The sequence below is a fragment of the Lactuca virosa genome, chromosome 3 (genome assembly GCF_052849685.1).
Source record: "Lactuca virosa cultivar CGN04683 chromosome 3, Lactuca_virosa_CGN04683_v6, whole genome shotgun sequence".
NCBI lineage: Eukaryota > Viridiplantae > Streptophyta > Magnoliopsida > Asterales > Asteraceae > Lactuca > Lactuca virosa.
The window spans coordinates 10,548,515-10,620,603 of NC_136428.1; the positions used below are offsets into that span (position 1 = coordinate 10,548,515).

At 36.4% G+C, this 72,089-nt stretch overlaps 3 protein-coding genes and 2 pseudogenes across 3 annotated transcripts; 2 read left to right on the forward strand and 3 right to left on the reverse strand.

Annotated features, from left to right (window-relative positions):
- The first annotated feature begins 10,604 nt into the window (after nucleotides 1-10,604).
- LOC145162205 (17.5 kDa class I heat shock protein-like) lies at nucleotides 10,605-11,067 on the forward strand (annotated as a pseudogene).
- A 582-nt stretch (nucleotides 11,068-11,649) lies between these two features.
- Nucleotides 11,650-15,801, forward strand: LOC145165207 (phospholipase D gamma 1-like). The gene is made up of 9 exons (XM_079083891.1): nucleotides 11,650-13,188; nucleotides 13,275-13,391; nucleotides 13,479-13,673; nucleotides 13,756-14,004; nucleotides 14,158-14,226; nucleotides 14,326-14,622; nucleotides 14,708-14,887; nucleotides 14,999-15,196; nucleotides 15,294-15,801. The coding sequence occupies exons 1-9, from the start codon at nucleotides 12,256-12,258 to the stop codon at nucleotides 15,585-15,587; spliced, it is 2,532 nt and encodes an 843-aa protein (XP_078940017.1). The 5' UTR covers nucleotides 11,650-12,255; the 3' UTR covers nucleotides 15,588-15,801.
- Nucleotides 15,802-22,940: 7,139 nt separating this feature from the next.
- Nucleotides 22,941-26,462, reverse strand: LOC145165208 (hydroxymethylglutaryl-CoA synthase-like). The gene is made up of 9 exons (XM_079083892.1): nucleotides 26,218-26,462; nucleotides 25,083-25,189; nucleotides 24,815-24,947; nucleotides 24,291-24,743; nucleotides 24,128-24,183; nucleotides 23,947-24,034; nucleotides 23,728-23,868; nucleotides 23,410-23,559; nucleotides 22,941-23,333 (listed from the first exon to the last, which is right to left on the reverse strand). Exons 1-9 carry the CDS (start codon nucleotides 26,281-26,283, stop codon nucleotides 23,151-23,153), a joined length of 1,377 nt encoding a protein of 458 aa, XP_078940018.1. The 5' UTR covers nucleotides 26,284-26,462; the 3' UTR covers nucleotides 22,941-23,150.
- Nucleotides 26,463-33,647: 7,185 nt separating this feature from the next.
- On the reverse strand, nucleotides 33,648-35,003 carry LOC145163295 (uncharacterized). The gene is made up of 3 exons (XM_079082133.1): nucleotides 34,860-35,003; nucleotides 34,097-34,760; nucleotides 33,648-34,027 (listed from the first exon to the last, which is right to left on the reverse strand). The coding sequence occupies exons 1-3, from the start codon at nucleotides 35,001-35,003 to the stop codon at nucleotides 33,648-33,650; spliced, it is 1,188 nt and encodes a 395-aa protein (XP_078938259.1).
- Nucleotides 35,004-69,752: 34,749 nt separating this feature from the next.
- Nucleotides 69,753-72,089, reverse strand: part of LOC145163297 (protein FAR1-RELATED SEQUENCE 9-like) — a 2,381-nt pseudogene continuing 44 nt past the window's right edge.

Sequence of the window (72,089 nt, forward strand, 5' to 3'; positions counted from 1 at the left end):
TTTTAGACCCTATCGATATAGTGAGGATAACTCACCTCGCACATGTCGACTCGGTAGATAAATCCCCACTCTCGAATCACTTGCCACAGGCTCCACCACCTATTACCATAGCACAATATACTCATAAGTCCTTAACCTTATAAGGTACTCCATAACCCACTAGTCAACCCCTGGTCAAAGTCAAAGTCCTCACTCAACGTCAACAATCCATGTTGACCTTAACTCGCCGAGTACCCTCGGCTACTCGCCGAGTTCCTCGAAACACTTTCCAACTCGCCGAGTCATCGAGGTGACTCGTCGAGTTCCTCCGATTCTCGATCAAACCTTAAGGCCACCCGTCGAGTGTCCTTCTTGCAACTCGACGGATACACACGCATACATATCCTGGAGAAAACTCATCTGACTCGCCGAGTTGTTCATCCAACTCGTCGAGTCTACGGCGATCTTCATCGGACTCGCCGAGTTATTCATCCAACCCGTCGAGTTCAATGCCTATCTTCATATGACTCGCCTAGTCGACTATGCGACTCGCCGAGTCTCTTCAGCCCTTTAACCATGCAGACACTTTCTAAGCCATGCCAAGGCCCCAAATTGCAGATCCAACTTCCTTAGGCATGCTTATCACGTAAAGTTGCAAACTTTACGTGCATGCAAGGCTTTAAGACCCTAAAATGGCACAACTAAGCTTGCAATGAAGTCACATCCTTGAGAGAAGGCTCATACTAGACAAGGCTGATGGCTTTATGAATCCAGAAGCCAAGGGGAGTCCAGATCTGAAGTTACAACTTCAGATCTTGGCTTAATCTCAAGAGTCCTTTGCTAAACTTATGCACAAAAGGGTTTAGAAGAGAATGAGCCAAGGGAAAAATGATTTAATACCTTCAAGAGAGCCCTTTCTGATGCAGAACTTGAAACCCACAACTCTTGCTTCAACTAGCTTGCTTCCCAAGAGATTCCCTCACCAAAGATCTTCCTCCAAGCTTAAACTTCCAAAGAATACACACACACTCAAGTTAGGGTTCTTCTGGACTCTCAATGGACTGCAAAGAGGCCAAAGGAGGCTTATGATTCTTTAAATAGGGTGCAAAACCTCGGGATTTAGGGTTTCAACTGCCAGCTCCTACTCGTCGAGTCCCTTAATGGACTCGGCGAGTAGGTCACTAAACACGCGTATCAAACCCGCTGCGACTCGATGAGTAGGTCAACCAACTCGTCGAGTAGGACTTAAAACCAAATAACCTTTTATTTAAATCCATACCTGTAATCGGGGCGTTACAATTCTCCCCCACTTGGACTAGACTTCGCCCTCGAAGCCCGCTGGACTAAACAATGTCGGGTAATGCTCCCGCATTTCCGCCTCCGGCTCCCACGTCCACTCGGATCCTCTCCGATGCTCCCACTGCACTTTTACCAAAGGTATCTCTTTGTTCCGCAAAATCTTCTTCTTCTTCTCCGAGATGGCCACAGGCCTCTCCACATAGTTCAGGCGCTCATCGACCTGAATATCATCCAGTGATACCACTGCCTCTTGGTCCATATACACTTTCGCAATTGCGAAACATGGAACGTGCTATGGATCCGGCTAAGCTCCTCCGGGAGCTCCAACCTGTAAGCCACCTTGCCAACCCTGGCAATGATCCTGAACGACCCAATGAAACAGGGGACCCAATTTTCCCCTCTTCCTGAAACGGATCACACCCTTCCAGGGTGAGACTTTCAGAAGTACCATGTCACCCACCTGAAATTCCAACTCAGATCGGCGTCTGTCGGCATAACTCTTCTGCCGACTTTGAGCGGTCTGCAAACGCTGTCTAACCTGCTGTATCTTTTCGGTAGTCTGCACAACTACCTCCGTCCGCCCCATTACCCTGTGCCCAATCTCACCCCAGCAGACTGGGGTTCTACACTTCCGGCCATACAACAACTCGGAAGGCGGGGCGCCAATACTGGAATGATAGCTGTTGTTGTAGGCGAACTCTGCAAGCGGTAGGTGGGAATCCCAACTCCCACCAAAATCAATAACGCATGCCCTCAACATATCCTCGAGGGTCTGGATGGTCCACTCACTCTGCCCATCTATCTGCGGATGGAAAGTTGTACTAAAATGCAGTCGCGTACCCAGTTCCTCATGGAACTTCTGCCAAAAACGAGAAGTAAACATGACATCCCTATCGGAAACGATAGAAACTGGAACTCCATGGCGAGAGACAATCTCGCTGACATACATGTCGGCCAATTTCTCAGCCGACGAACTATCCCGTATGGCCAAGAAATGGGCACTCTTGGTCAACCGATCCACGATGACCCATATAGCATCAAACCCCTTCGCCGTCCTTGGCAACTTTGTAATGAAATCCATCGTGATCTGCTCCCATTTCCACATGGGAATTTCCAGAGGCTGCAGCTTGCCATGCGGCCTCTGATGCTCGGCCTTGACCATCCTACAGGTCAAGCACCTCTCAACATACTCAGCGATTTCTAGCTTCATTCCGGGCCACCAATAACTCAAACTCAAATCCCGGTACATCTTGGTGGCCCCCGGGTGTATAGAAAAGTGAGACTTATGAGTGTCCTCCATTACTGTCTGCCGGATCCCTCCGGTCATCGGAACCCAAACCCGACCGTGTCGGGTCAATAATCCGCGGCTATCCTGAACAAACCGGGAGTTCTCGCCCTTAATCCGCTCCATCTTCCAGTTCTCTGGTCTTATGCCCTCGAACTGAGCATCCCTAATCAAGCTCACAAGCGGGGAATCCACCGCTATCCTCATACACCTTGCCGGGGTAGAAGACCCAGCTGACTTGCGGCTCAAAGCGTCCGCAACCACATTCGCTTTACCAGGATGGTAAAGGATCTCACAATCATAGTCCTTGACCACATCCAGCCACCTGCGCTGCCTCATATTCAGGTTCGGCTGATCCATGATGTGCCTCAAACTCTTGTGATCCGTGTATATAGTACATCGGACCCCGTACAGATAATGCCTCCAAATCTTGAGAGCGAAAACCACCGCTCCCAACTCAAGATCATGCGTAGGGTATCTCTTCTCATGCGGCTTCATCTGCCGCGATGCATAGGCTATCACCCGTCCCCTCTGCATGAGGACCGCCCCCAGACCTGTGATGGATGCCTCACAAAGTACCACAAAATCCTCGACTCCCTCGGGGAGCGTCAACATTGGTGCCTCACACAAACATTGTCGGAGGGTCTCAAACGCCCTCTGTTGCTCAGGGCCCCACCGGAAATCCACCCCCTTCCTCGTTAGACGAGTGATGGGTACTGCAATCTTGAAAAAATCTCGAATGAATCTCCGGTAGTACCCTGCTAATCCCAAGAAACTCCTGATGTCGGAGGGAGATTTCGGAATCTCCCACTGCATAACTGCCTCGACTTTGGCCGGGTCGACCAAAATCCCCTCCTGGTTAACGAGATGCCCAAGGAACTGGACCTCTCGTAACCAAAACTCACACTTCGAGAACTTGGCGTACAACCGTTCTCGTCGCAGAACCTCCAGCAGCTCCCTGAGGTGCTCCTCGTGCTGCTCTTGTGTCTTGGAATACACAAATATATCGTCTATGAACACAATGACCGAGCGATCGAGCATCGGTCTGCAGACTCGGTTCATCAAATCCATGAACATTGTCGGCGCGTTGGTGAGCCCAAACGGCATCACCACGAACTCGTAATGACCATAACGAGTCCGAAACGCGGTCTTCTCCACGTCTTCCTCCCTCACCCTGACCTGGTGATATCCGGACCTCAAATCGATCTTGGAAAACCAAGATGCACCCTGCAGTTGATCAAAAAGATCATCTATCCTCGGGAGTGGATAACGGTTCTTCACCGTTAACTTATTCAACTCCCTATAGTCAATGCACATCCTGTGCGAACCGTCCTTCTTCCTGACGAAAAGGATCGGTGCTCCCCATGGGGAACTACTCGAACGAATGAACTGCTTACCCAGCAGCTCCTGCAACTGAGATGACAACTCCTGCATCTCTGGCGGTGCCAGTCGGTACGGCGCTTTAGCTATAGGGGCCGCACCCGGCACTAGATCAATCCTAAACTCAACCTGCCTCTCCGGAGGCACTCCGGGTAACTCCTCCGGAAACACGTCAGCGAACTCTCTGACTACTGGGACCTCCGAAACCGTGGGCTGATCCCTAACCCGTGTATCTACCACATACGCCAAATAACCGGCACACCCGTGCTGAATATACTGTCGAGCCCTGGCCGCCGAACAAAACCCTGATCCCATCCTGGTGCCCTCGCCATATACCACCAGTTCTCCCCCACTTGGGGTTCGAACTACCACTCGTTGTCCCTCACAGTCGATCATGGCGCCAAATCGACTGAGCCAATCCATCCCTACGATCACGCACACTTCCCCCATGGGAATAGGAATCAAATCTATCGGGAAGGGCACCCCGAAAATCTCCAACTTGCATCCTCGGTAGACCGAAGAAGCAGAAACCCTGTGTTCATTGGCGATCGAAACTCGCAACGGACACTCAAGCTCATCTACCGACACACTAAACCCTCTACTGAAAGTCTGAGATACGAATGACCGACTCGCCCCCGAGTCAAATAAAACCAAAGCAGGCAAAGAGTTCACTAAAAACGTACCTAATCACAGGTACAACCAATAAGCATAATACAAATACAATAACTGAGACAGAGAAAAGAAACGTACCAGCAACCACATTCGGTGCTACCTTGGCCTCCTCGGCCGTGAGCTGGAAGGCACGACCCTGAGCCTTCGGAGGCTCCACCTTGACTGGCCTCCCATCTCCAATCCTCACAGTAGCTGGCGCGGGACCCTGAGCCGGCTTGGCGGTGAGTTGCGGACAGTTGGTCTTCACGTGACCAACCTGATGACAATGGTAACAAATCCTCATATCTGCTGGAGGGGCGGACTGACGGCAGTCTGTGGCATAGTGCCCCTCCTTGCCACATTTGTGGCATCCACCTCCTGCTCGACAAACCCCCGAATGACTCCTGCCACACTTTCCACAAGTGCGGCTCTGCTGACTCCCAGTCCGAGTATCAGCGGTCTTAGACCGCTTAGGCGCCGGCTGAGACTGTGCCGGTGCCTGACGCTGCTCCCTCAACTGCAGCTCTATCTCCAACTCACGCCGCCTCACGGCTTCCTGAAGATCCAGGAGGGTATCACACCGCTGTGTAGACATAAACTGTCGAATATCAGTCTTGAGCATACTCAGATAACGAGTCATCTAAGACTGCTCTGAAGCAAACTCCGGGCAAAACATGGCCCTCTCCGTGAACATACGGGTAATCTCCATCACAGACTCCCCATCCTGTCTCAATGTCAAAAACTCCTGAGCAAGCCGCTCCCGCTCAACACGTGGAACGTAGCGGGTGCGGAACATATCCCGGAACTGCTCCCAAGTAACAGCAGCTCGCAGATCATCCATGTACGACCCTGTCGTCAATCTCCACCAGTCCTTTGCCCCAAGCCTCAGCAAGTTCAGGGCACACCTGACCTTTTGGTCAGCAGGACATGAACACGTGAAGAAACATCCTTCCACGTCTGATAACCACCTCATAGCTCTGATCGCATCCTGTGTACCATCAAATGTCGGGGGCTTCGTATTATCGAAGTCCCGGTACTGGAAAGCCCTGCTGGCTCCTCCTCCAATCCCTGCAGCAGTTACAGCCGAAGTGGCTGCATCGGCAGCTGTCTCTGCTAGAGCTGCATATCGCTCATCAAAGTACTCAACCATCGCGGTCTTAATCGACCCGAACATCTCTGGCAGTTGCGCTCGGAATGAAGCAGCAATCTCGTCGTGTATAATCTCCCGGATCCTGGCATCCAACTCCTCTGTCCCTATTTGTACCACGGGCTCAGGTGCTACCGGCACCTCCGACCCTCCGTCTCCCGACCCTGACCTCGATCCGGACCCTGACCCTGATCCGGGCCCAGCAGCAAAACGTCTCGTCACCACCATACTGAAAGATATACTCAAATCATCAGATAAATAACATAATATCGGGAGACCAAATCCACAAACCCTAGGGGTTGTGACTTCCTTGCTACGCGTATGGGTCCTGTGCTTTCAGTAGTACGGGCCCATACTACCTTCCACACCTACCCATATTTTTCTCAAGTATCACCACAACACCCTAACACTAGCATCAACATAAAATGCGCTCAACCCTCACCCCTAGAGGAATATCAACTATCTCGCAACTGGTCTTACCGCTTCTCACAACTCACATATCCATGAAACTTTCATCATCCCCTGCAGCGCTAGTGTATGCTAACTGCACATAACGCTGGACCCAATAGACTTTCGAATGTCCAACCCTACCCGAAGGCCGAATCAACATTCTCAGGCTATGAGGTCTTTATTATGCACAGCCGTGATGCATACCCTAAACATCTACAGTTATGATGTCAATTCCATATACAAGAAACCCTAGGCTAACAGGCATCATATAATCAGGCAAATCTATCATGCGATCCCTGAAGATCCCTAGCCTAGCACTAGCATGATGTTCTAACATATCAAAATATCAAATAACTGTATGGTATTTTGGGGTTCACTTACAGGCTCCGGCTGATCGTACCCTCTGCATCCTCAATCCTTTATTTTGAAAAACATTTTAAAAATTTTACTTTCCGAAAATCTTATTGATTTGAGACTGGATTCACACAAGTGTTCCTCCAATTCACTCAAACCAAGGCTCTGATACCAACTTGTCACATCCATACATTTTACGCCCAATTTAAACTTTTCAAACTTAAATAAAATCAAATAGTAATTGTTTACAAAAGTGTTTTCTATTCATTGTTCAATCAGAGTGTCCTAAAAGCCAGATCATAAGGATGGGGAGCGGTACGGTCACGCCTTCGCCTTGCCTCGATCTACTGAAGTACCTGAAACAACAAACTGAAAACTGTAAGCCCGAGGGCTTAGTGAGCTACCCCCAAAATACCAATACCACACTGATAATACCATATCCATAGTAATCAATCAATCAACATGCATACTGGGCCATCGGCCTAACTGGACCGCCCTACCGGGCCTACAGTCCAACTGAAACTATACCGAGCCTTCGGCATGACTAGACCGCCACGTGGGCCTACAGTCTCCCCGGACCGCTCATAGGATGTGTTGGCCTTCAGCACAGAGCAGGACCGCCTCAACCCAAGCAACAAGCAAATAATCATGTGCGCATAACTAACGTATACTGGCATATACAATCATCAAACATATCTATCTCACTGATCACCAATCATAGCAATCACTCATAACTATAGCACTGACCTAACAGGTCACTAACATATTTATCCCTACGGATCATAAAAGCATAACATACTGTCTATCCTGATTCCGATCTAACAGATCATATCCATATGTAGCATACCATCACGATAACAACTAAAAAGAGTCGGCCTTAGTGCCTTAGACACTATCGATATAGTGAGGATAACTCACCTCGCAGATGTCGACTCGGTAGATAAATCCCCACTCTCGAATCACTTGCCACAGGCTCCACCACCTATTACCATAGCACAATATACTCATAAGTCCTTAACCTTATAAGGTACTCCATAACCTACTAGTCAACCCCTGGTCAAAGTCAAAGTCCTCAGTCAAGGTCAACAGTCCATGTTGACCTTAACTCGCCGAGTACCCTCGGCTACTCGTCGAGTTCCTCGAAACACTTTCCAACTCGCCAAGTCATCGAGGTGACTCGTCGAGTTCCTCCGATTCTCGATCAAACCTTAAGGCCACCCGTCGAGTGTCCTTCTTGCAACTCGACGGATACACACGCATACATATCCTGGAGAAAACTCATCCGACTCGCCTAGTTGTTCATCCAACTCGTCGAGTCTACGGCGATCTTCATCGGACTCGCCGAGTTATTCATCCAACCCGTCGAGTTCAATGCCTATCTTCATATGACTCGCCTAGTCGACTATGCGACTCGCCGAGTCTCTTCAGCCCTTTAACCATGCAGACACTTTCTAAGCCATGCCAAGGCCCCAAATTGCAGATCCAACTTCCTTAGGCATGCTTATCACGTAAAGTTGCAAACTTTACGTGCATGCAAGGCTTTAAGACCCTAAAATGGCACAACTAAGATTGCAATGAAGTCACATCCTTGAGAGAAGGCTCATACTAGACAAGGCTGATGGCTTTATGAATCCAGAAGCCAAGGGGAGTCCAGATCTGAAGTTACAACTTCAGATCTTGGCTTAATCTCAAGAGTCCTTTTCTAAACTTATGCACAAAAGGGTTTAGAAGAGAATGAGCCAAGGGAAAAACGATTTAATACCTTTAAGAGAGCCCTTTCTGATGCAGAACTTGAAACCCACAACTCTTGCTTCAACTAGCTTGCTTCCCAAGAGATTCCCTCACCAAAGATCTTCCTCCAAGCTTAAACTTCCAAAGAATACACACACACTCAAGTTAGGGTTCTTCTGGACTCTCAATGGACTGCAAAGAGGCCAAAGGAGGCTTATGATTCTTTAAATAGGGTGCAAAACCCCGGGATTTAGGGTTTCATCTGCCAGCTCCTACTCGTCGAGTCCCTTAATGGACTCAGCGAGTAGGTCACTAAACACACGCATCAAACCCGCTGCTACTCAACGAGTAGGTCAACCAACTCGTCGAGTAGGACTTAAAACCAAATAACCTTTTATTTAAATCCATACCTGTAATCGGGGCGTTACAAGTATTTGTCCCAAAGTCTCTTTTCTACTTTTGTCCTCTTGAAATTTCTTTTACGGAAGGAGATTTCACTACGTTTTAAAGGATTCATTTTCTATCTTGAAAAATTGCTTAATGAGAAGTGTAGTGATGTCCCAAAGCCTATTATGTTAGTTTGCTCATGCTGCTTTTGGTAATGATGCGAGGATCAGTGTGTATATTGAGCGTCACAATGAACCGATACCTTACTAGATTCATGAAGATGTAGGATCTCAATTGAACGACAGACAAGTGCAAAATAATAAATATCATGAAGTTTATCCGATCATAAAACTAATAAACAACTATCAGTAATCTGATAGTTTTATAGATAGAAAGAGAGAATGTCGTTGATGGCAGCGTTTCCGGATAGAAAAAAGGTTGTTGATCATAGTGGTTTTGGAAAGAAAAAAGAAGGTTGATAACTAGGCGGTGAGTTTTTAGGATATTGGTGGATTATTTTCTAACAATCTAAAATAGAAAAAATAAATAAATAAATAAATAAATAAAAATGAGTAAAATGGAGATTTTAGATTAAAAACATGCAACAAATTGAAAAGACAGAGACGAACAAGAAAAGATAAGTTGACCCCCACGACTAAATTTAATTTATTAATTAATTAAATCAGCATTGTTGGTCCTCTTATGAAGTATCTAACTTAAAACCAACAAAATATTTAGGTTGTGTTTAGTTACGGAAAAACAATTTTCATTTTCTGTTTTTCGTTTTCCTTTTTCAGTTTTCGTTTTCGGTTTTCATTGGAAAATTTAGAAAACGCGTTTAGTTAAAACTTATTTATTTTTCATTTTCAGTTTTTGAAAATTAGAAAACGTGTTTAGATGTGTATTTTTCTATCGGTTTTCATTTTTACAAAACGGTAGTGGTGATAGGGTGGGCGTGGGGCAGTGGTGGTGTCGATGATGGCGACGGTGATGGTGGTGGTGGTGGTGGCGGTTGTGGTGATGACAGGAGGTGGTAGTGACGGCGGCAATTGTGGCAGTGGTGGTGATGGCGGCGGTGGTGGTGGTGATGGCGACAATGGTGGTAGTGGTGATGGGGTAGTGATGGTGGTGTGGGCGTGAGTGTGAGTTTGTGGGGGGGGGGATGTGCTTGTGGGGGTTGGTGTGTGTGTGTGTGTGCTTGTGGGGGTGTGGGTGGGGGTAGGTGTGTATGTGTGTGGGTGTCTGTGGGGGGTGGGGGTGGGTGTGTGTGTGTGTCTGTGGGGGTGTGTATGTGTGAGTGTGTTTGTTTGTGGGGGTTGGTGTGTATGTGTGTTTGTGTGTGTGTGGGGGGGGGGGGGGTTGGTGTGTGTGGGTGTTTGTGTGTGTGTGTGTTTGTGGGGGTGGGGGTGGGCTTGAGGGTGTTAAGGTGAGGGTAAGTAGAGGTGGAAGGGGTTGGGAGTGGGTGTTTATATTTTAGAAAAAATTTGGAATTAGAAAAATGTGGAAAACAATGATTATCGGTTTTTCAAAAATTTCCAACTTCTTTGTAATTTTAGAAAACGGAAAATTTTCATTTTCCGTGAAAAATTTAGAAAAATAGACGAACTAAACGCGTTTTCAAAATTTTCATTTTTCTTGGAAAATTTTTCCGGAAAACGACTCATTTTTCCGCAACTAAACGCACCCTTATTCTTTCTGTCTTTCACCTATTTTGTTTTTCACGGAGGTTTTTTTATCTTTCCACTGAAAAATATAATATATTGACCATTATACCCTTATCTCTAATTTTCCATTCATAAATAGAGAGAAATCCGTGTTTTTCTTTCCAACGTATATTAAATCCCAAACCATTTGCAAGTGCCATCGGAAGTCGATACCAGATAAGCTAAGCGAATTCTTCTTGCAACTGTTTATAAGATAACTCTATAGGGACAGTAGACGATGTCGATTATTCCAAGTTTCTTCCCAGCACATCTTCGATCCTTTTTCACTCGAAATCTGGGACCTTTTCATAGATTTCCTGATTTGATCTGCGTTTGATATCTCAAGAGAAACCAACGCTCATGTAAACACACGTGTAGATTGGAAGGAAACCCTGTAAGTCTATCTATCTAAGGTCGATCTACCTAGGATCAAGAAAGAAGAAGTCAAGGCGGAGGTAGAAAGCAACATGATTCTACAAATCAGAGGCAAGAAAAATGTTGAGAAAGAAGATAAAAACATACATGGCATCTTGTCAACCAAGCAGTGGGAAGTTCACCGGAAGGTTCACGTTGCCAGAGAATGCTAATATGGATCAAATGAAAGCAACCATGGAAAACAGAGTGCTCACGAAGTCACGATTATTGTACCCGGGGAAAAAGTGAAGAAGCCATATGTCAAGTCCATTAAAATTTTTGTTTAAAAAATCCACCGGTCTATAAAGTTGTACATGATTAAGGTTGTATATTGTTTAGTCCGGTTGGCTGTGTTTGTTGTGTGTGTGTCAATAATTCTGGTCTTTTTGTTTGGCTTGTCCATCATGTGCTTGATGAAATGCATAGCAAGACTGATATATCAATAACATGATAACCTGATATATCAATAACATGATAACCGCATCTTTAAGATCTTGTTTGGTATACGGGTGATCGAGAAGAAATGAGAAAAATCTTGTTTTGTGGGCTGAAGAAGCGTCGGCTGAAGATGCAGCCTAAAGGGGGGAAGAAGTGTTTCGTCCGTCCTGCCTCGTTTGGAGTTTCCAAGCCTTGGTCATGAGTTTTTGGAAACAAAACTGCATTTCTTTCTTTTTAAGTATTTACAAATTCAAGTAGGGGTATAATAGTCAATATGTAATCTTTTGGTGGATGAATCAAAAAATTAAGTGGAAAAATCAATACAAAAGATGCTTTGATCTCATTCTCACTATCCATATTCATTGTTCAACGACGGAGTTCTCGGACTTTTTAGATTTTTTACGCCCGAATTTCGATTCTTCGGACAAGTCACAAGAAAGAAATATTTTTGATTAATTCGATCGGAACTCGGAAGGGTTCAATTTCGATACGCGTCAAATACATTGTTTCAATCTTCCCCAATTTCTTTCTTTGCGTTCTCTTACCAGTCATACACGTTGTTTTCAGCAGCCTGCATTTTAAATTTTTTAATTGGGCAGCCTTGCACTTCAAGACTTGAATAGGATTCGTTTTTCTATAATTACTGAATGGAAGTAGACAATTTTACCTTCTCCATTATTGTAATCCGATTTTTCCATCTTCTCCTGCATTTCGCAAGTCCCATTTCTTTTACGAGTTCAAATCTTGTGGGTTTATCAGCACATCCTATTGAACCTATTCTTTCAAGTCGTCGATCCATTAGAGCTCTCTATAGATCAAATTCCTCAAACGGATAGTTTTTGATTTGCCATTTTAAGCTTCCAATTTCTCAGATATAAGTTGACCCACCATTTGTTTGATCAAATGTCTCTGTGAAATCAAGACTTGGAAAAACTTGATCTTGCACGATCTTGTGAAGTGGTATCCATCACAGTTCTTTGATCTTATAATTCCTCTCCAACGTCTCCATAAAATTGAAGTCTGATCTTCTTTTTAAGATGGCTGAAACACCTTACGACGGATCGCAGCATGGACAGAGTGTACAGATCATCCCATTCAAGACCTCCGATGCATCTCTCAGAGTTCTATTACTACACGGGAATCTAGATATATGGGTGAAAGAGGCGAAAAACTTACCAAACATGGATATGTTTCACAACAGATTAGGTCAAATGTTTGGGAGGTTGCCATCACTCACCGGAGGAAAGACCAAGACCGAGGATGGTAGACCTGAAAAGGTCACCAGTGACCCATACGTCACCGTTTCAATAGCTAATGCTGTAATCGCAAGAACCTTCGTCATAAGCAACAGCGAGAACCCTGTTTGGATGCAGCACTTTTATGTCCCTGTCGCACATTATTCTGCTGAAGTACAATTTGTAGTCAAGGACAGTGATGTCGTAGGTTCCCAACTCATAGGGGCAGTTGGTGTCCCAGTTGAACAGTTAATTTCTGGTGCAGTTGTCGAAGGCACCTTCCCAGTTCTTAACGAAAGTGGGAAACCATGTAAACCTGGAGCTGTATTGACTCTTTATCTTCAATACATACCAATGTCAAGAGTACCCTTAGACCTAGAGTTTAATGGTGTTTCAGGCACATATTTTCCTCTAAGAAGAGGAGGCAAAGTTACCCTTTATCAAGATGCTCATGTGGATGATGGTTACCTTCCAAATATGCAACTGGATGGAGGTTTGATGTATGGAAATGGAGATTGTTGGCATGATATCTGTGAAGCTATCAAGAATGCACGTAAGTTGATTTACATTACAGGGTGGTCTGTGGTTCATAGTGTTCAGCTTGTTCGCAATGGTGAAGGTGGAAAAGATAGCATATTGGGTGATCTTTTGAAAGCTAAGTCTTCAGAAGGTGTTAGAGTGCTTCTTCTTATATGGGATGATCCTACTTCTAGAAGCATTTTGGGAATAAAGACTGTAAGTGTGTTGTTTATTTTATTTTCACTACATTACAATAATACAATTACATTCTACCTATTATTAGGATACATTTTTTTTTGTAGCAAGGTGTGATGGGAACTAATGATGAAGAAACTCGGAGGTTTTTTAAGCATTCTTCAGTGAAAGTACTACTTTGCCCCCGTTCTGCTGGGAAGGGGCATAGTTGGGCCAAGAAACAGGTATTAATTGAATTCATATTACATATATAATTAATCTTTTATCATTTTCTAGTATTTTGTATTGAATGTGTGTTACAACTTACACAGGAGGTTGAAACCATATATACACATCATCAGAAAACAGTGATAGTGGATGCTGATGCTGGAAACTACAGAAGACGAATAATGGCATTTGTTGGAGGTCTTGATTTATGTAATGGGCGTTATGATACACCTGGACATCCACTTTTCAGCACTTTACAAACTTTGCATAAAGATGACTATCACCAACCTAATTACACTGTAACAATCTCTTAAAATCATTTCATTTTTATTTTCTTAGAATTTGAATTATAAGGAGGAGGTTTGATTTGATGTGAAACAGGGAGCTACTACTGGTTGTCCAAGAGAGCCATGGCATGATTTGCATAGCAGAATTGAAGGTCCAGCAGCATATGATGTGCTCAAGAACTTTGAGGAAAGATGGTTGAGAGCTTCAACGCCACATGGGATTAGCAGAATCAAGAAATCTTCTGATGATTCGTTACTTCAAATTGATAGGATTCCTGATATAGTAAGAATTGATGAAGCCCATTGCACAAATGAATGGGATCCAGAGGGCTGGCATGTCCAGGTATATATATATATATATATATATATATATATATATATATATATATATATATATATATATATATATATATATATATATATATATTTCTTCTTCTTTTTCATCAACCTTTTAAGGCCTGTGTTTTTCCCTTTTAAATGTTTGAATGATGTGTAGGTGTTTCGTTCAATTGACTCCAACTCTGTTAAAGGTTTTCCTGATGACCCCAAAGATGCCACAAGCATGGTATGATAATAGGAAGAAATTATAGTAATAAACAAATTAATGAAAGTACATTTTTATTTCTTTGATTTAACATTTCTTTATTTTGCTACACTGAAACAGAACCTGGTATGTGGGAAGAATGTGTTGATAGACATGAGCATACATACAGCATATGTGAAGGCGATTCGTGCAGCTCAACATTTCATATATATTGAAAACCAATACTTTCTTGGGTCTTCATTTAATTGGAGTAATTACAAAACTTTGGGTGCAAACAATTTAATACCAATGGAAATCGCTCTAAAAATTGCAAATAAAATTAGAGCAAACGAGAGATTTGCTGTTTATATCGTCATTCCAATGTGGCCAGAAGGTAGCCCTACAAGTACAGCTGTTCAAAGAATTCTTTTTTGGCAGGTAAGATAGCAGATTCTAATTTTTAAACTTTATACTTATCAAAATTAATTAACTAAATATTATAATAATAAACATTTTGTTACAGAATAAAACAATGCAAATGATGTATGAAGTAATCTACAAGGCTTTACAAGAAGTCGGACTCGATAATCTCTACGAGCCTCAAGATTACTTGAACTTTTTCTGTCTTGGCACTCGTGAGTCCTCCAATGGCGTCGAACCAATTTCGGAAGAAAAAGGGTCAAATTCCGCAAATACCCCTCAAGTACATTCCTTTAATCTTCTTCTTCATCGTGTCACTTTTTCTTGATTATTTTATTTGTGACAACTGATAATATATAATATTTTTTTTATTTGTACAAAAAAAAAAAAAAAGTCGCTTAGTAGGAAGAGTCGGCGATTTATGATATATGTACATTCGAAAGGAATGATAGTGGACGATGAGTATGTGATATTGGGATCTGCAAACATTAATCAACGGTCGTTAGAAGGTTCTAGAGACACTGAAATCGCAATGGGTGCGTATCAGCCTTATCATACATGGGCACATAGACGATCCAGCCCACATGGCCAGGTAACTAACATTTCTTTATTTTCACGAAAATCAAAATATGAAGAACCAATTTGTGAAAAATAAAATGTTTTTGTTTTTTGTTTTTTTTTTGTTGCAGGTATTTGGATACAGGATGTCGCTTTGGGCAGAGCATATCGGTGGATTGGAGAGTGGTTTTGAGAGAGCAGAGAGCATCGAGTGTGTTCGGAGGGTGAGAATGTTGAGTGAATTGAACTGGAAACAATATGCTGCGGATGAAGTGAGTGATATGAAGGCTCACCTTCTCAAATATCCGGTTGAAGTTGATCGGACCGGTCAGGTCAACCCGCTTCCCGGTTGCTCAACTTTCCCTGATTTGGGTGGTAATATTGTCGGCACTTTTTTCGCCATTCAAGAAAACCTCACCATTTGAATCTCGTGGAAAAAATAAAAAAACCTCACTTTTTGTTGTATATCTGTACTCTCACATGATAAAACAAAATGATCTTGGCTATTAGATTTAGCTAGTTTTGGTGATTCTTGAAATGCTATATGGAAGGATTAGGATTTTGGATATGTGTGATGTTTGGAATTCTTAAAGACTTGGATTATATGATTATGAGTAGTAATCTTTTTAACTTTTTTCATATTTTTATTTTGTGGGTTGATGTTATGTGTAGTTTGGCCTTCGGGATAAGTATTTGTATTTGAGGATGTTTAAGCGAATCAGGTTTACAAGTTTGTTAAAGCTGTGTTTTTGGTTTAGGACGGCCAATATTTGTGCAAACCTACAATCAATTATGTCTACCAATTGTACACTGCTCATGAAAACAAAATGAGTTCCTTGGAATGCTAATATCGATTGTATGCATTAGCTTTGGGCATTTTGCTCTTACGTATGTTATGTTTAATACATGTGAAGTGATCATAAATAACCGACCATATATTAAATATATGGTGTGTGATTATGTAAGGAATTCAAAATTTAAAGGGTATTTATTTGTAATTAGATCATATACATAATAGTTTGTGATATTAATATAGTTATATGCATGCAATCATTCAAGATTTTCAAGACACTATAATAAATACTATAAAGTATTTTCTAATTTTCACTCTTTTAACGATGTGTTTTATGGGACTGTTATACATACCCAATTTTATACACATACTCTCTTAATCATTGATTTATTAATGACACATTTATCTATTATTTATTTTTTGCAGCCTTTTTATTGTTTTAGCCAATGAATAAAAATTGTTAGTTTCAACACATTAAAGAATGTGTTTTGTACATTATTTCCAAGATGCAAAAACTTGGCCAACAAATCTAGGTAATCTCATTTCCATCTGTTATTATTTTATTATATTATTTAACTCTTTGTAACCTTAAACGGATTCCATGCCCATTGAAGAATGTGCTTTTTAAAATCAAGTCATAAAATTCCCATAAAAAGCGCTTCAAAAAACATATCATAATTTTGCTAAAATATAAACAATTTTACAATAGATTTTAGTAATAAATAGTAATTTTTTTGTCGTTCAAAAAAAATCTAATATGTTTTAGTCATTTTAATGGTTTAACTAATGTATTTTTGTTTCGTTAATAAAAATCACATGGATTTGGCAGTTTTTATCTATACCATCAATTTTAGTCTATTATAAAAATGTTAAAATAGTAACAATCGTTTTTTTTTATTGATAAACTTCAGTAGTTTTAGTATAAAATTTGATATTAACATTTGACATTAAATATAAATAAAATTTAAAATAATTATTACTTTAATATGTTATAAAAGGTTAAATTAGTAATAATAATTCCTTTTATAAAGTTTAGTGGCTTCAGAACAATTCAAACATTTTAATCTGTTATAACTTATCTATTGAATAAATAAAATAAATAATATTTCAGTAAATAGATTTATAAATATTAACTATTCATATATTAAAAAAAAACTATTAATTATAAATATATTAATAAAAAGTATGTAATCATAATCTAATTATTAAAATTTATAATAATTAATATAAAGTATGTCATTATCTAATGATTAAAAATTAATCAGTAAAGGTTATTGTTAAGTAGAAAGGGGGTATGGATAATACCTCGTTTTCTTTTATACCGACAATCATTCAAGATGGGATACAAACTTTTTTAAAATAGTTATATGCACACAATCATTAAAGTAGTTTTTGTTGTTCCTTTTTATCGTAACATATTTTCACTTTTTCACTTTTTTATTGCAATGTACTTCTTGTTTTACATTTTATACCAAGATATTTTTTTAAATTTATGGTTAACCGGTGTTAACCATTAACCAACTAAAATCGTTAACCAAAATCAATACTAATAGATACCCAAAGAATACTAAATCTATTAACCAATTATAATGGTTATGGTCCGACTTTGACCAATAACCGAATCAAACCGTCTCACAAACACCCTACTATGTGGTGTGGTGCGGTTTTTAATGTTAGCTTTTAGCAAAGACAAAACACCTTTTGATACAACAGGTTTCAAGCAGAGCAAGTTTTAGAAGAAAGAGTAACTGACACACAAAAGTGTTTTCTGCATATATCAAAAGTAACGAAAGCTACATAGCATAAAAACAGAAGTAAAACTAAAAAAGAAAACTGCTGCTACCTAGAAACATAAAGAAACATAAAGAAAATAACTGAAGAATAACAGAAGAAAATAACAGAAGAAAATAACTGAAGAATAACAGAAGGCTTGCACGTGACTGCTTGACCAAGTTGATATTGTTCTCTTTTAACATTCCCTCTCAACATCAACTTCTACTATACCCATCTTGTCGCCAAACTCAACCAGTTTTGCACTTGATAAACTCTTTGTGAGCAGGTCTGCAACCTGATCAACAGTGTTTACATATTTAAGGTCAATTTCCCCTTTTAAGACCTTTTCTCTGATAAAATGATAATGAACTTCAATGTGCTTGGTACGTGCATGAAAAGTAGGATTATGTGCAAGCTTGATTGATGACATATTATCACAAAGCAGCGGAATACTATAGTTAACTTTTGGTTCAAATCCTTTAAAAGTTGCACAAGCCACACACATTCCTGAGATGCTACTGCAGCAGCTCTATATTCGGCTTCAGTTGTGGAAAGAGAGACTGTGGGTTGACGCTTGCTACACCAAGATACTATACTGGATCCAAGCATGAAGATATAACCTCTAGTTGACCTTTGAGTGTTCAAATCACCAGCATAATCAGCATCACAAAATCCCATCAGCTTACATTCAGATTCCCTCTTAAAATGGATTCCATAATTGAGAGTAGTCTTAATATACCTTAATACCCTTCTAGCAGCCCCAAGGTGGGGGTTTCTTGGACTCTGCATGTAACGACTTAACACACCAACTACAAATGCAATGTCTGGTCTCGTTAAAGTGAGACATATAAGACTACCCACCAACTTTCTATACATTGTTGCATCATCTAACTCCTTACCCATGTTAGCACATAACTTAGCATTGTTATCCATGGGTGTTACAGCTCCCTTGTAATCAACCATTTTGAACCTCTTTAATAGATCAGTACAGTACTTATGTTGGTGCAGAATTAAACCATCATCATCATAGTTGATTTCTAACCCCAGAAAGTGTTTCAATTTCCCTAGGTCCTTCATGAAGAACCGAGTGCACAAGTTCTGTTTGAGCTGAGCTATCATGTCATCCAAATCACCTGTAATTATTAAGTGATCGACATATACAAGCACCATCACTACTTTGCTTCCAACTTTCTTCACAAACAGGCTAGCATCTGCAGATGTACTTGTGTATCCATTGTGTTCAAGAAATTCACCAATTTTCCCAAACCACGCCCTTGGAGACTGTTTAAGCCCGTACAACGCCTTCTTGAGCTTACATACATAATTAGGATGCTATTTGCTTTTGAATCCAAGAGGTTGTTCCATGTGAATGACATGATCCAAGTTTCCATATAGGAATGCATTACTTACATCCATTTGCCAAAGTTTCCATCCCTTGCTAGCTGCCAAAGCCAACAAAACCCTGATTGTAGTTAACTTCGCCACTGGGCTAAAAGTGTCCTCGTAGTCCAGCCCATATTGCTGTGAGAAGCCACAAGCTACCATACGGGCCTTAAATCTTTCGATTGACCCATCTGCATTACGTTTCACTTTATACACCCATTTACACGAGATGGGTTTCACTTCAGTAGGTTTTGGAACTAGTTCCCACATCTGGTTCCTCATTAAAGCAGCTACTTTTTCTTCCATTGCTATAACCCATTCTCGTTTAGTGGCAGCTTGATCATAAGTTTCTGGTTCAAACACATCTTCTTTTACTAAAGCAGCATTGACATATCTGGGATTAGGTTTTCTAAGTCTTGTAGACTTTCTGACACTTGTGGCTTCATGGTTCTCATTATCATTGCTGATTTCATTGTTAGCATTGTCTTGGATATCTTCATTATCAATAATGACTTCATCATTATTCAGGTGTACTCTTACTTTAGAGGATTCCACTTCATCTCTTAGGGTTTTAGAATCAGGAAGAGCTTTGTGATCAGTTGACCACCATGATGAAGTTTCATCAAATACCACATTCCTTGATACATAGCATCTACCAGAGGTAGGGTCACAACACTTCCAGCCCTTCCTTTCCTGGTCATAACCCACAAAGATACACCGAACAACCTTCTTATCCATCTTGTTGCGTAGATGGTTGGGTATGAACACATAACACACACACCCAAAGACACGAAGATGACTAACATTTGGCTTCAACCTCTTAAGCTTTTCAAAAGGAGACAAATAACCAAGACTTTGTTGAGGAATTTGGTTAATCACATAAGTTGCTGTCTTCATAGCTTCTGCCCAAAACTGACCTGGTACATTCTTGTCATGAATCATGCTTCTAGATATCTCGCCCAGATGTCTATTCTTTCTTTCGGATACTCCATTCTGTTGCGGAGTGTTTGGACATGTAAGTTGACGCTTGATCTTGTGTACCTTAAGAAAGTCACTGAATTCAGAGGTCAGATATTCCCCACCATTATCTGATCTTAAGCAACCAATATTATACTCAGTCTCTCTTTCAACTTCATTCTTGAATTCTTGAAACTTGGAGAACACTTCAGACTTCTCCTTCATGAAATACACCCATACGTATCTTGTATAATCATCTATAAAGGTCACCATGTATTTCAAACCTTTGATAGATGGTTTCTTAACAGGTCCAAATACATCAGAATGTACAAGTTCTAGAGGCAACTTAGACTTGTACTTTGAGTGTTCGAATGGTTGTTGATGAGCCTTTCCAAATTGACACCCGGCACACACTAAACCCTTTTTGACTTCAAGTTAAGGGAGACCTTTCACCATCTGCTTTTTGATCATCAAATCAAGCTTGTCATAGCTAACATGACTCAACCGCATGTGCCAAAGATCCACATTTTCATTCCTTTTTGTCTTCTCTACATAAGTTGTTTCGGCAGACATCACATAAATTGAGTCTGATCTTCTTCCTTTTAGAATTGGCTTTGATGGAGTCACAAATTCTTTGTAAATCTTCACATCATCAGGGCCAAACAATACATAGTGGCCAGCAGAAGCAAGTTGAGAGACAGAAAGAGATTCTTTTTCATACCTGGTACATGGTACACACCTTCAAGTTTTAGTTCCCTGTTATTGTCTTCTGAGCAAAACACAACATTGCCAATGTGAGCAATCGACAACTTTGAATTATCAGCTATCACTACTACTTTACTGCCTTCATAATTTCTGGATTCTTGCAACTTTTCATGCTCTCTAGTCATGTGATTAGAGCATCCGGAATCTACTATCCATTCTTCAAATTTGTTGCCACGACTCTCTACTGTTGCGTTAAATGCCACCTCTTCTTGGTCTTGAGTATAAAAAGCTTCTGCATCCCATGTTTCTTCTACTTGAGAAGTTGCAGCATTTCCTTCCTCAATGTTTTCTGAACGACAATCACGTGCCATGTGACCCCTACGCCCACAATTATTACACCTGAAAGGAAATCTTTTGTGGGAACGGTTACTCTTTGTCTTATCTTCAGACGATTCTCCTTTATCAAACTTACGACTCGTCTTTCTTTGTTCATGGTGTTTACTCTTGTCTGAATTCTTTTTAGACTGTGATTTATACTTCCCTTTACTTTTCTCTGCGTAAAGTGCTTCATCATCAGTCCTAACTGTGGCACCTCCCATCTGCTTCACTAAGGCTTCCTGTCCTACCAAGAGATTCTCAAACTCAACTAGTGAGGGTTGAGTTGCCCAACCTTGAATTGCAGTTACGAAGCTTCTAAACTCTGGTTTGAGACCATGTATAATGATCCTTTTCATCCTCGTTTCACTGATTTGAGACTGAGGATCAAGCTCCGTAATTTCTCTACAAGTAGACTTCACCTTGTGGAAAAACTGAGGAATTGTCATGTCTCGTTGAGACACAGACAATAGTTCATTCTCGAGTAACTGTAGTTTTGTATCGTTCTTCTTAGAGAATAGGGCTAACAACATATCCCATGCCTCTTTTGGTGTCGACATATCCCTGATATGCTCGAGTATATCTTCTTCAACGGTTGTCTTTAAGACGAACATTGTCTTGCCTGCCTTGATCTTCCATTTTCGTAGGTTTCCATTATTATCTTCTGCCTCAGGTTGTTTTGTTTCGGTCCCTTTCACAACTTCCCACAGATCCTATCCTTGCATATAAGACATGATGCAAGTTGACCATGTGTTATAGTTATGATTGTTAAGCTTCTTTACTCCACCAACAACTTGTAAATCAGCCATTGACAACCTGGCTCTGATACCACTTTGTTAGCTTTTAGCAAAGACAAAACACCTTTTGATACAACAGGTTTCAAGCAGAGCAAGTTTTAGAAGAAAGAGTAACTGACACACAAAAGTGTTTTCTGCATATATCAAAAGTAACGAAAGCTACATAGCATAAAAACAGAAGTAAAACTGAAAAAGAAAACTGCTGCTACCTAGAAAACAGGAATAAGGCTATGAAAACAAACTACCCACTAGCTTGACTAATTCAACAAAGCAATTACTGAAACATAAAGAAAATAACTGAAGAATAACAGAAGGCTTGCACGTGACTGGTTGACCAAGTTGATATTGTTCTCTTTTAACATTTAATAGTGTGAAAAACCAAGCGGTTTTGAAAAAACACATATGTTTTGGTTTTTTTGCTTTTAGAAAACCATATTTTTACAGACAGATTTATGAAATTGTAATCATGTTTCATGAGAGTCATTTGTTTACATATGTTATGTTATATTGTGTGACATGTTATATAAGCATTTTTTGTACATAATGATTTTATCATGTTTCATGAAATGCATGTTTTACAGATTATAAATGCAATATTTCCCTATAACAGAAAAAGAAAACAATGAACTAACCAAGTATAAAGCTACCTTCACATGTATCTCAGGAAGCTTCTAAGTTTGTGAGGCAATGAGAAGGTGTATAAAATCTTTAAAAGTTCAAAGAGTATCTAGTCGAGTTTTAAGAGTATATTGTTATTACTTTGAAATTGTTCAAGTCAGACTTGCACACATTTGATATTATGTATATACTTATCATTTAGTTATGGCTTCCACACTTTAATTTCATTGTTTATGATTGCAGGATTTGGATTAAAATGTAATACTATGTATTTGGGATTTTGGGGAGTGACTAGATTCAATTAGTACGTACCACTGCACAGCCTTAGGTTTTCTCTTTTAAATAATTAACTCGTCTAACATTCCTCAGTCAAAATATGAATAACAATAATCATAAACTTTTATTAATAAGATAGATTAAAAATACATTCCTTAAGAATTGACATTAGTTCTCAAGTTTCAAACTTAAATAAAAAGAAGCAGATTATTATGTGCTCTTACAACATCACCCCTTACCAAAACCATACTTGTAGAGCTAAAAGCTTTAAATAATAACTGACTCCGTGTCGACTCACCGGTTCTCACTCTTCAGTGACCATTAGCCAACTCGGTTGTCTTCTTGGCATAAAATCTCCTGTATTTGGAGTCAACTTCAGTCAAATAGTAAGTGCCCGGAGCCAAATGGCTAGTGTCCTTGCTTGTCACAAAGTCCTTCCCACCATATCTGTGCTCCATCAAGTGCATCAATTCGACAAATTTTTCCGGAACAACCTGCACATATAAATAATGATTTAGTTATAACCAGAACAGAACAGAACAGAACAGGATACAGTGTTTAATAGCATACCTCTGTCCTGGTCTTTAACTTATGGTCAATGTTCAGGACCTTTGCGATGTTTGATAAACTAAAAGGTGCTTTTCCCTCACTAAGATGTAGCGAAAACATTGTAGCGGATAATCCACTCCCGTATGAGAACATCATTACACGGTTTCCATCCTGAAAATTATAAAGAAAATAAAAAACACACTAAGTATTTGATTCTTTTATTATTATCTCTTGTTTCAGAGTGTAGAAAAGGAAAATGGCCTCAAAGATTCCCAACACAAACAAATTTGAAATCCGTAAATGAAAGTATTTAACAAGAAGTGTAAAACCAATGCATACCAGAGAGTCACTCTTGTTGTGAATGAGTGAAGCAAAAGCAGCATAAATAGATGCAGTGTACATGTTTCCCAGTTGCTTGGGGATCAAAGTTGCTGGCTTCACTTTTTTATCATAATCTGGTTTCGCCACTTGCTGGGCTGCCTGTAGATCATAAACCTCATTGGTTATTTGTTTTTTCTTTTAATTTATATAAATTTATTTATTAAAATAAATTGTTACCTTTTCAAGATCACGGCTTTGGTAGCTCTCGTCGCCCTTTAGAGACGTGAATTGACCTAACTTCTCTTTAGCAGACTCATCAACAGAGCTGAAAATATAAATAATTGTTAAGAAATAAAAATAGTGTTGAAAATTATTAATAACAGTGGTTTGAAATTTGAATAGCAAATTCGATAATCACCTGACATTTCTGGCAACATCATCGAACACCAAACGAGCAAAACTCTTCTGTACAAGCTGCATAAATTCAAATAAAACTTTTAATTCAAACACACCAAATGACCATTTTACCCTTACAATCCAAAAAAAACAAATTTCACAACTATGTTCACTAAATAATTTACCTTGTTATACGGACTGTGAAACACAAAATAATCAGCATCCGCCATTGAAAATTGTTTCCCTTGAAGTTTCTCATACTTTTGACAGTATCCCTTGTAGCAAGAATCAAGAGCCATGAGATAACAAGTTTGGGACAATTTCCCATCAACAACTGGATATTCACTTGCAAGGTCTGGTTTATAAAAGTCATAAACATGTGACATATGACTTGCCCTAAATTTGCTTTCAAATGCAATTGGTGCATCGGGTCCAATCAGCATGGCAACAGCACCTGCCCCTCCTGTTGGTCGGGCAGCCCCCTCAGCATAAACTGCACTGTCTGTGGAGACAACTAATCCATACCTTCCATCCCATGAACTGCTTTCCACCCAATTCACACAGTTGAATAATGCTGCAGTTCCACCATAGCACGCGTTGGTTGAATCCACACCTTCAATGTCTGTGTTTCCACATTCCTGTATAAAAATATTATTTTAGTATAATTGAAAAGAAAATGATATAGTCTCATTTATGTAACAAGTAATACCTCAAAGATTTGCATCAGGAAGGTCTTGATGGATTTGCTCTTGTCTATGACAGTTTCACTACCGACTTCAAGGCGACCGATTTGTTTTGGGTCGATTTCATACTTCTCTAGTAGTGATGTGACAGCTGTCAATCTGAAAATTAATGTGATGTTTATTGTCATGCTACTGATGATAAAAGCACTACGCATGAGTGATAAGTGAGTTTCTTTTTTTTTTTTTTTTTTTTGTATGTGGAAAAGCATAGATATTGAAGAAAAAGGTATCAACCCCATAGAGATGACATCTTCAACCTCTGAACAAAATGCCATGCAATCTTGTCCGAGTCCAATGGTGTATTTTCCTTTACTAACTCCATCAAAATCTTCTAGGGTATCCTGTAAATTAGTTACCCAATAGGAATTAAACTACAGATAAGAGGGAAACACAAATACAATGCCTAAAAGTGAAAACAGGTCAAGTAGATAATAGATTTATTAACATGCTCTGGTTTGTCAGCTTAGAAACTTTAACTCTGGCATTGAAATAATTTCAGTTTCAAGTAGCAAAAAGATACTAGCATAGAAGAAATGTTTTGATGCATAAATGAGCACAAGGTTTCATATTTCGTCATGCTAGCTATGATTAAGTTTATATGTAGGGTTATAGCTGTGAATACTTATTGAGTCCTCCAATACTCTAGTAATGCTTCAGTTGTACATTAATGGAAACAACACTCTAGTGTCATATCCCATGTGCTTCTCTACTCTCTAGGACATTCTTGTATCTTATGGAAACTTTATGATGTTTGTAGTGGTCTTGCAGATAATGTGCTAAGACCTAGAAGCAGAACCTTCATATACTGAGAAACTAATACAAGTGTTGCGTGTAATACGTATGTGATTCTAAGCAAAAACAGTCCAGAACTCCATAAAAGTTCAACTTTCTTCTCAAAAGCTCAGAATATGGATCTATATTGTTGGATCCAGTCGTCAAATTTCTTGGAGGTCAAATAGAATAAAGTCAAACTTAGTACAGATAAGGCTACATAGATACCAACCATTTATGTCAAACAATGGTGCATATGACTACCAGAAAACAACAATATTCATGAGCTTATAATATTATATTTGATAAATAGATTACGCATGTCCAATCAAACCGCCGATCTTCACTCTATTTCCATTTAACTCGTAGTGAAATAGAACTTCGTGTATCCCAAAATGTGTTGTTCTTTGCATAAACCCAAAACAAACAATAAATTTGCCAATAACAATAGAGATTCATAGCTATTATGTTGTATGGAAACAGCAGGTAAACTTATTGAAGAACGAGTTTAAACCGCTCGAAGAACACAGGCTGCCGTACAAGCGTACCGATGTATAATAGATCATCAAAGTAAAAAACAAAAGAAGAACAACCGTACCTGTTTGATACAAGTAGGAGGGAAGTAGATTTCCATGGCGAGAATTCCAACATTTTGAGGAGCCATCTCTGTTTCGAACTCTTCTTCGATCTTCAATAGAGTTTTAATCAGAGATTAACTGAATCACAAACACAACTACGACAAACAGCAGATCGAAAGTCGAAACGATGAATTAACGATCTCAACTTCTGTTATCAATTTCTGATTTCACGCCGTTAGAATCTTTTCTCGGAAAGTCGAGAGAGAGGGATGAGGAGGCGTTACATGCTGATGCTACATATTTATAGCAATCACAAGAACTTGCTGACTATGGATCTCACTAACCCTTTACCCTCACTCTTTCGTTAATTTACATTTTTTGCCATTACGAAAAAATACAATAATATGGTGCTTAAACCGCTTAAAAACAACATAAAGGTCCCCTGCATTAACAGTATACACCTAATTAAAGAATTCCGAATTTTGTTGAATGTTAAAAACTTAGAACATCTATTAAATATAGTAATATAAAATTATTTATAGCTTTAAAATTTTAAATAAATATCATTGGTTTTATACAATGGTCAATTACGTAATTTTTGGAATAAAACTAATAATGGCACGTAGTAAATGATGGTCCACATCATCATTAACTTATTATAACAACTTTTATAATGATATCTGATACGTTACTAATTTCTACAAAATTTAAACATGAATTAGTTTTTGATATTTTATTCGAACCACAGTTTTTATTATTTAAATGTAAAAAATATGGATCCATGTAACTATGTAAGGTCCACAGAGGTATGCTGGTCCAACATAGTCAAATGTGGCATGCAATGCAGTAGGAGCCGAAGAGTGCTGAGGTGGCCTAAAAGACTTCGCCATCATGGCTTACCACTGGGCACTGGACACCGGTGACATGGGAGACTCTTTTGTTATTTGTTTTTGTTACATTTTAATATATTATATAAGTCGGTTTATAATAAAAATTTATTAATATAACAATAAGACATATAATTTAGAGAAAATGACAAAAATAGCCAATTATCCTAATCACTTTGCGGAAAATAGCAAAAAAAATCGAATTTGCAAAAATGGCCATGAAAATCGCAGATGGGAATGGTCCATCTGCGATTTGCACATTCCATCTGCGAATGTACAAGTGGCTAAAGCACACTTGCTAAAGCACAAGTGTGCTTTAGCCACTTGTACATTTGCAGGTGGATTGAATTTTTTTTAATTTTTTTTTGTATATATAGGGCATTTCAGGGTTAAAATCGCAGATAGACTGTGTCCATCTGCGATTTGCTCTGTATTCCATCTGCGAATTTGTGTTTTTTTTTTAATTTTTTTTTAATTTGACTATGAAATCAATTGGTTTGACTACGAAATAATGTTACTATATATAACTTTTGTAGAAAATTATCAGTTTAGTTGTTATTTGTTTAGGAAATTTCTCTAAAATCTCTCTAAAAAAATAATTGAATATTTGGTTTGTCTTGTAACCGGTGGGAGATGGGAAGTTATTGAAACACATCTGGAATACGTATGTCCACAGGGAGGTATTTCTGAATTTGCTTTGATATTTTCTGAGTATATTAGTTATAGTGATTTTGTATCTTTGGTGAGAAGCAAAATTGGTTTGTTAGACAAATATAAAATTAGTCTTCGTTTCCATCATCCTGAATTAAATTATTATATAGCTATAGTTGAAGACATGGATATTAGAATGTTGATAAATGTAATCAAATGTAGTGGAGGAAGGGCTGTGAAAGTGTTTGTGGTGGTTGATGAAGTAGATGAGGTTAATGAGGGTGGTCACAGTGAAATCAGCCGGTTGGTAATTTATGCAGCTATAAAGGGAGCAACGATCCGATAGGTACTTTCAATACTCCTAGTGTACCTCAGTTTCACAGTGTTGCTGAAAATGTTAATGTTAGTTATTCACCTATTAACTATGTGGATCCTGAGAATTACAAGTATGTTGGTGATGATGATGTTGGTACATATCTTAATGATGTGGGTGGTCGTTGTGATGATGTTGCCGAACAAGAAGTTAAAGTTATGAATAGGCGTGTGGTAGATAAAAGTAAAAAGAAAAAAAATTTCGAGTCAAAAAAATGAAAAAAAGCATGTTTACGGGGATTATGTTGATGTTGCTGATGTACGTTTAGATATAACCGATCTACAAAGCAATTCAGATAGAGATGAGTTGGGTGATGAAGTTAAAGCTAAGTTTCCCGATAACCTTTTTTACGGTATGCCCCCTGTACCAGCATGCCCAGTTGATATTAATGAAGATATCCCAACACAGATGGTAGACATGAATCTTCAAAAGATTGAATGTGAGAGTATATTTAAGAACAAAGAACTTTTAAAGCGGTGTATTGGTAAAAAATGTCTTCGAGAAGGTTTTCAGACGAGGACAAGTAGATCCACCAAATCAAGGTATGAAGTTGTGTGTGTTTCGAAAAATTGTTCTTGGTTACTAAGAGCAAAAGCAATTAAAAATTCTGATGGACTTTTCCAAGTGAATAAATTTGTTGATGTACACACATGTTCTTCAACAATTTTGCAACCTAATCATCGACAAGCAAACAAATATGTTTTGGGTGAATATCTTGCTGATGTTTTGGCTGAAGACTATAGTAGAGTTTATCGGGGAAAAGATATTATTAATGATATGAATGCTCAATTGAATATCAATATCTCATACCATCAGACATGGTGTGCGAAGCAATATGCATTGTTGTTGTTAAGGGGTACGAAAGAAGATTCTTTTACCAAACTTCCGGCGTATTGTCACAATTTGGTCAAACATAATCCGGGTACGGTGACACATATTAAAACAGATGGTGATGATCGCTTTGAGTTTTTGTACGTCGCACTCGGTTGCTCGGTTAGTATTATAATATTTTATTAATTTTTTCATTTTTATTTTGGTGTATTTGAATAGATATACAATGTATTGTAGGTACGCGCTTTTGTCAAATTTTGTAAACCGACCCTAGTAGTAGATGGAGCCCACCTAAAGGGCGAGTTCAAAGGTACCATGGTACTTGCAGTTACTAAGGACGGACAAAACCAAATATTACCGGTTGCATATGGTATATGCAAAAATGAGTGTACCGATTCTTGGACATGGTTTTTTCAAAAGCTACGTGATTGCATAGGAAATATGCAGGAGCTTACAATTATATCTGATAGGTCTCCATCTATAGCAACATCCGTTGCCAACATTTTTCCTCACGCTCATCATGGAATATGTGGTGTCCATTTGTATTTCAACATAGTATCTAGATTCGGGAAGAGTAACACAGTTAAAGGAATTTTTTGGGAGGCTTGTAGGGCGTACACAGTTGATGCTTTTGACGCTGCCATGGATGTTATGAAAAAGACAAAAGAACCAGTATGGGAGTACTTAAAAAGTATAAATCCAGAAACTTGGTCAAGGGCACATTTTAAAGGGAACCGATACAATCTTATGTCGTCCAACAGTGCGGAGTCTATAAATGCATTATCTAGACACGCACGTAAGGTGCCAATACTTATGTTGATCGATTTTTTCCGTGCAACAATGCAACAATGGTGGTTTCAAAGACGTAACTTTGCAGGTATTAAGTAAATTTTTAATATTAATGTTTTATTAATTTTGATGTTATTGATCTTAACTTCTTCATTTTGCCTGTTTTTTTAGCGGAAACAATAACAATACTTACCCCTTGGGCCAATGAAATTGTAAAAGAAAACAAAAAAACTTTTACTAAGTGGGATGTTCGCATGATCTCAAATACGAAATGCGAGGTCAAAAAGGGGGCACAAAATGTGATTGTTGATTTCCAACATATGACATGTACATGTAGACATTGGCAACTTGATGGGATACCTTGTGGTCATGTCATAAGATGTTTAACAGTGAACAATTACCAAGACTGCTCGAGGTATGCATTAAATGCTTACTTTACCGAAACATTGAGGAAAACGTATGAGGAATCAATAAATCCTTTGCCAAAGCCATCCGAATGGGATATCCCCGATGATTTGATGATTGTTAAGCCACCTATAATGGATAAACGTCAGCCAGGCAGACCAAGAAACACAGACCGCATTCCATCCCAAGGCGAGGGTCCAATTAGAAAAGAGTGTTCTACATGTGGTCAACTAGGACACACGAGAAACAATTGTACTGGAAGGGCGTCTGGTAGTGGAGCACGTCACACAATTTCTACTGCAGAAATGGCATTTAATATTGGTGGTTCAACGAGTTGCTCACAAACCTATGACGCTGATTTTGATATAAAACAACCTTGAAATGAAGAGTTGTTAACTTATTATGTATTGTAATTTTTTTATTAAATCTTACAAGACATTGCTATGCTTTCATATTTTAGTTTAGTTTGTAGATTATAACAATTAATGAAGCTTTTATATTATAAAATTTAGTTTGCAGATTATAACAATTACAACATGTTATTTAAAAAAAACAACAAACGATCCTTTTGCAACCTAATCTGTATCATGATAATATTACAACAATTTTGTAACTAATTTTTAAACTCAGGGAACTGCAATGGGTACTTCTCTTTCTCCATTGTTATATAGTCATCCCTAATTCTCATTTTGTCTTCCAAACGATCCTTTTGCACCATAATGTGTATCAACTGCTCGTCCTTCTCAGCAAGCCATTTTTCAGTCGTTTTGATTGCCTTCTTAGTATTTTTTATCCAATCTTCATGCTCTTTGATTTTGTTTTTATTGAGGTCTATCCATTCTTGAGCTTGTGTTGCATTCCGATGCAATATCATTACTACGTTGAGTGAGAAGTCGGGATGACTCTTTGTCCTCTTCTTGTTGTTCTTCAGCCTTCTTCAATTCTTCAAAATTTTCATCTGACATATATGGCCCCGCTGAAGAGGGTGTAAAAAAAGGGTCGACTGAATCACAGTAGTAACAATCTACTTCCTTGCATGAGCAAACTTCGAATTTGTGTGAGGAACTCATAATAAAGTCAACGTTATAATAAACTGGTGCTATAAGTGGTATTTATACATACTAGTCTAAATGCTACCATTTCGTAGTCAGAGTTCTAATTCATAGTCCAACTTTGAAATGACTAGACATTAATGACAAGTCACTGTAGTAACCTGCAAATCGTAGTCAAACTCTTAAGTGACAAGACATAAATGACTGTTTGACATGATAAGTCACTGCAGAAAGCTGAAAATCGTAGTCCAAATGCAACCATTTCGTAGTCAAAGTTGTAATTCATAGTCCTTTATTTATTTATATAAATAGATGTTTAAGATCTAAAAACCAAACACCCAAATCACCTAAACGAAACGAACTCCCATATTTAGAAATGTCGTCGAATGCAGCAAGTTCTTCGAATGAAGTACCTAGTTCCAATTCTGAAAGGCCATGGACGACAAACGAGGTGTTGGTTCTTACACGATGTTGGCTAAGTGTTAAGGATGGTGTATCGTTACTTGCTCCCCCGCATTGCCTAGTAGGTGATGAATGGACTCGCATAACAGCTTTGTTCAACCATGAGATGGGAGAAGGACAACAACGAGAACAATCAGATGTTGTTACGAAATGGATGGATGTAAAGGAAGAAATGACATGGTTCAATCGAGCGTGTAATTATGCGAAAAGTACCAAACTTCGTTGTCGAGACGAAGAAGAGTTCTTGGAAGTTGTTACAGATTTTTACATCTGTGAGCGTGACGGCAGAGACTTCAAATATGAGGAAGTTTGGAAGGTTGTAAAAAATAATCAGTATTTCATGTAGACCGCTCTAATTTCCGTTAATAAAAACCCATGGACTTGTTTTTTATTTTAATGCTTTGTTTGTAGTATGTCGTTGTTTTTCATGTAATTGTTGTAATGTTTGTAATGGTTCATGGAATTCTTGTTAGTAATGTATTCTAATGTATTGTGAAAACTAATGCAATGAGCATTTATTAATTGAAATTAAACATAGGAGATGCATCCAATACATACGAAATACATGAAAATAACCTAGTACTCACATAATAAACTGAAATAGATTTTAAACAAACGGGATATATTTCAAAATATTCCAAGGGACTTCAAACTGGAATTCCAACCCGTCACTTAATGAATTGTATTCCTCCTTAGCAGCTTCCAAGATGACCTCTTCAGTAGCATTTAAACGGGTGTCGTCAATTTTGGTATAAAGATCGTTGAATAATAGAACTTCGGTTTTCATTTCATACCATCTTGCTAAGATGTCTAGTTCGTCACGATCGTTTCTTGTAGTCATTCGGTTTTCAGCGTTGAAAATATTGGTTAAACGGCTCCAAAACATTGGATCGTTCAACTTGCTTGTCTCGTACACATGAATATAAGCACGTGTAAGAACCAAGAACTCTTCATTGCTCCATGATATAGAACTCATTTTGATTGAAACAAAGAGAGTAAAATCTCAAAAACAATATTTGAACAGCTGTATTGGTTGTTTAGTAAACTATTTATTTAACTTAATGTCAATTTATAGTAGTTTATACACAAAATCGCAATCCAATATTCTAATATGTCTGCAATTCATAGTCAAAATTAACTGACGAATGCAGTGTACTATACTTATAACACAACAGATCACTGTTCGAGTTGACAAGTCATCCCCGTCGAATGACAACACAATACACTGCTACTTGAGTTGACAAGCCATTGCACCTGGAAAATAAGGAGTCGCTATAAATAGTTGTTAATATCCATTTTAATTGTATCGTATTACTTCCCCCCTTGCAATTATGGACTCAACTGTACCACATATATGGAGGAACGAAGAGGAGGTCGCTTTGGTTCAAGCTTGGATTATAACTGTAGAGGAGGATTTTCCACCGGGTCCCCCACAAGTTCGCGCTGGATCATTTTGGTCTCGTGTCTGTCATTTGTTTCACCATTTAATGGGGCGTACTCAATATCGAAGAAGAAGAGATGTCAAAGCGAAGTTTCTGGATTTGAAAATAAAGGTGAAACAATTTCAACGTATTTATAACGAGTTGGATAATGAACATGCAAATACGGATGAAGACATTCTGCGACAGGTGGCTTTGGAACTATACCGTTTTGAATATGATGGTAGCGAGTTTACCCACTTAGATGCATGGAATCTTTTAAAGAATGTCCCTCATTTTTAATATGCATGTTGGTTAAGTTAATTGTTTTTCGTTAGTTAAGTTGCTTGTTGTTGTATGTGTGTTTTGTTACTATTTAATAAATGTCCCTTACTTTTAATGTATGTTGTTTCCTCAATCGTTAATACAACGACATAAAATAAATAACTAATACATAATACGACATAAAATATAGACGGGGTACATGAATAACTAATACATAACACGACATAAAATAAAAATGAGGTACATAAATAACTAATACATAATACGACATAAAATATAAACGGGGTACATGAATAACTACTGCATTGAGGGAGGTAACAGGACCATCGTTTCATTTGGTATTTCCCAAAGCACATGTGATGGTATAGTATTCACCAACTCAGATCCATATGCAAGTCGATACACGAAATTAGTGAACTTGTAATCAACCATTTCGTGAATGGCTTCAGACGTACGGGTTCTTAGACATGCTATAGCGTGGCCACATGGTATACCGCTTTTTTGCGATTTTCCACAACTACATACCCTTCGTTCAAGTTGTACGTTGGTGGTGGCAAAATTGTCATCGACTTCAAATGTATCCTCATACAAACGTCTTGCCATCCAATTATAAGACTTGTTGACACGTTTTTGAACCTTACTGTCAACATAAGGGGTCAACCCACCAGACAACCTCCCTGGAAAATTTGATAATTTTAGAAAAATAATAACACAAGAAAAAAACTAAATATAACAATCTCCCTTACCCGCCACTTCAGCCCGTTCACCATACTTTGATTGTATCAACGTATTGATTAACTCAATTATCGTTGTTATAGGAAACTCACGTGTGGATATAATTTGCAAAATTTCAGGGACGTCAATCGATTTAACATTGTAACGTACTTTTGGGAAAAATGCTCGTGTCCATTTTGAAATTGCTATATCGTCAAGCCAGTAAATTGGACTCCTAAGCAAGGTGCAGAAAGGTGGTTTCCTACATGCACTTTGCAACCTTTCCAGACACAAGTAAAAATCATGAACGCTATATGCATTGCATGACTTCCAAAACAACGATTCGACTTCCGTATCGTTATGTCCAACAGACTCACGTATTTTTCGAGCTATATTTTTAGGACAATATCCATGATACGAATCCGGGTAGGCACTCTGAACACCAAAGTCTATTTTATCACATAGGTTGCTTATGAAACCAACCTCTGTATCCTCACCTAAACAATCTTTTAACCTCATCATGAACCATCTCCATGATTCTTCACACTCTAAGGTTCCCAAACCAATTGCTAAGAGTAGGGGTTCATGATTTCCATCTAAAGCCACTGCGAAGTACATTGTTGTCAGATAGCTCCCAAGAAGCGGTAAATAACCCACATATATCAACGGTATCATGCACCTAAGAAAGGTACGAATCTGCATAAAAAAACAAACATAAATTACTGGTAAGTAAAGAGTACACGAGATACATTAGCAAGAAATCTTAATTAAGTCAATAAAACTATTATGTTATACCACGCAACCTAAAGCCACAAAACAAAATTGAAAGTAGTTGGTATCCGTTTTCTTGATGGCTGTGAAGGTATTAGGATTTGTTCTTTGTAGATTATGCAGGAACATTGGTAGCTGAGTAAAGCTTCTTTCGGTGTAAGTACTCATTTTCACAAGCAATGAAAGTGTATTATAATCATCACACAAATACAATTTTAATTATATACAAATTGGTGTTTCTCTACAGTTCATATTTCATAGTTCAACTTGTTAAATTCGTAGTCAAACCAGTTCATTTCATAGTCAAACATCACTGACCGACAAGACAAGACAATGTACTTGTATGCAGTTCATAGTTCAACTTTTTAAATTCGTAGTCAAACCAATTCATTTCATAGTCAAAGATACTTGTTTGTAATAAAATTTCTTCTATAAATGGGTGTAATGTAACTCCATTAAATTTATATGTGAAATTAATTCATATTAGATAGACTAAAAAAGGCGAATGACATACTGTAACTGCGGAGGTGAACGTATCATTAGGATTTCGGGTACAACTAAAAACCCAGGAAGATTATTTTACGCTTGCCCATATTTGGTATCATGTTCTTAACCTCATTCATATTTACACTCTAATCATTATATAGCAACAATTTTTATTGTCAATGTTTAAATTTACAGGGACCAAAATGCGGGTTTATCAGTTGGGTTGATGAAGAGAAGGACCAATCATCTATCATAATAGCTAAAATAGCTAACAGTAACAAGCTCTTTCAATCAGAAAATAAGCAGTTAAAGATAGCCTTGGTTTGTAGTTGGGTGATGTTTTTGGCAATTATTATTTACAAGTTGTAAGCTTTTTAGTATTTGTTACATCAATAAATTGTTGTGTTTGTTGTTATGTTTAGAGCATTGTACTTGTTACTTTAAAACAAATGGTGGTGTCGTTCTTATGTTGTAAGTATTTAAGTTATTACTAGGTCATTAAATTCAACATACAATTACATATACAAATATAAGATCCAACTACATAGGACCAAGACTCGACCCCCAATAAATTTTTGCCATCCGTTGGCGAAACTCTAAAGCTGCGTTCCTTGGGTCAATAAGTTCACGTATTGGTTGGCTTGAAACTAATTGTTCCATAAACATACAAACAAATACACCGCAATCTCCCAAATGGCTACTTTGTTGGGGAACATTTGTTTCAAATATGAATTGCATATTCAATGGAATCCTTGGGATGTTCCTCCGGGCCCAATAGTTAATCTTGTCTAAATAATTTGCCACCCGAGCCTCAAATTTGGTAAAGGTTCCATCACGCTTGAAATTTTCATAAGCCACTCTACCGAGACTGTCATAAATATGGACTTCCATATTCGCCAATCGAAGTTCCCCAAATAACCTGTGATTAGGGGCTGAATGAATCGGTAATAGGACCTGTATAAGGATAAAAAAGAAATAAATTTTGTTTAGAAATAAGAATACCAAAACATAACGACAATAACGATAATATTTTAAAAAAATAAAATTTAGTTTACCGTATCGACATCCCACCAAGCAACCATGAAGTTGAGGTATTTAGCAATACCAGCCATAAACGCCCTCCAATCCTGCCCTTCCTCCAAAGCATGGCAAACAAAAAAATTTGCCGGCATTATTGTATGTCGGTCGCTATCAAAACGTCTCTTCATCAGTATTCTATACCAAAGGATGATATGCTGCACAAAATTATGATACTTTTGTTAATAACCAAAAAAGAAAATACTTTTAAAAAAATAAATTAAGTATTATTTTACCGCTGACTCCAACCATCCGTCGTGTGTATGCCCAAACAAGGCGCTCCAAAATTCTCTATCTAACACCAAATTAAACAAACGATGCTGCACGTCATATGAATGAAATAAATAATTCTGGATCACAACCTCACCGCCTGCTACGTAAGGTTGCAGGCGCAACACGGAGAAGTCGTGAGCAACAACAAATGCTGGAGGAGGAACGGGGCTTCTTGATTTCATATCAACCTTCTTTTTTGCTCTTCTTTTTTGTTTCGGTGTTGTGTGCAGCTAAAACAATATTGAAATGTTTACATCTCTATCTTTCAAATAATTCACATAAAAAAATTCTATTATTACGATATAAGTTTTTAAATTAAACGAATACCTCGGTGTACGGAGGGCACAAATACTTTGATGGATTTCGAGCCCTCGGTTTATCGGGTGTAACTTCTTTGCCATCAAAACCATAAGTATCATAATAATCTACATTTCCCGTAATTTGTATTTCATCTTCCTCCGACACCTAAATTAATAAGCAAAAATCTCTAATTAAAACATGTTTCAATCTACTAAATAAATATTAAAATAAATGTAAGTATAACAACCTCTTTAGCTTCATTATCATTTACATCAAACACATCATCATCAAATTTGTTCTTACTACAACCCGCATTCTCATTCCTCTCCTCCAACTCCTACATTAAAATTAACACATTATAGTTATTAACGAAAGAAACATTAAAAATAAATTATTAAAATCGTAAATGTAATATCTATAATAACCTTGTCGTCTTCAATATCACCAAAAATATATTCATTTGTATTATTTTTATTCATCACTTCAACTTCTACAACCTAAATTTGCAAATATAAAATATGAACACAAATATTAATATATGTTAATAAATTAAAAAAAAATAATGTAGCGTGTAACTAACCCGTTCATCAAATTTTGTTTGGAATACTGCAGGCTCCTCAAAACTTATGTTATTCCATAGATCTTCATTATTTACTTCTTCAACAAACACCTCTGTAGGTTTTCGGTTCGTAAACACATGTTGCTCCAGTGCATGTAGCCGTTTCAACACCTCCTCTAGGTTGGGTTTTCCGTTGCGCCCACCTCTACCATGAGAGCGACCACTAGACGACATACTAGACGAAGATTCGTCTTGTCTCCTAAAATTGTCTCGTACTGGGGATGGAACTGATTTCCGTTCACCATATACATACTCTTGAAATGACATATAATAAAAAGATGCCATCTCATCATCACTCGGTGACATTTTATTTCTTGGTGGTTGTCCCTCCTAAAAAATAGAACATATTAAAATTGCATATAAAAGTATAATAATGAATTTTATTAATAATTAAAAAAAATTATAAACCTGTATCTTTGAAAAAATCTTGTTCACATAAACCCATTTCAATTTTTTTGTCCCACTCCATCGTTTCATCCGATGCATGTCTCTATTTTTTCTCAATACAAATCCACACGCACGAACAGCCGGAAGCATCTCATATATCCATATCTACAATTTTTACAATTATAGTAATAAAAGTTAAAATTAAAAAAACTATCATAACAATAAAACCATTTAAATATAAGTAAATTTTTATACCCTAATTGGAGCCGTAAATCCTGAGACAGTGTATTTTAAAGTTTGACGACGCTCAGGAAGTGATAAATATTTATTTATCTTGTTCCATGTATCCTCAAGGTCATCATACGTAAAATCCCATAAATAGCTACCCCAAGCGAAACTAACAAAACAAAAAAAATTTAGTTATAATATAACTTAACATTAATAATATAAAAGTATCAAAGTAAAGAAAAAATACCTGTTCCAAACATTCAAATTCTCAGCCAAAAAAAACCAATCTTGTGGCACGCGATCATTTATTTCTTTTCCCAAAAAACCTTCACATAAAATGTAAATCAAACATACCCTAACTGCATCGGCATCGTCAACTTCTAAGAATGGTTGATTTAAAATAAAACTTTTCAGGTCACCGATTTTCACCGAACTATTTGTATGGTTCGGAAATAGCCGCTCACGCAATAAACATCTTTTTTTAGTACTAACTATTTTTTCTGACACTTTTTTCCCGATGTTTTTTGGATACTCCGCAAATTTCAAGCCGGTTATCAAACAAAACTCTTCCGGCCCATATACCAATTTCGTATCGGCTACTCTAAAATATAACCGTTTTATTCCATCTGGAGATAAAACAGCGACCGGCCGTATCTGATGAAGGAACATTTTGTGGAACAACAATCCGTCCCCTTGTAAACGAGGGACGTCCAACAAATAACCAAATACTGTATCTCTAAATATTTCACGTCTCACACCATCTAACACTTCAAACACTTCCCATATGTTACACCCCGATCCCTTTAAGTTTACAATAGCTTTCACATCGAAATAATTAGAATTATGCTGCAAAAAACACAATAACATATTAGAAAACTACACAACTATTTCATTTTAAAATATTTTATTATTAAATGCAATAATAACATAATAACAATGCAAATACAAATATTTAATAAATAATTTATATATTTACGCTAAAAAACAATAACATACTATAACAATTTTTCAACTTAAACGGTGACTATATAAACAATTTTCCAAGTAATACGACAAATATACAAACGATTTTTATCTTTCTAATTATATCAAATAACATTTTCTAACCATATAAACAAGAACAAACAATTTTTCAACTAAAACGACAACTAAACTAACAAATTTTCAACTTATATGAGAAATATACAAACAATTTTTAAGTTTCAAATTATATAAAATAACATATTCTAACCAAACATATTGTAAACCACTAACCTAACATATTGTAAACATTATTCTAACAATTTATTTAACTACTAACTTAAAAAAAATAAGCATATTCTAACCATTTGACTAAATGTACAACTACCCGATGCACACTCTAGCAGTCTCTACTTGTACATTTATACAACCACTAACAAAATAACATTTCAACTTCAAGTTTAGTAATAACAAATATTCAAACTATCAAATACAACAAAATTACCCTATCACAAACAATATAATTTCTTTTTTTTACACTAACTAATACAAATAATTAAATAATAAACATAAAAAGAGTTAAAATCTAACCATATTTTCGGGATTGTTGAAGTAATCGTCCACTTTCTTCAAGAAATCGTCAAAAGGAATCCCCGAGAGAGAGAGTTTTTCTATATTGAAGAGTGAAAAATGAGGAAAAAAAAAATCCTTTTATAGAATTTCCTGCGAAAAATCGCGGGTGTATAGTGAAAATCGCAGATGGACTTTTCCATCTGCGAATGTACAAGTACCTAAAGCACAACTGTGCTTTAGGTACTTGTACATTCGCAGATGGAAAAGTCAAATCGCAGATGGACCATTCCCATCTGCGATTTTGAAGGCCATTTTTGCAATTTCGATTTTTTTTGGCTATTTTCCGCAAAGTGATTAGGATAATTGACTATTTTTGTCATTTTCTCTATAATTTATTCAAATAACTTAGGGTTAATAAACATGTAGTTATGTTTTATTATGAGTATGTTTTTTTTTCCTAAATGATAGGACTCTAGTGTTTGATATGAAAAATTTCAAAGGGAATATGCATCCAGACTCATCCAAAATATTATTGTTGTTCTTTGATTTACCTTCCATATGATGGATCGTAGACTGATACGGTTTATCATATTGTATTGGTAAGTTTGGCAACTGGTTTTTTAATAAAGTTTTACCTTTCAAGAAAAACGTTGAATTTAAAATATATATATATATATATATATATATATATATATATATATATATATATAAGAAAAAAAAAACTTTTTGTTTGGGAGTATGAACATAAAGTATTTATTTTAGAACAAAAGGTTTATAATTCAAAAATTACTGTAAATAGCTAACAATAACTAGTTAATTTTGTCAAACATACTATCTATGAATTTTATTTTGGCATGGTTTAGTGCTTCTATTATATTTTAACAAGTATAATGACCACATTATGCTAAATTTATAAGAAAATTATCATAGTAAGTTTCATAAGTTGTCAAACATATTTAATGGTTAATTGCTTAATTGATGTGGTATTTTTTTTTCTGGAACGCATTCTAATTTATTTGTTTCATATTTAGATTTTTAGTTTTTTATACAAAAAAATCTTTTAAGGTAAGATAAAAAAGCTTAATAAATAAAAGAACTATATATTGTGAATATTCAATCATTCAATGCCCACTATGAGAGTGTAATTATTTTAGTGCGTGTGGTTGTATTAAGGTGGCCATAATTGACTTGAATCTACAATACTTAGCTACCTTTTCTTCGAGTTTTAAATTTTAGACAAAACTTCAAAAATGGTCCCTGTGGTTTTCGAAAATATCAAGTTTAGTCCCTAAGTTCAAAAAACCTTATAGATGGTCCTGTGGTTTCAAAACTTTTAACAAATGGTCATTTTCGCTAACTCCGTTAGCTTTTGGCCGTTAAGTGAAGGGCATTTCTGTCATTTCACTACCACAGGGACCATTTATGAAGTTTTTGCCTTATTTTAAAAAAAAGAAAAAAATATAATTATTTAATATTAAAGGGTCCCACCCTCTCTCTCTCTCTTTCTCTCTCTCTCTCTCTCTCTCTCTTGTACGTCTTCTTCCTAAACAGATCAAGATTCAAATTCCAAATCAAATTTCCACAAGCTTGATTTCATCTGGGTTTTGAATCTCGTTATCAATCAAACCTCAAATTCCAAATCAGATAAGCATTTAAAGCTCTGTTTCGTGTTTTAATTGAATCGAAATCTCTCTATTTCTTTTCCCTGCTCCAGTTGAGCCTAATCTGCATCTTTATCGGACAAAGAAGACTCCCATTATTCCAATTCGAGCTCCAGCTTTTCCGATTCACCCTTTTCCCTTTCTCTTCTTCCACGAACAATCACCACCACCATTTATATGTTATCTCCGACCAACAGCTACCCTCCCCTGCCCCCATCTGATATGTCTTCTCCGACATATCAGAAAGAAAAGATGCACGAATGGGAAAAAACGATTCCGAACAAAACTCACTCAAGATCAGAAAGAAAAGATGCACGAATTAGCTGAACGAGTCGGATGGAAGATGCAGAAGCGAGACGAAGACTTAATAATCAGATTCTGCAACGAAATTGGGGTCGATAAAGGGGTTTTCAAAGTCTGGATGCATAACAACAAGATGACGTTCGGCGTCAAGAAAGATTCTGGCAACCACAACAACGACAATGGATCTCCCGGCAGTGGAATTGATTTCTTAACAAATAGAAATAACCACCACGAACAATCGAAATGTCTTCCTTCGTATGTTTGCAGATTTCTGAGTAGATTTCAGGGGGATAAGCGATTTATTGGTGATAGATTTGGGTTTTGGTTTGTTGATTATTGATTTGTGTTCTCTTAGGGTTGAGAATCGGGAATGAGGGTTGCGATTTCAAGGAAGGAAGATCGATCAGGAGAGAGAGAGAGAGAGAGAGAGAGAGAGAGAGAGAGAGAGAGAGAGAGAGAGAGAGAGAGAGAGAGAGAGAGGGTGGGACCCTTTAATATTAAATAATTATACTTTTTTTCTTTTTTTTTAAATAAGGCAAAAACTTCATAAATGGTCCCTGTGGTAGTGAAATGACAGAAATGCCCTTCACTTAACGGCCAAAAGCTAACGGAGTTAGCGAAAAAGATCATTTGTTAAAAGTTTTGAAACCACAGGGACCATCTGTGAGTTTTTTGAACTTAGGGACTAAACTTGATATTTTCGGAAACCATAGGGACCATTTTTGAAGTTTTGTCTAAATTTTATTATACTGGTTTTTCAAAAAGAATAAAAAGAAAATTTATTATTACTTTGTTCATGTATCGCAAAATGTTATTTTACTTTGATAGTTTGATAAAAGATCTAAAACAATTTCAATTTATATTACTTTACAATAATAAAAAAGTTAATGGTATATATTGAGTGATAGTTGCTAAAGGATTATATTATTTATTTCGTATTTCGTATTTGAAACATATTGTGATTATAACATCTACCAACATACACCGGAGATATTGAATACATGATATCATTCGTACATGTTTTGTTATTTTAATAATATAGCTTAGACATTATTTAGAATAGAATTAAACAACTATTTTTTGTAATGCTCGTTCTTGAATTTGTGACCACTTGTGTGTGGCACACCCTTTGCTTTGCCCAATTTTATGGACTATTTAATTAATATAAAACTAAAATAATAAAAAGTATTTTATAACTGCAACGTCGTTAACGAGTGGAGATTCTTAATACAATCATTTTTTATTGGGTAAATGGCACAAAAAACATTTTTTTTACACAAAAATTCGATTTTGACACCGTGTTTTTTTTTTTTGTGTCAATTTTGACACTGTGTTTTTCAATTTGTTACAATTCTGACCACTTGACCGGTTAACGAGGTTACATGCTGACGTGGCATGATGACGTGTCAGTTTTGATGACGTGGCATGCTGACATGATATGCTGACGTGTCAAAATTGATTTTTTTTCCACAAAAACACTAAGTTTTCACTTTTTTTTTATTTTGACACTAAGTTTAACTTTTTATTTCAATTTTGACACTATGTTTTTTTTGTTCCAATCGAACATCATTTATCAAATTTTGTTCAATTTTGTCTATTTTCCATTTGAAACCGTATAAATATATTTTTTTTATTACATTTTAAACCGTATAAACATATTTTTTTCGTTTAAAAACCACATTTTTGTTTAAATACAAGGTGTTTTTTTTCTTACATTCAAAGCATTAGTTATATCATGAGAATCAAACTAACCATAAGCTTCTAATAAGATGTAAAAATTTGATGGGTTGCAAACTTGATATCCGAGTTCTGATCGACTACACGCCTCCAAACTTCCAAACTTGGACAACATTGAACAAAATTGGAAAAAATGATGTTCGATTTGGAATAAAAAAACATAGTGTCAAAGTTGAAAGAAAAAATTAAACTTAGTGTCAAAATCGAAAAAAATGAAAACTTAGTGTTTTTTGTGAGAAAAAAAAAATCAATTTTGACACGTCAGCATATCATGTCAGCATGTCACGTCATCAAAACTGACACGTCATCATGCCACGTCAGCATGTAACCTGGTTAACCGGCCAAGTGGTCAGAATTGTAACAAATTGGAAAACACAGTGTCAAAATTGACACAAAAAAAACACGGTGTCAAAATCGAATTTCTGTGTAAAAAGAGTGCTTTTTGTGCCATTTACCCTTTTTTATTTATCTATCTTTTGGAATCATAAAACCAGCAAAATACACTCACGTGGGAAGTTCCCTATTCCTTTTTTTATATATATAAAATGAAAATAAATTATTTTTTTATTTACCTTTTCATTTTGTCTAAAGTGAATATTTTAGAAATACATTTATCAAAAGTTAACATATAATTAACCACTTATAACTAGTTTTTCGAAAAACAATGAAATTTCAACCAATAAAAATATTTCAAAAACTAAGTAGGGTGTCTATATGGTAAAATATGATGTCTTTTTGGTCAACCCTTATAACTTAGGAAAATGACACTGTAGTCCTACAATGTTTTCAGAACTGGTCTAATCAGTCTCTAAACTTTTTTTTGGGCTTTATAGGGGCATAAGGTGGACTTTGTCGGGTCTAAATAGTCATTTTGGACAAAATGAAAGGGTAAATCGGTTATCCCTTGCCATATCACTAATTTAATGTGTCACATAGACAACACTTCCTTTGACCATCTTTTCCTTCCATCAACGTTGACTTCTCACAAAAATCAATGGATTTTTTTACTGAAATACATGAAGAATCAAAGGATTTTTTTATCTCTATCAAATAAGAGATTCATGTGATTTTATTTTGACTATGAACTTTGACCACCATCATCTTGCACCTGGTTCATCAGCCTTCAATCCAAAATCTAACATCACCATAAGGTACAATTTTCTTTGTTCTACCCAATAACAATCATAGATCTGATGAAGACACATACAGATTTGCAAATCGCAAATATAATTGATTTGATTTCGTTGAAAACCAACAAAACAAAGTTGGAGACACAAACATACAAATTTGGGATTTAGGATCAAATAGAACATGTAATCGATCGATTTCCTTTTTTACATTTGGTTTTTGTTTTTGTTCAAACACTTCTGATGAAATGTTCTTCTACTGATTCAACAACCATGGTTTTCAGGCGTTCATCAATGGGTTCAACAATAGTGTATAAACAATAGTGCACAAACCTGTTCCGCACCTTCAACATGTTGGATTAAGTGTCTAACGTCCTAACTAAATTGGTATAATGTTGATAAATAAAAGTAAAGTCCTTTTTGGGTTGCTCTCATAACCAGGAAATAGCTTTGATTGATCAAAGGAGACAGAGATAAATGTTTTGTTAATACATTATGTGATTAATATATTAATTAAAAATTATTAATTATTGATTTGTTAATTTATTATATTAATAATAAATTAATTAGAAATAGTCAAAATTGATTAATTATTAATCAGAATTAATCTGGAATCAATTCGGGATTAATTGGAATTAATTAAAGGTGCAAGTGGTGAATTGTAATTGTTCAATAGTTGAACAAAAGAGACAATTCTAGAATAGTCCATGGCATGGACGGTTTTGGAGCCATTCTTATGGTTTCCAGAAGCCTCCTGATGGTATATAAGGAAAGGATTTGGATTGGGATTAAATCTATTATTTAATTATTCTAATCTTGCTTTGTCCCTAAGTTACCTAGACTATAAATATGACCCTTGGGCACCTAATTTTCGGGTCTCTTTCATACCTAAAGGGGAGAACGAAATTCTCCTTCTCTCTGCCCTCTCTCATTCATTCTTATGGTTTCTTGCGTTTTAGGTGTGAACCATTAGAGGCTCGCAAACTATTGGAACTAGGTTTTCCAAGGAGACAAGAAGACTTTTATTAGCTTTATTGGAATCAACAAAGGTATGTATCTCTAATTATGAGTTTGATTTCTACTAGGGTTTATTAGTTGTTATTCAATAGTATGTTGTTTCAATAGTGTTATGACATAGATCTATTAGGTTGTATGTACCCTTAAGAGTATAAGGATTTTTCTGCATTATTACATGTCAAACCCACAAGTGGTATCAAAGCATTAGGATTGTCTAACAATTGAATGTGGATGAGTTGAACTTGGACAAATTGAAGAAAACGAAATCATCATTCTGTCGCAACCACGACGTAGGCATTTTTCTGCCACGTCGTGGGCAATCTTCTGATCCGCGTTTTTCCTTTCTATCTTGACGTGGGAATTCTTTTTCCATGTCTTGAGAAGCCTCTGTTCAACGAAATTTTCTTTTGCTTAATTCAAATTGATTAGTATAATTACCTTAGTTAATATTATTTTAATTATATAAAATATGAATATTTAACTTGGTAATCTAATCTCCTAAAATCTTGAATTTGTGAATTATCCTTATGATTTTATTAAATTTAATTCTTTGATTAATTAAAAGATACATATTGAAATCATTAATTGGTTTAAATAATTAGTTAATTAAATTGTTTAATAATTAATGTCTAAGCCTTATTTTAAAATATTTAAAATACACCCTTATACTTATATATTAAATGTTTAATAATATATGTATGATATAAGTCAGTCGAATTACTAGTATGCCTCATTCACGAAGTCGTGCTATAAAGAGGGTATAAGGAAACAGCCTATAAAATGACCACTGAATGAGTATCATTTTCACCCACCGCTCTCCTGTGTGGTGGAGGGTCGTTAGCAGAACGGGTTCGATAAGACATAACCTCATTACAAGTATAATGCTATAAAGTACTAGAACCTTTCAAAATCTCACTCTAGTTACTTTAGGAAAAATATGAAATTGTATGCTAATCCAAGAAAACGCACATCAATCTTTATGAATCGTTAGTGGAGCATGTGTGGTTAACAAACACACTAATTTGGGACTATAAAGTTTTTATGATGGCACAACTCGAAAATTATCATTAGTTGATAGAGTGTATGTGTTTTACCGGCACATCAAATTTGAGATGATAAAAGACTTCGAGGTTGTCAAGCGGGTTTGCATGGTTATTCACATCTTATTTGTGATCCTCAACAAACCAGTCACAAATCGAAGAGCATAATCCGAGATTAACACGTCATTGATTGTTCAATGATCTCAATAGATCTAGGAGTTTTATTTTGATTGAAATTGGTAAAGTGTTTTGCCTACCTAAAATAGATTTGTGATGTGATTACGACATCCCTCTTCATGTTACGAATTGTATTTATAGATCCTAGCCTTAATTTAAAATTAGGTTAATAATTAAGGAATAAATCACCTTAATTAAACTTTCTCCTTTAGGTTAAATGGAATCCTCTCCCACCTCCTCACTCACCTTCTAATTCTAGCTTCTCTTTATTTTCCTCACGAATGACTCATTTGTTATGGGATCTTCCTCGTTTTTAATATTGGGAATTATGTCCATAATGAGCATATCTCTTAAATCAATAATGCGTCAAATTTAGATAAGTTGTTATTCCCACAAAATGTAGATTTGTCAAATATGGTTTTCTTACATCATCATGTCTATGTACTCGATGTTCCAAAATGACCTTTTGTGAATATGTGAACATATGAAATGAATTTTCATTTGAGTGAAATGTTTTACCAAATGGCAAGATAAGAGTAATTCGAAAATCATTAAAATTTCCTAATTGCATTCAAATTGAAGAAGAGAGTTTGTATGACAAACTCAAGAATCCTAATGTTGTCCATGACAAGAGTCTTGTTATAGATCTTGTGCTTGGATCTTTCATTAGTTCTTATGATAATTTCAACTTGATTTATCATATTGTAACACGTTTGAATCTAAATTGAAAATGTTTAATGCTTTCTGGGTGGCCATAGCGTGGTGGAGCTCCACCACGATATGGAAATTCTTGTTCGTTCGTAGGTTTTGATGGACCACCACGGCGTGGCAATAGGTGCCACTGCGTGGTAGCCGCTGTTGGAGAAAACCCTAATTTTTTACGGTTTGCACCATATTTAAGAATCATTAACCCCAAGGCCTTTTACCCTCATCAACCTCGATTTCCCACTTTGTTCCTTTCAAACCCTAATCTCCATTGGTTGTGTTTTGAGCTCATTTTAGTGATTGGTGTCCATTATAGAGGGAAGGAAGCCATTAGAAATCAAGAAGAAAGCTCCAAGCTTTGTAGATCTGAGTTGTACACTTCTTGAATAACCCCAGGAGGTATAAAGTTATGAAGTTGATGATTATCTTTCTAGATCTTGCTAATGTTAGGAGTTATGTGCTTTTGGTCCCATATTTTTGGTCAATATGAATATGGACTACTCAAGACCAAATGAGTTGCCTTTTGGACGTTTTGGGGTGTTTAGAGTTATAAAAATAGAATCTTGACCCTTTCCTTTCCTTCATGCATGCATTTGGTGACTTGTAGCATTGTAAAATGTTACGGTTTATGATTTGGACACTTTATAGCCATGCAAAGTCATAAAGTTGGAAACTTAATGACTTAGAATTTCATTTGGGATCAAAACTGAGTTTTAGACGAAAGGAATTTAAGGATTAGGAGCTTAATGTTTAAGCCATATTGAGTTTTTGCTCTTTTTGAACTTAGAGTTTGAGATCCTTACTCATTGGAGGGACTTAAAGGATAAAGTTGGAAATTTATCTATTCAGACCCCAGAATAGACCAAATTTAGGCTTTGGAGCCCCTGAGATCGAAGAAATCGACTTATCCCATTAAGATGTTCGGGGAACTATGACCACGACATGGTTTGGACCACCACGACATAGCGACTGGGCTAAGGTCTTCCTATTTTGGCGTTTTGTGGCCACAACGTGGCCAAGGGAGTCACGACATGGCAGTCAGCTGTAGATTGACTTTTGAATTTGACCTTTGAACAGTTTTTGACCTTTGACCTTTGACCAGTTTTTGACCAAGTTGACCTAAGGGTATTTTGGGTATTTTGAGTTGTAACTGATAATTGGTCACCATGTGATGATTAGGTAATGAGTAGAGTCGGTATACGGAGCAAAGATTTATTCAGCTATCGTTCAGACTGAGAGGTGAGTTTTCCCTCAATGTACTTGTGGGGCGAAGGCACCAATTTCAGCCCACTATATTGGTTTGATGTTGTGATGAGTACGCGTTAGATTGGTAGATCTGTATGATTACATGTGCTCACTGAGTATGCGTTAGATTGGTAGATCTATATGATTACATGAGTTCTTGGTTATTGCTTGTTATGAGTATATGTTAACATGTTATGGCTTATTGGGTTGAGGCAGACCAGCCGGTGCTGAAGGCCAAGATACCCAAGGCGTCCCGAATATACTAAAGGCATGCAAGGCGGTCCAGTCAGACCGAAGGCCCGGAGAGCGGTCCAGATAAACTGTATTCCCGGTGCGGCGACCTAGTCAGGCTGAAGGCTCATATATGCATCATGTTGTTTGTTATGTTGTATGGTGGTATTTTGGGGGAACTCACTAAGCTTTGGATTATAGTTTTTGTTTATTGTTTTAGGTACTTCTGATGATCGTGGGAAAACGAAAGCTTGATCGTGCATATCTTCCTATTTTTATGACATCGGATCGTGGGATACACTGATTGAATAATACCTTGAAACAATGGGTTTTGTAAACACTTTATGGATTAAATGGGTTGTTATTGAAAATTTTAAATTTTTATGATTTTCGAGATGTGACACATATGAATAGTATGGAGGAAAACATTGATGAGACTCTTAAACCTTCTCCAAACTGAGAAAACTAGAAAGAAATTAGATTTCTTATCCAATTCTAGTTATCGCTTTTGAATGTTGGTGGAATGAATAAGCAACGTCCAAATCCTAAATGGAAAGGAATGGTTTCGGCTGAACTTTCCATTTTGAAGGAATGGAATTGGAGTGTCCTCTATTCCACGCAACCATGATTCAAAATAGGCAAGTTGCAATTAATGAAATGACAAGAATCATAGGAAATGAAGATTGTCCTAAGTATTTTGGGATGGTAAAGTCAAAGGCTTGACTCTACAGCAAGTACTTGTATAATCAAACTCCAATTACCTCCAATTCATGGTTCCTTGATGCATGATGTGGTAATCGCATTTGGATGGCATTGTAGGATCTATACGAAAGAAGGAAGTTAAGATTAAAGAGCTAAACCTAATCATTGGAATGGACAAATGTCGCACATCTCAATGATTGAGGATTTTGAGCTTGTGTTTAGTAATGGAGTTAGGATAAATCTAGTCGCTTGCTATTACTATTTGGAGATGTCTAGAAACCAAAATTTCAGTTTATGCGTTGTATAAACAGAATTTCAATTTTAATTTGATAATGGAAAGGTGTCAATTCTAGTTTATAAACATGATGTTTTTATTTCTAAAACATCTTCTTGCCATTGGCATTTATGAAATTGTAGTTTGTGTTTCTAATAACAACAATTATGACTTGAACATTGATTCTTTTAATAGTTTAGATATGATTGTGCTTGTGGCATGATTGCCTTGGCCACATAAGTAAGAACGCATCACCAAGTTCCAATTGCAGTGGACTTGGAATCATTCACCTTGAGTTGGATGATATGTGTGAGTCTTGTATGTTGGAAAGATGACTTGGTTACCATTCACATAGACATGTAATGGTGATAAAGGATTGTTGGATCTTGTACACACTAATGTGTGTGGACCCACCAGATCCACCACAAGGGACGACAAATACTACTATGTCATATTTATTGAAAGGTTTAGTAGATGTGGTTATGTTTATATGATTAAGAATAATTCTGATACTTTAAAAAGTTTCAAAGAGTATCAGAACAAAGTAGGGAATCAATTGGGCAAGAAGATAAAGGTTCTTCAATCTGAAAGGAAAGGAAAATACCTTAGTATCGGGTTCTACAATCATCATATAGATTTTTGAATGATTTCCATAATTGGCTTCTCCAAGGACACCATAATGTAATGATGTTACTAAAAATAGAATCAAATGCTATATGGTTTTCTCTATGATGAATCATGTTTCGCTAGCATTCACAAATTTTTGGGAATATACACTTGAAATAATATAGCATATTTTGAACCTTGTATCCAACTAAGTAGGTTTTGATGACAACTCATGAAATATGGGGTTGGAAAGTTCTCTCATATTTAGATATGGTGTTGTGAGGTATATCATTGAATGAGAAACCAATGACCAACTTGAATCGAGACTTATGAAGTGTTACATTGTCAGGTATTCACTTAAGACTTTTGATATTTGTGGTGCTTATAGCTTAAAAGGAATGTTCCTTGAGAGAAAGAACATACAAATATCAACAAGTCAGTGGGAGTCATATTGAACTTGAATAAATTCGAGATATGACTAATAATGAACCTATAGTAAGCACTAGCTCTCAACCTGAGGTTAATAAACCAGTTGAGTCAAATGACATTGCCTTATCTCTTCGCATATATAGTAGAGTTAGAGCACCTCCCAAGTTTTATTAGTTCCATCTAACTGTGGAAGGAGATTCATTGATTAGTGATAAAACATTGATCAATTTGGATAAGCCTAATAGCTACTAGGAAGCAATGGTGAGCCCTATATTTTCCATTAGAAGAGTCTAAGGATAGCGAAATTCTATCCATCAGGATAACTAATTTTGAAATTGGTTGATCCTAACCTAGTCTTATGGCAATGGGTTGCGATTAAATCTTCAATGTGAAGACTAACATGGATAGGAATGTACACACATTCAAAGCTAGTATTTTAACGCCCGTGTTTCTGGGCTACGCATTAGTATAATGATGTAATAGTCAAGGTCAACCATTGTAACTCATTTTGAAGTAATAAAAAGGAATTACTTAAATATTATGTGAATTATGAGATTTTATGTGCTTATATACTTGTTTATAAAGATACAATAAATTAAGAATGCAAATAAGCGCCAAAAATAAAAGTGTAGATAAACCCAATATCTATGAAGAAAGTGGTAGTGGTCGTGACAAGGATTCCGGAAATATAAAGAACGCCGAAATCCGAGTTATAAAGAAGAAGTTATGACCCGTCGAAGTTTTACGGCTAAACCGACACGACACCGCGTAACGTAAAAAGTGAATTTTTGATAAACTACTTTTTAGCCTTAGAGATCTAAATGAAAGTTGTAGTATACGTTAAACCGAGAGCGTGCATAAAAAGAACGCCCAAATCTGATTTTGTAGGAGGAAGTTATGCTTTTTCTAAGATTTGGCATAACAGTGCACAACCCGAAATTCGAATTTTAGATCGATCAATTTTTGGCCAATGCAGCCTAAATGAGAATTGAAGATCTCATTAATAGGAGCTCAATGATAAAAATACGGACAAAAACGGATTCCGTATGTCGAAGTTATGAATTTTACACGGTCTTTAACAGTGTAATCTTCTCATACTGTTAAATTTAAAATTGGTCGAGAATTAGCCGACGGAGTCAAGAGGAGAGTTGTAGATCTTGTCACTATCTACGCATGTATATAAAGAACGTCGAAAACGGAGCTCGTATGCGAACGTTACGGGGTTTAGAAGTCGGCAGGGTGCTGTTGCGAAGGGGGTGACGTGGTTGAATTTGGGCCATTGCTTTCTCCCCAAGTCTTACCACTAGATGGTGACATGTGGCACCAAGTTAAGCCATATTTCAGCCTATAAATAGAACCTCTTCCACACTCATTTCTTCACACCTCCACCCTTCTCTCCCTCTCTCTACACTCTCTCTAAACCTCCCAAAACCCCCTAAGCCCTAGGGAACTCCCCCAGCGCTAGAAGAAAGCCCCGAAGTGCCCGACGGCTCTGAGAAAAAGAGATTTTCGGCTCAGAAGCTCTACTCCAGCGGAGCCCGGTTTTTAAGAAAACCCGTTGTAAGTGAGATATGCCTACCCTATTTTAAATATAGCTTATATTTAAATATAATATCGTTATTATGAACCTATAAATAAGATTTATCAGTGATTCAAAGTCGTTATAATGATTGAACTACTTACGGGAGAGGTTTCTAGAATGGTCACATTGGGTTTGGTTGTTGGATTTCAGAAAAGCTATATGTCGAAATGGTCCTGCCTCCCAACTGTCCTGCCTGGCTGATCCTTACTTGATAGATCATGAAGTAGACTCTGAGTTAATGATGAATCTAGACTAATAATTAGTCGCAATAAATGTTAGACTAAAATCTAGTGGTAATGATACTAGGTTTCATCGAAGGAAAATAAATTAAGCGAAGCATGTCTGAGTTCGAAATCACCACCTTAACAAGTGAGTGCATAGTTACTTTCATCTTACACATAAATATGAAGTATTTTATATAAATTACGTGCTATGTGTGCATATTATCTATTTACCTAATATCTATGTTGGATGAACGTTTTATACATGTTTTAAATGATTTAAACTGTATATGTATTTTATATCTACAAATATGTTGGGTAAAACATGGGTAGATGTAATAGTTGGTGTGTGATGAAATAAAACGATGAGAGGCCTCGATGTTGACGATGATCCAGTCATCTAGCGGAGTATAGATGACGACCACAGACTATTCTAGACATTCCAGTGGAACGCTAGCAGGCTCACAACCTGTAGATGTTTGTGAACGATGTGTTCACCTGTGTACTCCATCCCCCTCATGGTTTCCTTACAGATATTTATTGCTGAGGAACCCCCTTAGCAGTAGTGTCCATCCCGATGATAACCGTTAGGCTAGGTCCCTTATGATAGGTGTTTTAGGGACGTAAAGTGAGGATAACGGGAACGGGTAATCAGGTTGTTTGGTTTGATGAAATTAATAAACTTATTTATTGTGGGTTGAAAACCCTATGTGCTCACCAGACTCCCAAGTCTGACCCACTTAGTTTCTTGTATTACAGGTAGTGGCACAACAACATAGTTGGATGACTTGATGATGGATTATGGATTATAGGCCAATAGATATAAATAAATGTTGTAAGGCCTATGTTGTTCTGTTTATGCTTTTGATCTGTATTGACAATGACATCCCGGGGTTTTAATATAATGAAATACATTTCTTCGGAAATGCTTTGATAAATCTTTATCATATTTTCTTTTGGGAACAAATTCCGCAACACTTTTCTTTAAAATGTTACTCTGATTTTCAAACAAAGCATAAACAAATCGGTCTTTTCTAGCTGCGAAAATGGGGATGTCACAAGTATGGTAGAAATGGATTTCGCTAAGAACTCAAGAAATTGATTATGAGGAAAGAGAAAGGTCTATTTGGTTATTTATTACCATTGTTGTCTTCTTTGATTAAGATATGGTAAAATGGATGTTTAACCGACTTTCCTCAATAGGAAACCTTCAAATGATATATGACATATTATGAAAGGATTTAAACATAGAAAGTATCCAAATAAGGTGTGTAGGCTGGAGAAATCTATTCGTGGATATAACAATCATCGTGTAGCAAGAATATGTTCTTCCATGAGAAAGTTAAGAGTGTTGTCTTTCTAGAAGTCCTGATAAGACTTGAGTACATGTCAAAACTAGTGGGAGTATCATTATATTTCTGGTATTGCATGTTGATGACAATACTGCTCATAGGAAACATTGTTCTAAGTTGCAAAGTGCAATGGCTTGGGAATTGTTTCGCTATGATAGACAAGGGAAAGCAACATTGATACTTGGTCTTTGGATATATATTGAAATTTAATAGGGTTTAGTCAAAGCACAATGTGTTGAAAGGTTTCAAAATGAAAATTCCAAAAGGGATTGTTCATATGCTTCATAGCAAGGAGTTGAGTGAATCTCAAATGGTCTTTTGTACTAGTCATGAAAATGACAAGATGAGTTGGGTCCCATATGCTTTGGATATGGGATTGAATCATGAATGCTATGACTTGTGCTTTATCTGATGTCTCAGATGTTTTGAGCATCGTGAGATTGGATCAGAGATTGGCATGAGTTAATCGCTAGATAACTGTCAAGACCATTCTTATATATTGAAGGATACCAAGGAATGGTTGCTTGTAGACAGTAGAGAACATGATTGAGAAGAGTTAGAGTGACATGAATGTCATAGATGAATTTGAGTCACAGTCTAAATGGATATTCATTTTGAGTTGTAACATGAAATGTTTCCTGTAGGAGATCGTGGAAGATTCGACAATGTTAATAAGACCACAATAGTGCAAGTGAAGTATTCAAGGAGCGTACTTGGAATTAGTTAGATAGTCAAAATTGATTAAGTATTAATCAAAATTAATCTAGAATTAATTCGGGATTAATTAAAGGTGCGAGGGGTGAATTGTAATTGTTCAAAAGTTGAACAAAATAGGCAATTCTAGAATAGTCCATGGCATGGAAGGTTTTGGAGCCTTTCTTAGGGTTTCTAGAAGCCTCTTGATGGTATATAAGGAAAGGATTTGGATTGGGATTAAATCTATTATTTAATCCTTCAAATCTTGTTTTGTCCCTACGTTACATAGACTATAAATATGACCCTTGGGCACCAAATTTTCGAGGCTCTCTCATACCTAAAGGGGGAGAATGAAATTCTCCTCCTCTCTCCCTTCTCTCATTCAATCCTAGGGTTCTTGCGTTTTGGTTGTGAACCATTACAGGCTCGCACATTATTGGAGCTAGGTTTTCCAAGGAGATAAGAAGACTTCGATTAGCTTGATTGGAATCAACAAAGGTATATATCTCTAATTATGATTTTGATTTCTACTAAGGTTTATTAGTTGTGGTTCAATAGTATGTTGCTTCAATAGTGTTATGACATAGATTTATTAGGTTGCATGCACCCTTAAGAGTATAAGGATTTTTCCGCATTATTACACGCCAATCCCATCACAACATGCATGGATTCAAGCTCATGAATTAAGGGAGAGAAAGAAACAATAATGTTGTTCGGTAATGGAAGATGGTGGTGGTGATTTTTATGTTTGGTGGTGGAAAATAGATGGGGGCGGTGGTGAGAGCTACAAACACCTTTTCACTCAAATTTTAGGATAATCAGTTACCAAATCACAGTTGGAATCTATGTTCTTTTGGTTCTAAACTCTTTTTACAATCCATTAGGTAGATTATAATGTTGTCAGATGAAGGTGTTGTAAGGTGGGTGTTCTTCAAGATGAGCATATCACGGAGGAGTGTAACTGCCTTATCGCGAAATCCAACTTGTATGTAAAAAGCATTTTGTACTCGTAACTAATTGTGACAACCGCCAAATTCAAGTCAAACCGGTCAAACTTAACTAGTACTTGTATGTTAAAAAGTTATTCTATGTATAAAAATGGGCATTTGTATGTCAAAAAATTCAAGTGTCTCGAAGAATCTATGCGTTAACAATGTAAAAACCCTAAAAAGGGAGTTAAACGCATCAAAACACGACTAAGGACCCTTTCGGGCACTTAAAATGATCATTAACGAAGCATAACGGCGTTCACGAACCTTGCATTATGAGATTATACGATAATCATGGCTAAGAATGAAATCTCTCCCAAATCTCTCTAAGTATGTGAAATCTCTCCAAGTATGTGAAATCTCTCCCAAATCTCTCCAACTATGTGAAATCTCTCTAAGTATGTGAAATCTCTCCAAGTATGTGAAATCTCTCCCAAATCTCTCCAAGTATGTGAAATCTCTCCCAAATCTCTCTAAGTATGTGGAATCTCTCCAAGTATGTGAAATCTCTCCCAAATCTCTCCAAGTATGTGAAATCTCTCCCGAATCTCTCTAAGTATGTGAAATCTCTCCAAGTATGTGAAATCTCTCCCAAATCTCTCCAAGTATGTGAAATCTCTCCCAAATCTCTCCAACTATGTGAAATCTCTCCAAGTATGTGAAATCTCTCCCAAATCTCTCCAAGTATGTGAAATCTCTCCCAAATCACTCCAAGTATGTGAAATCTCTCCCAAATCTCTCTCAAAATCTCTCTCAACTTTTTATAGTCATCCCGACCCTTAACTTGACCAAAAACCGCTCGAATCGGTGAGTTATATCGAAAAACAGCTAATTAGGGCCGAAACCCCTCTTAGGAGCCGAACCTCTTAGGAGCCGAACATGCCAGAAGTGAAATTGTCAGAAGCGAAATTGTCAGAAGCGAAAGTGTCAAAGGCCTTCTCGGACCGAAGCCAGCAGCGAGGACCGAACTTCGGCCCCCATCCGAGAAGCCTCGCACCTTCGGCTCCCCTTTCGGACCTTCGGTCTCCTCTCGGCTCCTTCTTTCCCTTCTCTCGGTTCTCACTTCCTTAGAGCCGAACCTCGCAGGTTCGGTCCCTAATGCCGGTTTTCGACTACTTTCACCTCCTAAGCCCGTTTTTGACGGAATTTTTTCACCAAATTCATATTTTTACCATTTTTAACCCCCAAAACTCATATTTTATTTATTTTTCAAGGGTTTTTAATTAAAAATCATTATTTTATAATAATAGGAGTATTCTACCCCACAAGTGGGTCAAGTGTGCCCACTTGCCTCCATGTGTCATCCTCTCATTAGCCAACCTTATCCACATCACACAAACCAAGGCACACATCACTTCAAACTCACAAGTTGCTCCAGCAACCTTCAATATATATAGAGATCCCTGGAGCATTTCTTGGCTTACTTGCTCATTTCAAATACTTACACACTTCTCAAACCTTCAAGGGAGCCTCTTTTTCTCTCTACTTCTCACCACCTTGTGCAAGTGTTCTTGAGTTGCTACTGCACTTTTTGGTAAGTATTCCATCTAAACTCAAGTTTTATTCCATAATTTCATAACACTCTTGGATCATTGACTCATATCTTAACACCAAAAATCGTTCTTAGGATCATCCAAGTCTTCCCGTGTTCATCAAGTGCTCTTGATTTGATATTCCTTAACTTCAACCTTCCATTCTTCAAGTCATCACTCAAGGTGAGTTCATACCCCTACATTTTCTAGTTTTCTTCAGTTTTCAGGGGAGGGGGGGGGAGGGGAATACATGTTAAAACACCAAAACATATTCAAAACTCAACTTGACAGCTTACAACAGAAAAGTTGTGACCTGTTCACGAACTGTTTTACCCAACTTAAACTTAATATTTTTCAAAATTGTATAATATTCAAGTAGTTCAGGTTTATACCTTTAAAATGACTACTTGCACATCTCCATACGATTTTTCTACAATTTATGGTGATTTTTACAAAACTGTCTATCACTGCAGCAACAAAATCAGACCAGGTTGTGAAAATGAACATTTTCACACTAGTTTGAGACCACCAAAAATTATGGGAAAATTTATGAACACAGTAGACACTTTTTCCAAATACTCAGAGTTTGCGGATTCAGTTTTTGACTTACGATGATTTTTCTATAATTACTCAAAAACAGTGACAGTTAAGGGTAAAACTGTCAAATTCATATTTAAGAGTTATTCACACCTTGTAACATGTTGAGCAAGGTGTGTAAGATTTACACTTAGTATTTCCAATGTCCTTTATTTGAAATACATATACATGCGTAACAGAGTTTCATACCATCATATAACACTTTTGATAAACTATAATAGGTATAGTTTTGAACACTTCATTTAACAAAGAAAACAATAACATTATCGATTTACAAAACGAATTTTTCACTACACACTATGTGAATTCGTTAATGAATATTTGTGAGACATTCTCCTTCGGGGTACTCTAAGTACCACAGAAAAGTCCTTTAGTTATAATCAGAATCTTCTGGAGGGAGAACGTGATAGTTGTGTATAGATCTATACTGGGTCCGACAAACCCGCACCTGAGCTGCTTGCAACAGCTAGACCGACAGGTCTGTGGTGACAAGTGTCATAACTTTCCGACGCCTGAAGAACGTCGCATTCAAGGTCATCTAGTCTTTAGTATGATTATAACATCTTGCATGGAATATTAATATAGCATACAGTTCACGGAAATTCTAAGGCTTTATACAAAAGAGTTTTATTTAAATATAAAACACACACATAAGTATGACGATTTACTTACACATACTAAGCCTTGTTTCATTTCAGTTTACAACAAATCTTTTAGAAAATATTGGATTTTCTGGAAACAAACTTGTAACAAACGTTAAGGAAACAATATTCATTTTTATAAAATACTTATGAACTCACCAGCTTTATGCTGATACTCTCTTTTCAAAACAACTTGTATTCTCAGGTAATCAGTAATACAGGTAATCGCAAGATTTCTGAAGTCAAGACGCTAAGGCGTAGATTCTTTTGCTACATTTTATCATCATATGTAATTTAAATTGGGAACATGTATTTTTGGAACATGTATTTTGGAAACAATGTAATCTTTTTAAATTATATCTATGATGGTTGTATTTTACTTTCTTCACTATGGTTATGATACTGAGCATGACGTCATCCGCCCCCGAACGTTTCCGCCGTTCTGGTTTGGGGGTGTGACACTAATCCCTTCCTAGCGAAAGGTGTATGAAAAGTACACAACGCCAGTAGTTCCCCTTTTGACAACCAAGTCACAATGGAAACAATGTATCTCTCTGGGGATGTGAAGAATATTTGAAAGCACTTTCGAACCATCACACATATTCCAACCCAACTGCCCATGATATGGTAAGAACGAAATGGAAGGGAAAAAAATTCTAGAACTCATTAGTTATACATTAACGAGATACTTTAAATTTTAGCAAGCCTTTATTTTCTATAAATAATCAGATTGGACTCTCTTTTGTGTTAAATATGATTTGTTAAGATATAGTGTGATAAGAACACAAGGCGTGAAAATCCAGACTATAAATGTAGAATTGGTCTTTTGAAATTTAAAAGTAGTATCGATGTTTATGAGTTCTTTAACCGGTTTAGAAAAAAAATCGATAAATCTTAAATTATTTCTTATATCGAAATGCCTCAAAAAGTAAAATAATAGAGTTTTTAAAAACCATATTTTTTTAACTTTTGAAGTAATGTTGAGTGTTGAAATTAGTCAATGGACACCTTTTTTAGTTATAGGGTGTTTGAGATTGCTTTTTGAACCTCAAAAGTGCTTTTGGACAAAAGTCTTTATTAACTTATAGCTTTTTCAAAATGAGTTTTTAAAAAGTGTTTAGATTAACTTTTGTGGTGACAAAAGTCAATAAGTCAATAAGTTATTTTTTAAAAAGTGTTTGACTTAGGTTTTACATGTAAAATGACTAAAAAGAGTTATATGAGTATAATGTTAGGTGGGTATAAGGTTAAACGAGAATATTCTGGTAATTTTAAAATCAAAAAGCCAAAAATACTTCAAAAACTCATGTTTTTCCAAAACTTCTTTTTGAAACTTATATAAAAATTGTTTTCAAAAATTCTTTTTACTTATCCAAACATTTTTTTAACTTATTGACTTTTCAAAAAGTCAACAAGTTAATAAGTTGTTTTCAAATGCAAACCTAAACACCCCCTAAATGGGGAATGTATTGAATTCACTTGCCATAAAAATCATCTTAGAAATATCCTTTCACATCCTCATGTCAACCTATATCCATATCAAAATATCGAGGTATGTGAATTGTCACAAAAAAAGGTCAAGAAAGAAAAAAGTACATCCAAATAAACAAATTCTTGAATCATGTGTTAACTACGATAAAGTGAAAAGCATATAGCAACCAAAGTTGCAGTTGTTTGCAAAGTCAGGAAAAAATGGTTGTCAAAAACATCTCAATGACTATAACATGAATATTAGGAGAGCCGAACGATCGATATGGGGCGCTTCGACTAAACTGACAACTTTGGGCGAGGTTTAAATAGGTTATTATAAAAATGTTTTTAGAGACGACTTTTGAGAAAAGGGGAAGTGACACAAATGCCCTACAAACTTTTTAGGCTTGGACCTTTAAGTCCATCAACTTTTTTCGTGACTTTATTGGGGAACGAACGAGTATTTGTCGGGTCAATTAAGTCCTATTTTGATTTTTGAAGGGGTAAGTTGTTCACCTTTTTTCCACTTCCTTTACTAATACCACATAACCTACTAACTATATCATTTTTCAATTGTTACCTAATCTATTAATGCAAAATAACATTTCTGGTATAATGTGTTGTTTACGCTTTGCTTTTAATAAGAGAATGATCGGCGAATACTTTTCACCACTTCCATCTCTTCCAATAAACCCTTTGTTCATTTCTTATCTTCAAACCTCAAGCATGGTTGTTGTATACATCACGGCTGATTTGCACTTCCAAAGAATCTTTGTCAAGTACCCCATACGCTACACCGACATGATTACTCAGAGGCTGGTAGACATTGATTTCGTAGGCATGGATAATGATGAGTGCTATGAGTTCGTAGAAAGGTTCAGTGAAGAAAAGTGTAAGAAGCTCTATTACTGCCAACCTGATATTGATTTTCCAAAAGGTTTGACCTAAATTAGGAATGAGCTGGACTATGCCGAGTTTATAGCAATTGCTTATGAATGTGGTGTTATACTCCCTATGTATGTAGAACAATTTGGTAATACTAACATGTATGAATGGTTGGATGAAGAAAAAGAGAAAGTTGTTGATAATATAAAGTAATAAGTGATTGATGATGCTGAAAAAGTTGACCCAATTGACACAGGGCATGGGGAGGAGGATGAGGATGGAATCCCTCATTTTTTTCAAAAAGGATGATGGGCAAGATTTCGACATGGGTGACAATACATGTGTAGGTGAGGCTGTTGATGAAGACATGGATGACAATGAAGATGTTGATCCTGAGTTGCCAAATATTTTCAATGAAAAGATACACTGGAAGGAGCAGGAACATATGTTAGGTATGAGGTTTGAGAATACTAAACAATTGAAACATATGTTCTGTAACTATGTTGTTGTAAATTGTTATCAACTATGCTTTGTGAAAAATGATAGTAGACGGTTGTTAGCCAAATTTTATGATGAAACATGTACTTTTAGGGTTTGGAGTTCATGGATGAATGATGATAAGTGTTTCCAGATCAAGCCTCTTGTAAGTGACCATAAATGTGCACAAAATTTCAAATTAGGATCCATTATCACTTATAAATGGTACGTACCCATTTTACTTAAGAATTTGTTAACAATCAAAAGATGGGTATCAGATTGCTTAGAGATGAGGTGAAAAACACTTTTGGCATTGATGTGACTATGAGTTAGTGTAGGAGAGACAAGAATGTTCTTTGACTCTAGTTGAAGGCATAATTGCAGAAAATAATTCTTGAATATGGCATATGGTGAGGAGATCAAAAGATCAAATCATGGATTCACGGTTAAAATGTATGTGGATGCAATGTCTGATGGTAAGAATTACTTCAGCAAGATTTGCATATGTTTTACTGGAGTCAAAGAGGGATGGAGGGGAGGGTGTAGAAGGATCATTAACCTGGATGGTTTTTCCTAAAAAGTTTTTGCCAAGGTGATTTGCTTTGTATTGTGGGTAGGTATGCTAACAATGGAATATTCCCAATTGCTTGGGCAATTGTATTTGTGGAAAACAAAGGCAATTGGAAATGGTTCATTGACAATCTTACAGAAGATTTGCACTATTCAAATGAGGGACTTGGTCAAGTTCTAATTTCTAATCAGTACAAGGTATGATTCATTATATACATGTACTATAATATATATTGACAATTCTAACTTCATTACTTCTTGTTACATATGTAGGGTTTGTTGGATTAGTGTCTAAGTCCATAACTATATTTGGTATGTACTTGACCCGACTCGGCATGGTCCATTTGGGTTGCATGGCATCATGCATTTGGATAGACTAAAATGAGAGAAATAACACTTAAGGTTTGGTAATATATTATAAGTTCTAATATATTAATAAGATTATTTAATTAGTATTGATCAAGAATTAATTTGGAATTAATTAAGTGATCAAAAGGAGACTAATTAAATATATGGGTTGATTGTGTAAATCATCCGTACTTATATAGTGGGCTAATGCTCCATGGATTATCAAGTTGGGCTAAAACCCATAGGATGCTCCATGGATGCTCCATGGTGTTTTTTGTACCCATGGATCATGGAAATGAAAGGCCATGACAATTAGGGTTTACATGGTGTAACCCTAATTGTGACAAACTATATAAACATCTTATTCTTGTCAAAATCGGACACCATGAGGAACCATGTCAGACCATGAAGAAATGGTGCGGGATAGCTGATTTCATGAAGTGTTCATTTCTCTCTAAGTTATTCCAAGTGCATTTGATGTTGTGTGAACCATTTGAGGTGACACACTTGGGGCACTCGGCTCTTAAGCATCAAGGAATCAAGCTACATAAAAAGGTATGTTTTCTAACTTGTTTTATTACCTAAGTATCAAAGATTGTATGCTAGATAGGGTAATACCTTGGAATATTCATATTTGCATGTATAATAGAGAAAACATAGATCCAAGGTATTTAGGGTTGCATGTACACTTAGGAGTGTTAGAATGCTCAAAACCCAACAGTGGTATCAGAGCCTAGGCTTGTTTTCTTGTTATACTTGCAAAAATGGCTGAAAAATCGAAGTTTGGTGCTGTCTGCACAACAGACTCGCCGAGCCCATAAAGGGACTCGACGAGTCCAAGACTAACGTCATACAACTCGCCGAGTTGGTTCATGCACTCGACGAGTTGGACCCCCTAACAGCATATCTTCGCGTTTTTTGGCTGGAAATGGACTAGGAACATTACCATAAGTTGGTTTTGAACCTATAAACTTGTTTTTGATGTGGTAATGTTCATGCTAATCCAATTTCAAAGATAATTATCAATAGATTCATGTTTTGTATTAGTTTAATGATTAGACTAATTACATGAAAAAGTTTGAATGGATTATCTTGTTCTTATGAGTTGCTTAGATTAATAGGAATGTTATGTGAAATTGTTGTTTTCAATCCAAATTAATCTAAGAGTTGATTCTAAAATGTGTTTTTGTAACTTGTCCTCAAGTTAGATGAAAAGTCACATTTAAGATTCATAAAACTCATAAATATTTCCATAGGTTATGAATAAAGAAAAATCATATTCTTTTAATAGTTTAAAGTCTTCCATAACTTGTCCTCAAGTTATGGAACTTGAAGAGTTTTTTGAATTAAAACTACTTTAAACACATAAGTTATGGAATTGAAAAGTTTTTGAATAGTTCAAAACTTGACCTCAAGTTTTGGAATTTGAAAAGTTTTCTTTCATGAATACTTTAATTCCAAATTAAGCCCTTAGGATTTTAAAAGTTAAAATTCAACCCTTATACTTTATAATATTATAAGTTAATTATATATATATATATATATATATATATATATATATATATATATATATATGTATGTATAAGAGCAAGTCGTCTTACCATTAGTAGGCCTCATTCACGAAGCCGGTCTATAAGGGGGTATAAGGTTACTGCCTATAAAATGGCACTTTTATGGGTGTCCACTCTCACCCACCGCTTCCTTGACTGGTGGAGGGTCGTTAGCCAAACGGGTAGGACAAGGACTATAATTCTCCCTTCATTAAAAGTATTAATGATAAATACTAAGTAACTAAACCTTTTATAATTTCCCAATCTTAGTTACTTAGGAAAATGTGAATAAGGTGCTAACCCATGAAATTACACTTTGCACTTTGCTTAAGTCGGTTAGTGGGGCGCGTGTGGTTAACCGGCACACTAGCTTGTTTTAACAAAGTAGGCAAAGGGTTTCTTAAAGTTTATCATAGGCCGGTGGAGCATGTGTGGTTAACCGGCACATCGGTTGGGTGATAAACATTTAAGAGTACCAAGTAATTTGCATGGTTACTTCACACCTTGTTTTGTGATCCTCGGCATCCCAGTCACAAAACCTGAAGGGCACACTCGAGATTGAAACATGCCATTGAAAAAGTTCAATGAATCTCAAAAGAATCTAGGAGTTTCAAAACCAATTAAAACCTAATAAATTATTTCGTTTTTCATGGTTGAAATTGGTGAATTGTCATTCGCCTACCTTCAAATATTCTATAGCTTGGATTACGGCATCCCTCTTCTAAGTTATAAAGTATTGTGTTGGGTCCTAGCCTTAATATTTCATATTGGGTGTTATATTAAGGACTTTAGATCAACTATCTTGAACATCTCCCAAAAGATGTTTAGCTCAGACATCTATGATCTTCCCAAATCTCTTGGAACTTTACTTCCTCCACCTCCTCAAATTATTCTCCCTAACCCACAAGTTCAAGGTCACTCAAGCCCTATTGGCAAGCAAGGTCTATGTGTGCTCACATCTTGGAGATGAAGTCACATATTGACAAGCCGGGAGAGTTCGGTGTCAAAGTCTTAAGAAAGTCGGATGTTCAATCACTTTCTAAGTCACATAGTTAGTTCCTTTGGGACTACTATGAAACAAACTATGACATGACCCTTATTGATCTTATCTATTTGCTTTGTGCTGCTGAATCAGAAATGATTTGAGGACTAGTAAAGCAAATTTGATTAGAAGATCAACTTCCCAAACCTTCAATGGACATTGCCAATGGTAACTTTGGATACCCAGTAAAAGCTTTCTCTTCCCAATGGAAAGGGATCGTCCATAGTCAACTCGGTTGACCAAATGGTAAAGAGAATGGCTAAGTCTGAGATAGTCCTACCAAAGGGTCCAAATGTGTCGATTGCCAAAGGAAGGGGAATTGATTGCAAAACTGCCTTTTTACCTGAAAGATCATAAGGTTGATCAAGTCAAGAAGTTTGACTCTATTTCAGGTAAAGTCCACTATCTAACTCTGTTAAGTTTCTATTATGAGATTCTTATTACATGATGTGACTGGGTCACATGTTGATGTTTAAGAATCAAAGAAAAGTGAATAAACTTAAAGGAAGTATATGTTGATTCTAATCACGAAGATGGATCTCGATTGCATGGTTCAGTGATCAGAATTTTGAGCTGTTGCTTAGGAGTTATGATATATTGCTTAGGAATAGATAACAACAAGTTTTTCATATGCTTTTGCACTGTAAGGATAAGTTTTCCGCAAAGTTTTAAAATAAAAGGAAATTTTTGATTTCATTTATTCTAAGTGTCCTTACAATGGCATTTGTGAAAAACTGTTGCTTATATGATTCCATTGATAGCAATATTGGAAAAATGGATTTGTTTCTTTCATTTGTGGTAATGTCTAATTTACCAAATAAGGAAAGATTCTCATCACCCAAGGTTTCAGTTGGATAGAAAGTTGGAAATCATGCAAGTTGTATAGTATGATGAATGAGAATTTTCATCTTTGGAAAATTAAGACTAATTCCTTGTTCACATGTATATGTGAGTCAAGTGAAGGACTAAGGGATCGAGTACACATTCTGGTGCACTAATCAAGTCCACCACAAAAGATCGATAAGACTATTCGTCGTGATTTACTAAAGTTTAGTAAATATGGTTATACTTACAAGTTTAAGTATAATTCTGAAGCATTGGAAAAGTTTCGATGTATAGCAGAACGAATTGAGAAGAATCAAATTAGGCCGAAAGATAAAAATTTCTCAAATCTGAAAATATGGGAGAGTACTTTAGTATCAGGTTTTGTGATCATCTTAATGATTTATAAATCATATCACAATTAGTCCTCTAAGGAAATCTTAGTGCATTCCTATGGCTAAGAAGGGGAATCAAGAATTGTTGAAATGGTTAAATCAAGAAGATGAGTCATACTTCGTTCCAAAAACAAGTCTTAGAGTCATACTCCAAGACTGTAAGTTAAGTGACATATCGTAAAGAAAGGTTTAAAACACTTGTCAAATGTAAGAGTAAAAGTGTCCTACTCTTGTACATTTGAAATTGGTAATTTGTAATGTTTTGGATAAAACAAAGACCAACTAATTATGTGAAGTGTTTGTCTTGATTAGAATCCACACTATCTCTTGAATATTTGAAAAGGAAGTCTTATAGGTCAAGAAGACAGTGGGAGTGAAAAAGATCCTGAAATAGTTTCAAGAACTAATCAAGAATAAAAACATGTATTTCATCACTAGCACACGACTAGAGGTTTATAACCTATTGTGTTGACATTTCTGTGCCCATTCCAGTAAAGTTGACTATACATTTGAGTTCTACATGTTCTCAATTGGTTGCATAACAACTTGGAAGCAATGGCAGGCCCTGTACTGCCAGGTGGCAAGAAGTTAAGATTGCACAAGTTCAATCCATATGAGTTTGGATTTGTCACTAACCTAGTCTTGTGATTATGGTTTTGACAAATTCACGTGGATAAGAACACGTACACCATAAAATCTAAAGGTCAAAAGGTTTCTCTCTGATTCATGAAAATGATGGTGAGTAAACACTTCCACCAAGTAGATTTTAAGTAAGATAGTAATTGTGATCTTTGCATTCTCAAAGTCGTTAGTGGAGCGTGCGTGGTTAACCTGCACACTAACATGGACTTATGAGAAATGGCAAAAGTCTAAACAATCGAGACTATGATTACAGCATCCCTTTTCATATTTCTAAAATTGTTTAGACACACCTGTGAGTTATCTAAGATAAAGGTGTATGATTTTGTTAAAGTCTTATCAAAGCAATCTCGTATCAGAAATCTGAACTTTGGCAAGAAAGTCAATAAAGTATTGATTTCTAGAAGTCCAGCTAATTTCTGGATACATGTCAAAGCTAGTGGGAGCATAAGTGTTATGCTAATAATTTTCATGTTAGTGGGAGCATGATAATTATGATAAGTATTGCAAGCTAGCAATGTTAATTATAGAAAACAAAAGTTTCAATTGGAAAAAAAGTTGTTTTGCTATAATTAAGGGAGAGAAAATTATACTTCATTTCAATTCTAAAAGCTAAGATTGAGGTTTTAATCATCTTTAGTCAAGGATATATATATATATATATATATATATATATATATATATATATATATATATATATATATATATATATATATATATTGGAAAAGTGAATATATATATCAGCCCCATATAAGCTTAGGTGTGGAACCTATTAAACCACGTCGTTTTAGGGGTGATTTACAAATAATCAAACAACATCGGAGCTCAGAAGTTTTATATGGCGATGCGATTACTCAACTGCTACTTCTTCCCTAATAAGTTCTGGTTCAATTCTATTTCTCTCCCACACCAACATCTCCTACAATACCCTCGCCAGTATTCTACCCTTCAAAAAACCCTTTATCTCATAAGCTTCGGTGTGCTTGTTGTCCCCTGGAAAATAATCTGTCGATTGATTCCTCCTTACGATATCTTAATCACAGATTAACTAAAGGTTAAGTTCTCGTTATCCATGTTTCAATTTTTTGCTCTCCTTGATATGAATCATTTTAGTCGGTTAGGTTTTCAAATATGAATTACAGGAAAAGTCGATTGCATATTCATGCCCTCAAATTCTTGTATGGTATTGGATTATCCACCAAATTCGACCAATACACACAATTTGGTTGCAATTTAGATAAGGCAGGACCAAGCCACGGGCAATCTCTCACAGTATCTCTGTCAGTCTATATTGATTATCTGTATCTTCTCTTGCGCTCTATCGTTCCCTGATGCCCCCCCACCCAATTGCCACCTCGCGGTCGTCTACCTCTGGTCATGTCCTCAGACCTTTCTTCTTGCCCTGTACGGTATCCTTCTCCCTTGAGTCCTCTATTTCTATTAATGCTTTCGTTTTTTAAGGACCAGATGCTTTTACAATAGTTGTATTCAGATCTATCAAGTTTCTTGAGGTATTATGATTTGTACATGCTTATCAAATTTAGGGTTCACATGTCTTGTTCAATTGATAAAAGATGTTTACTTTTATGTCGGTTTGAAGTTCTAAAACCCAATCAAATGATGTAGACTCATGTAATGAAATGAATATGATAAATTTGATGTGTTTGATAAATTTTTAAAAAAGTAATGACAAATTATGAAAGTGCTCTGATTGCAAAAGCAGGTTAATAATTGGTGTGTTATCTTCTGTTTGCTAGAATCCTACAATTCTCTTGTCAATGTAATACAACTTATGTTGTTTGAAAAGAAAATGACTATGTGTGTATGTATTATTGATAATGAATTTACAGTTTAATCGTGTGAGATATATGTACATATTCCACAAAATTATTTTGATGATGTGCACTGAACATTTATGAGTTCTTGTTGTAGAGAGGTATTCACACCAATTAGCACCTATGACAGTATGACCTGAGCATTTATTTATAACCATTGAGACATGAAGAGGAAGCATTGTGCATTGCTTGTTCCACAGCCACTATGAAGTGACATTTGTGCCTTGACTGAGAAATATGTTGTCTTGATCAACCGGTAAACAAAACTGGAATTCAATGGGTGGACTCGTGGTGTTGGATCAATGGTTTCGTGAGAAACAGGTAGCCTTTGAATTCAATGGTTGGAATGTTAGTCTTGGTATGCAATGACAAAAGTGGTGGCCTTTGATGAATGGACAAGACACACTCGGGTTGACTTAAAGACCATCAAGCGTGAGTAGGTTAAAATCCAATGTTAACTAGAATAGCAACGTACTTTGATTTTGTATTAGAAATAGCAAAGTTGTTTGATTTTTTACGATAATTAGCAATGTACCATTACTTTTCATCAGAAATAGCAATCTATATACGTATTTTGATAGAATCCACTGTTTCTTTTTCCACTTAGATTTCTCTATGATTGATATAATCTTGTGTATCTTTTTCTAATTGCAATATAAAGCATGACTCCTCCAATCCAGTTATGTACACAATGTGTAATCTTGCAAAGAAGATAATAAAGTTTCAATTTTAAATAATTATACAAAATCAGCAATGTACTTCTCGTTGTTAACCGAAATAACATGTTCTGACTTTTTATGGAAAATAGCAATTCATATACATATTTTTATAGAATCAGCAATGTACTTTTCATTTTAAGCCCATGGTAGCAACGTACTTTTATTTTTACCCTATATTAACAACCTACTTATATTTGTAACACATCTGTGTTAAAAACAAAAACCATCCAGATGTTTCATACACCATTTTTGTCCAAAATAAAATATAATTACCGCAATTATCCAAAATAGGTTTTCATACACCATTTATTTCCAAAACATAAAAAATGTGCCTATTTAAAACATAAAAAAAAAATCAACTATCCAAACATCCAAATTTCTCCCAACGACAAGACATATCACCATTGTTTCTCTTGCAACAATTCATCCGCCTGATACATGAAAAATAAAATAGTTAATATAATTATTACGCTAGTAAACTCATGACAATATAAAGTGATATTACAACTACCTTTCTTTTTGAACAACTAGTGGCGTAGTGACTCAATCCTTGACAGTAAGAGCAAGTTCTTTTCTTCGGCATTTCTAATGAAGACTTAATTCTTGTAGCATTTTTAGGCCGCCCTTTTGTATTAGTTGGACCAATAGGATCTCGTACAAACAATTGAGGCATCATATCTACTTGTGAAATTCCCGTAGAACAACCTTGAGATGCATTTTCAAATGCTTTAGGCTTTTCCTGAATCGTTAGATCATCTAAAAGCTTTATCAATACAGTATTGACTTTATCTATTTTTAAAGGGGATTCCTTTGCTTGTTCAATAACTTTGGTAAAATTTGAACGGACACACCACAAAGTGAATGCGCTCACCCCATTTTCATTATTCATTTCCTCTAGTCCGATACTACTATTACCCACCTTATACCTAGCATTAAGGGTCCACCGTGGTAAAATATAGTGATTCGGAAGTGTTTCAACATGCCTTTTCTTCATAACATACAAGCAATGCTTACATAAAATCCCACATATTTCATACTTAGCACATGAACATGTGACATTCATTTCACTCATAGAACGGAAGGTAACAGTTCGCCAATATGTTTTATCAACGTCAAGTTGCCCAACTCGGTATATAATTTCTTCTTTACTTTTGCTTAACGTCTCATGAGTTAAATTGTTAGTGGCTTCCATCCATTCATTTTTAAAAACCTCAAAAACTTTTCTAGTGTAACACTCACCTGCTTTTGCTTCGATTGGATGCACAGAAGAAAGAACTGCCCTCGAGTTCATAGTCTTGAAGTCTTCATCTTCTTCGGCGGCCCTTCGAGTCTCTACTGCTTTTTCATATTGTAGTACAAATGCATTCAACATGGTGTTGGAATTGACAAATCCATCAAAAAAAAGAATTAATACTCTCACTTCGTCCACTGGTTGTCATACCGGCCAAGAAAATATCTTTGAAGAAAGGTTTTGCCCAATGTATCCGTTGGTTATACATTTCACTTATCCAACAATTATGTTCCAGGTTATACCTACTACGCATAACTTCAAACTTTTTTTCAAATTCTTCAATGGTGTCACTGTTTACCCAATGTCTATAAGATTCCTGAAAATCACTATAACGGGCAACAAATGGGCGAATGTGTTCCGGTTCGTTCCTTTTAATATGCCATTCACAAAAGCGGTGTCGAGTGTTTGGAAACACTTTTTTATCGCATTACCCATCGCTTTGTCTTGATCTGTAATAATTGCCTTTGGATGCTTGCTAAACATACACTTTAGGAAATTCTTGAATAACCATACAAATGTTTCTTCTTTTTCGTTTTCTAGCAATGCTCCACCAAAAAGTATAGATTGCCGATGATGATTAACCCCTACAAAGGGAGCAAATGGCATTTTGTATTTGTTTGTCATATAAGTGACATCAAACACAACAACATCTCCAAACTTAGTATAGGCGTCTCTTGATCTTCCATCAGCCCAAAATATATTCCTAGGAGAACCATCATCACACAAGTCCACAACAAAATACTGGTCATTATCCACTAATGCTTTATCTTGGAAATGCTTTATAAGTCCATAAAACTCCTTTCCCCTATACTGTTTTCGTTGCTCGGATAAGACATCAGCACATTGCTTTGAAGTAACATCGGCTTCATTTGAAGTTTTCATTGCGTTAATAGCCTTTTTAATTTGAGAAGGCTTCAAACCTGCTTGACCAAATTGCACCATAAGAGATCTGCATTCCATAGTACGGTGGAACTTCCCATGCGATCTATGCTTCATTACCTTCGTTGGTGTCAAGCTCAAGACATGATTGTGTGTGTCATTAAACTTGTCCACGATCCATTTCTCATCCTTCTGTTTTGAAATTCGAATCATTGCTTTGCATCCCGTTCTTACTTCTCTACGACGTTTTATCACTTTTCCACTTGAATTATTAACTTTCAAGCATTTGAAACCTTCTTTGTTGCATACATATGTCTTCCGATAATGCTCATTTGTTGTCTTATTCTTAAATTTCCAATGAATACGTATACCAAATCCATGTAAAAATGCGTAATCATTATAAAATGTATACGCATCATTGGGTGTATCGAAAACCTTTCCAATAATACTTTGATCATTACCTGCACCTTCGTCACATCCAAGATTGACACCATCATTATTTATTTTCTCCGATTCAGATGTCGATCCTGAATAACCATTATTTGCATCAATATCTTCATTTGTC

What these genes read in the sequence shown, in the direction of transcription:
- LOC145163295 (XM_079082133.1), bottom strand. Translation starts at nt 35,003, where the DNA reads ATGAGTACTTACACCGAAAGAAGCTTTACTCAGCTACCAATGTTCCTG. An exon ending in TTGTGGCTTTAGGTTGCGTG is followed by an intron (nt 34,761 to 34,859) that starts GTATAACATAAT and finishes TTTTTTATGCAG; the next exon opens with ATTCGTACCTTTCTTAGGTG. An exon ending in TGAACGGGCTGAAGTGGCGG is followed by an intron (nt 34,028 to 34,096) that starts GTAAGGGAGATT and finishes CAAATTTTCCAG; the next exon opens with GGAGGTTGTCTGGTGGGTTG.
- LOC145165207 (XM_079083891.1), top strand. Translation starts at nt 12,256, where the DNA reads ATGGCTGAAACACCTTACGACGGATCGCAGCATGGACAGAGTGTACAG. An exon ending in AAAGAATTCTTTTTTGGCAG is followed by an intron (nt 14,623 to 14,707) that starts GTAAGATAGCAG and finishes ATTTTGTTACAG; the next exon opens with AATAAAACAATGCAAATGAT. An exon ending in ATTCCGCAAATACCCCTCAA is followed by an intron (nt 14,888 to 14,998) that starts GTACATTCCTTT and finishes AAAAAAAAAAAG; the next exon opens with TCGCTTAGTAGGAAGAGTCG.
- LOC145165208 (XM_079083892.1), bottom strand. Translation starts at nt 26,283, where the DNA reads ATGGCTCCTCAAAATGTTGGAATTCTCGCCATGGAAATCTACTTCCCT. An exon ending in AAAGCCGTGATCTTGAAAAG is followed by an intron (nt 23,869 to 23,946) that starts GTAACAATTTAT and finishes TATGATCTACAG; the next exon opens with GCAGCCCAGCAAGTGGCGAA. An exon ending in ACAACAAGAGTGACTCTCTG is followed by an intron (nt 23,560 to 23,727) that starts GTATGCATTGGT and finishes TATAATTTTCAG; the next exon opens with GATGGAAACCGTGTAATGAT.